This window comes from Sinohyriopsis cumingii, chromosome 16 (assembly GCF_028554795.1).
Source record: "Sinohyriopsis cumingii isolate HCF-2022 chromosome 16, ASM2855479v2, whole genome shotgun sequence".
Taxonomy (NCBI): Eukaryota; Metazoa; Mollusca; class Bivalvia; order Unionida; family Unionidae; genus Sinohyriopsis; species Sinohyriopsis cumingii.
Genome location: NC_142976.1, coordinates 90,015,169 through 90,081,468, shown reverse-complemented (window position 1 = coordinate 90,081,468; position 66,300 = coordinate 90,015,169). Strand labels below are relative to the sequence as shown.

Genomic DNA, 66,300 nt, shown 5'->3' with positions numbered 1-66,300 from the left:
AAGTAAATTAATCTTCAGAATTATCGTGCAGTTATCTCCCACCACATTGGTAACCTGGGTTAAACGAATACAAAGCAAATCTTCAACTCTCGTCTGTTAGGGTCACTCTATGATTTCTAATTATTATTTAATTTATTTAACATTGAAACGGACTATTATGTGCTGAGACATTTTATTGAAAAGATCCTGGAACAAGACATCGGAAATTAATGTCAGTATCAAATTGTTACAATACAAGAGTGCAAGCAACGAGTGTTTCAGGAGTATATTTGTCTTATTCCAAATGAATATTGTGTACTGGTAACAGTTTTCCAGTTTCTTAGCTATGTTACTTTCATTAAACATTTTTGGTTGACTTTACTGTTGAGTGGAATTTCTTCAATTAACCATCCCTAGCAGACAGGAATTAGAGGTCGCTTACAATATTTATTGGGGTGGGGGTGGGTGGGTGGGATAGCACTAAAACAAAACCAACCTGTGATATGTCTTACATTGCAGGACTAAGTGTTGGCGAATTACGTCCGATGTTTCTTTCAGGACTTGATCAAGTAAGATGAATCTATTTGAACCAAATTGATATTAGAATATTTCTAGAGCATCCATTTCGCTTTAAAATTCATGATTTTCTTCAAACACCATCCCATTCCTCTCTACTATGCATTGCACATGACTGTCTTTCACATCTTAATGCACAAGTAAGTTATGCCGCTCACCGTTACGGATCACTGCCATCTCACCTCTGTCTGCGTGGGTTCGAGTCTCCGATTCGGACAATGTGGGTATGTAAGAAAGCTTGCCAATAACTTTTCCTGGGTCGGTGGTTCTATCCGTTTGTTTCCCGGATTCTTCCTCCACCATTTATACTGGCCACCATGTATAGCCTATCTTGCGGTGAAAAATGGCGTTAAACCCTACAAAACCAACAAAGTTATGATAAACCTAATCTAAGCTACTCTTCTCAAACAAAGTCAAAACGAAGTGCGAACGACAAGAATTTGGGTTTATTTGGGAATTAATATTGTTGGAAACGTAGGAAGCAGTATTTTTTTAAAAGCAATATGCATGTTCCAAAAGGAAATTAACTATAATATGTTTCAAAGAGAATAATATTTTATCCTCCATGGACATCCTTCTTTAGTCAGACAAAGATTTTATAATGTTTCTACAAATACATCAGATTCTTAAAGAGTCGGATAAAAATAAAGTTTTGTTATTATTTATTATTATTACGAAGTAAAATAATTGTTATTATTTTTATTATGATTATTATTATTAATAGTTACAATAAAAGAAAAAGAAAAAGAAGAAGAACAAAATGATGATGATGATGATGATGATTTGTGCATAAGTTATCTCTTCAGGAAAGTTCACTCTACTCATGACGTGGATGTAATAGTTATTTTGTATACAAATGTGGGACATTTCTTTTATCTGAAACACGTCTATGCAAAGCATGGCTCCAGTTCGGCTAGAGTGTCCTCTTGAAATTTTGAAACGGATTTATTTTCTTGCCTACTTTTGGTTTTTGTTTCCTCTTATGATTCAATTTGACTGGATCGGTTCATGCAGATGATAAAGAACTTGGTAAACATTAGTAAAGTCATATGAATTTTTCTAATAAAAACTTTGTTGATATCAAGTTATGTTCGCTTCATATTGGATTAATCATTTAACTCTATTAATTTAAGTATTTCTAGATTTCTTGGTGCTGATTTCTATATCAAGACGACTGGTTATATCCATGAAATATCCAGTTTAGTTAGATTTCTCGGTATCTCAGTATGAATCTAAACATCTTGTAAAAAATCCAAACCAAACTATTAAAAACTGTTAAAAGATAAAAAGAAACCAATGTTACAACTTTTGCCTGAAGATCAAAGAAAAACAATGACAAAACCTGATACAGTGTGTGTGGTGAGGAGAAGCCATTTTATGTCCAGACTCAAATATTTCGTACATCTTCATAAACAAACAACAGCATCAGCAATAGCAAGAACAGCAATAATAATAATAATATTATTATTATTATTATTATTACTATTATTATTATTTTCAATTAAAAACTCCAGAAACAAAACACGCCTAAAAAATAAATGTATATATAATCTACTGAGGCAATAAACTACACTTGGGTATAGCTGTAACTTGCGTGGTATTTTGTGATGGAAACATGAAGTATATGCTAAACATTAAGCAACAACAATAATTGACTGTTCATGTATATATACATATGGAATACTTACACCTCTCGATCCTTTTTACAAACCAAAAAATCGGGTACAAGAATTTTCTCCAGTTTTATTTTGCTTCCTGTTCTATAGATACAATAGCAAAAGATTGATCTCAACGTCACGTGTCAAGCTATTGTGACGTCATTATATTATTGTATATAATCCAATCACGACAGAATAACTTGTTTATGTTAAATGTGAGCCTCTATTTTTCTGAATCTGAATCTGGCCTAAATCTCAATCTTAGTGTCAGTCTGAAGAAGAAGAAGATGAAGATGAAGAGGAAGAATAATAATAATAATAATAATAATAATAATAATAATAATAAAATGATGATGACGATGATGTTGTTGATGATGAAGATGACAATGTTGACATTTATAATAAAATAACATCTAGAACAGCAACAAGAACAAGGAAAATAATAATGATAATAATAATAATAATAATAATAATATCAACAGGACCAATGGCAAGACTACTACTTCAAGTACTATTAATAATAATAAAACAGAAGATAATGACGACAGCGAGTTTGATAATGATGACGATGATTAATCTTTAATTCGTCATGTAGTTAACGTATTAGTTACATGTGTTCAAATCCAGGACATTTATTTTATCCAATGAACGCACAGGCACAGCATGGCTCCAATTCCGCTAACTGTCCTTTTGAAATCCTAAATATATTTAATTTCTCTACATACTTTGCTGTTTTTCTTTCCTCTTATGACTCATTTCGACTGAATCGGTTCATGAAGAGTAAAATGAATTTAGCAAACATCAGGCAAGAGAGATTGTTGTTCTTGTTGTGGGGTTTAACGCCATATTTCAGCATACGATATTCTATGCATGGCGGCCAGTATTAATGGTGGAGGAAGAAAGCGAGAAAACGCTGGGAAGAACCACCGATCCACGAGAAACTACTGGCAAGCTTTCTCACATACCCACATTGACCGAATACTAGACTCAAACCCATGTAGACAGAGGTGAGATAGCAGTGATCCGTAACCAATAGCGCTTTTGACCACTCGGCCACTCGGGGCCCCGGCAAGAGAGATACTTTTTCTTCATGAAATCCTCTCATGAAAGTTTTGGTCATTTTTAGAATTTTTTTTTCTTTTTTTTTTTTCTTTTTTTTTTGCACATATCAAAATTAAAGGTCATATATACTGAATATCTACTACAGTTTGGTCTCTTAGAAACCTCAGTAGGGATCAAAGTATCTTGCGAATAAAAGCAAAACAAATCCAGCAACAGCAGCAACAGCCTTAAAAGGTATTTTTAAAATTAAAAAAGATAGGAAATATGCATGATACGAAGATCTTAGTTTGGGAATAATATCAATGCATCTTATGACTTTTCTTTGAAGGTCATAGATAACAATGACAAAACGTGATACAAAGAGTATGGTGAGGAGAGGTCGGCAGAAACTTTTAGTTTGGATTAATTATTGTTACACCGATAGGGTGATCAAAGTGACGGTGAAGCGATCATTTGTTTTCGGCAAAACAAAAACTTACCAGCACCTCGCTTATATCATATATTCATAATGCGGTGTGTGTGTGTGTGTGTGTGTGTGTGTGTGTGTGCCAGAGATATTACAGTTTGGTGCAAGGACATGTCCAGAGATTACCCATTATCAAATTTATATGGTAAAAATGGTAAAAAAATTCCTATTCAGTTTCTGACTAACATTTTGTACTATCTAAAGCAAAATAAAAAATAATTAAAAATAAAAAAATAATTAAAATTTCATGCTGCCATTCCAACCTTAACATTAAAAAAATACAAACAAATGACTGAGGCTATTTGGTCTCATCATCACTGCTGGCCTAATATGAGTTATTATTCCAGGTGAGGATAAGGGGCTGTCCATTTAGTACATTCGAAAACAGTCATATCTTTTTTATCCCCCCTAAGTTGCAGGGTGTACTTTTTTCTAACCCCTCCCCAGTGCAAACATATATATTTGCTTAGTATCCCCATTCGAACATTGTCAATTTGTTTGCATTTCAAATCAAACAAGAGTTTCTTTAGTAACACGGTTTCCATATTTGCATGATCAAGCAATAGATTTGATCATTCTCTGAGTTTGATAATCTCACTAATTCCATACATTTTTATTTGTCCATTATCTCAAAAATGTTAAAAACTGTACATTGCAATTACTGGATACAGATGACACAGTTCTGACTGTAATGCATCATCCATCCTGGAAACCAGAAAAAAACACAAGGGCTAATGTAGTTATTAGAATTACAATATCAGATGTATATATGTACTATAAAAAAGTACAAGGGAAGACACTTATCTCTCTTTTTGTACAACTTGTATCGCCATGATCAGACCCGCTTAATATGCAACTGCACTACACAGAATGGTTGACTGCCCTCTCATTGGCCAATTGAAAATGATGCACTGCACTTATTTATAACTTCTCTTCTTCATGCATTTCATTTTAAAAATTGGTAAGGGGCAAAAAACAAATTGGAAAGTTGCAAATACTATCAGTTGTTTGTTGTTGGCTATGACAAATAGGTTTTATTGCATCTTTAATAAATTTTTGGTTATCGGGTGTGCATGTAGTACACCACTCCCTCGATAACTCGTGCCCTGATAACTCGCGAACCCGCTTATAACGCGGTGTCAGGCGTGGGTCCCATTTTTTAAACCCGAAAATACCCAAAAAATGTATCCCTATTTTTTGAACTTCAAGAAAATTGCGATCAAAATTGGTTACAGAAACTTTGACGTGTCGCTCGTTTTATCATTGAAAACAGTCGATAGGACCTGGAAATTTAATCAACACTATGAAATATCAAATTTAAAAATAGCTCATACAATTTTTTACATTTTCTTTTCAAACGACATTCCTAGGACACCGCAATTAACGATATGTAAGGAAATTTCGATCAATGAAAATGTCCATTTAGGACATTTGAAAACAGATTTTTTTTTTATCCCAACTCAGTTGCAGGGTGTACTTTTTCTAACCCCTCCCCAGTGCGAACATATACATTTGCTTAGTATCCCCATTCGAACACTGTCAATTTGTTTGCATTTCAAATCAAACAAGAGTTTCTTTAGTAACACGGTTTCCATATTTGCATGATCAAGCAACAGGTTTGATCATTCACCGTGTTTGATAATCTCACTAATTCCATACATATTTATTTGTCCATTATTTCAAAAAATATTAAAATCATTGTACATTGCAATTACTGGATGCAGATGACAGATCTTACTACAATGCATCATCCATCCTGGAAACCAGAGAGGACAAAAGAGCTAATCCAGTTGCTTAAAATTAACTTATCAGTTATATATATGTACCATAAAAAAACTACAAGGGAAGACACTTATTTCCCTTTTTGCACAACATGTATGGCCATGATCAGACCCTCTTAATATGCAACTGCACTACACAGAATGGTTGACTGCCCTCTCATTGGCCAATTGAAAATGATGCACTGCACTTATTTAAAACTTCTCTTCTTGATGTATTTCATTTTTAAAATTGGTAAGAGGCTAAAAACAAATTGGAAAGTGCAAATCTATGACAACTTTTGTAATGATTGAATAAACGGAATTTCACTAGTTTTTTAACACTGTTTGATTAGCTTGCTGAAACAAATAACAGAACTTACCTTTAAAGCTGCCAAGTACTTCTCTAGGCTTTGATTTCTCAACCAAATACTGACTTCTACCCCGGTTGAAAGTTATTTCACCGCCATTACTGTCACAATACGGCTCCATTCAGTTCTTTTTGCAGCGTGCATCGGATCCGAATAAAGCAAAACAAGTCTCATGAAACTAAAATTAATGTGGCCGCAGAATTTATACTTCAATTTTATAAGGAGATTTATTAAAAAATATGCTAGTTTTCCTCGTGATTAAGAAAATAAAGACATAGATTTTCATTTTGTTTGTGACAATCTAAAACTACAAATGCAGGGTCAAGTGGTACATTTTCTCCAACCTATTTATATCTGACCAATAACAATGTTTTATTGTCTTCCGAATACTCTTGATGGGAACAAATACAGCGTGCATAATATAAAATATGAATTTGATGACTTGATATTTAAAGTGGAAGTTTTTTATATTATGTTCAGCTCCCACTTTTAGACAGACCTACCAAACCAATTATTTCAACCACCTGTAGAAGCAATTTTATTGAGTAAACAACCTGGGACAGAAGCAATTTTGAATCCAACCACGCTGGTATATATGTTTTTAAAAGTGCTTTGCACAGGTCCCATGTATGTTTTAATGGAACAACCCTGACCAGTTGTGCTACCAATATTGGTACTGCATTAAGATGCAAGATAAAAAGGGCAATAATAAAAGTATGGCTGGAACAATCTGCTTTGTTCATATGCATATGTTCAGGTGATGAAAATAATATTCACCACTTTTGTGGAAATCCACTAAAAATTGCTGACTAATGGGGTTGCATCATTTTAGAAGACAGAAGGGCAATAACTCTACAAAAAAAAACAACTAGAGTAATGGGATTTATCTCTACGTGCAACTTTAAGTTATTATCATAATATTTACTAATTGACATGGCAATCCATCAAATACTGAGGGACAAGTTGATTTATGAGATTGTGAAGTAGAAATGGATAGAAAGATCGATGAATAATCAGACACAATTACTATGCACTCAAGCCTCTATCAATGCATGGGGTAATATATACAAAGGCCCTTTTAATTTGTGCATCAGGATGAGAAGTTTTTGTGAATATGGGGTCTTGTGTCATAAAAACCTCTGAGATATTATGGCTTTTAAGAGTGACGTCCAGCACTCCTGCCCAGCAGTTGTAGACACCAACAGACACTCCATACACCACTGATATCTGCCAGAATGTCACATTTCTGTAAATCAAAAACCATGAATGCATATTATGATATTCAACTTTTCCAGTATAGATAAAAACTGTTTTCAACTGTATGTAATGGTCTAGGTATACGAGACCACTTACTAACCAGCCTAGCTGTCCTGCACCTTCTAGTCTAGTGGTATGTATGCCAGAATGCAAGACAGACAAAACATGTTTGATTCCCAATGCAGACATTTGTAATTTGCATCCCATCCTATTAACATAAATGAATGATGGATCAGAGTCTAATGCCTTTATTTTTATATCACAGTCACCGTTGTAAGTTCATAAGATAATAAACCGTAGTTAAAAAACGTTTATCTTGTGTCTGAAAATTAAGACAAAGTTTTCTGTTATATACACTATATATACTTGTCCTTAGTATCAATCAAACCCCTTCAAATTAAACCCCTTGATTAAACATGCTTCTCGTGGGTCGGTGGTTCTCTCCGGGGTTCTCCCGGGTTCTTCCTCCACCATTAATACTGGCCGCCATGTATAGCCTATCGTGTGCTGAAAAATGGCGTTAAACCCTACAACAACAACAACAACAACATCAAATTAAACCCCTTGATTACATATGCTTCAATGATGAGATTTTAATATGTTAAAGTCTGGGTGAATTTTACTATGAAATCTACCAACACAAAAAGGTAACTCTATTAGTATCAATTATAAAAATGCTTCAGATGTATTTAAATTAGTGTATACAATGACTCATTAACTCATACAAGTTGTTTTCATTATATTAGCTTTGAAACACACTCTTATCAACAGTCACAATCTTCATTCACCATGTTTAGAGTAGCAGATCTTTTGTTTCGCTACAAAGAGTTAGAATATATTTGGCTTACAAGTCAACTCCATTTCTGAATTTTTTTGCTGTTGTTGGAAAAAAGATTTCGACTAAAATATGTTTCACCACTAATACTTGCCTAAACATAACACTTTATGAGTACAACCACTACCTTGCAAATTAAATCCTGCAACACCCAAAGTGATCTCCCCTTGGTTCAGGGATGTTAAAATGGAACAGGATGTATGCTCTCCTAGTAGGATGTAACGGGGGGAGTAGGAGGGGTCTATCCATGTTATGATCAGGTAAAGATTAACAAAGAAACATTGGTTTTTTCTTCAATTATATTACGTATTTTAAATGCTTTAGAAGAATAGGTGAGATTGGGTTACATCTCTTGTCATAGAATTAAACCATGCTTGTACTGCTGTGAGAAAATTCTCTAATTCTCTTCCTGACTTTTTAGAGCAGTGGGTCTTCTCATCAAATCAATTTTCTTCACCATTTCTTGCATGAACTGTTTGTTTCTGTGGACTTGTTTATTAAATCTAGACATGCAGGCTCAAATGAAACTCCTGCCACTGAGGCTGTCTGATGACGAAAAGACAATACATTCCTTGGAATTTCAACTGCCAGATTAATCTGGTTGTTCTTCAATGGCCCACAGGATACGGCAAAGCTTCCATTTGCATAATCTTTGAAGTGGAAGACACTGGAGGATAAGCAAAGCATCTACATCATCAGCAATATAATACAGCAGTTTGAGATTGTAGTAAATGATCTAGGTCACAAGCCTTCAACAACCCTCATGACTTTGCCCCACGTCACATGCAAGCGTGTATGAGTTTCTGCCAAGCAAAGTTACCATGAGACAACCCAACAGAGCACGAAAAAATAAGCAAAGCAGGACAATTTTGCTTGCAAAATGCAAACACATGTAGGTGGTTGTAGATGCTATTTATGGAAGCAATGCCATGACCAATGTTGGACTAAGTGTTGCTGGAATCCTAATCAAAGCAACTATCATAGGTACAAACATCAAATTTATTATTCGAGATGTATCAATCGCAAACAGTGTCATGGGTGGTGTTGGTAAAATAATTTTGTTACAGCTGCATTTGCAAATCCAAATTTGGAATTTCTCATGTGACACAAAACAGTCTCTATACAATAACCAAATAGTATTAAATGCCTATTGAGGATAATGAAATCATTAGCATGGCTGAGTTCAAATGATGCTTATGGAACCGAAAACCACTGACAGTGCTGAGCACAGTAAGAGAACCAGAGTGACAGCCACCCTAAACAAGTAGCTGCTTTACAGGCAGTGAAAACTGAGTGAATGCTTCCTAGTATATATTGATCAGGTATGCCAGTGCCTAGAAATGGCTTTACTGAGGCAGCTCATGAGAACCCCACTTATGGGGCTCACAATGTTGACACATGTATTGTCGATAAGTATCATAAAAATAACTAATCCTTCTATACCCATATTTACTTTTCTAATTTTGCTATATTAATAACATAATTATTCCTTCATTGTATGCAAGATACAGAGCACTCTACAACACTTGTTTTACCTGAAAAGACATTTAAAACCGGAAAAGAAGTCCAATCTCTCTACTGATGCATACTGGGTGGCAAGGGAGGCTTGTTTGGGAAATATATCAGGATCAGAACGAAGGCAAATACAGAGACTCCAAATGCTGCAAAACATAGGATTATCATCAAGTAAAAATGTACATGATTTTACAGTAAATAAAATCAGGAAATTATGTTTCCACAGAACCACATGTTTCTGCTTTGAATTAAGCCATGACATCTATAATAAAAATGTATTACTGAATCTTAACAGGTTAAACCTCCAAAGGAAGTAATAAATCAGGTCATGAGATCATTAGTTCAATTTTATGTGAATCAATATTATTATATACATTCTTCTGCATCTTGCACACCAGTCGGTGTGCTACAGGATGTCTGAGCCATGTGTTTTTTAGCAAATGGGATCCGATTGTACTTCAAATTTTAACATGGTTGAGAAGAGGCCACATAATGACAAATATAATAAAATAAATGTAACATGTGTCTACCTAAAACAAGATACTCATGCCAATAAAATACAATTAATGGGCAAAGTTCTAAGTGAAACAGGGGCCACAACTCCACACACTTTTCTCAAAGACACTAGTAAATATCCAACCTGTCTTAGGTTTTCGTAATATAAGGCCTTGTTCCAAATTTGGTTTCAATAATAATAATAATAATAATAATAATAATAAAAATAAAAGTGATGATTTAGTGCCACACTTCATCTTTAACAGTTCTTGGCACTTCATAATGCTAGCTAACACACACCAACATACATAAACAAGACTATAACAACAAAAACCACAACATCATGGAATTACAAGCCATGGTGAAATTAATTAAGGGCAGAGAAATATTATATCTGTTCTCGCAACTAAAAGGGTTGAGTTTTTAATGTGCTCTTGAATGAGAGAATGCTGTCATTGTGTCTAAGTGCAAGCAGCAATTGGTTCCATGTAGCTGGGCCCAAACATGCAAAGACTTGGTTTCAGTGGGAATAATGTGAATATGTGTACCAGAAGAACAGTGTTAAGTTTGTTTATGTTATGTACACATTCTTGATGTCAGGTTGGTAATTTGGACTGTTGCCAATCAAAATGTAGAAGAGAAAAGAACTTTTGTAGCTGATTCTGGAGTCAATGGGTGCTTGAGTCTTGGTTCTCCAAGGATTATTTGTGCAGCAGTGTTTTGAACCTTTTGAAATTTCTGCAGCGGGCATCAAGACAAACCAGCCAGAAGAGAATTAAAAAGTCAAGTATAGAAAGTACTACGGAATACACAAGTGTGTCATCAACAGAAAGAAAATGGTGACTGGAGCTGATGCATCTCTGCTCAAGATATGCAGCCTTACATGTTCATGTCATGTTGGTGCAATGAGAAATAACTGTTGTGAGTGACACTTAGGTTTAAGAATGATTGCTTGAATTGAATGTTGGTGTTGCAGACAGTTATTGTTTGAGGTAAAGGAGAAGAATGAAAAAGTCTTCGTAAATGGCATCAGTTTTATCATCATTCATCTGCAGCTTGTTATACATCATCCACAATTCACATCAGAAGTGAACTTCTCTACATCATTGATAGTAGTATCAACTGCAGTTGGGTGACTAAATTAATACATTTTGATTTCATCAGCATCCACCTGGTGACACGTCAGATGCTGCAGCATGACACATGAAACAGGCTGAGTGTAAAAATGAAAAGAAACAACAAAGATGAGACGGAATGAAATGCTTTCCATTTACAGACACAGTGTCCATTTGAATATGTATGACTTTAGCATTAGTAGGGCTGTATCACAAATACCAAATGCACGCTGGAGACAGTGAGGTAATATATCTTGATCTTTTCTGTCAAATGCTGCTGCAGATAAGTTGAGTAGGATGAGAGCTGGAATCGTTCCACAATCCAAAGCAAAGAGACGATCATTAACTACTTTCAAACGGTCAGTTTCAGTACTCCGACAAGGTCAATATGTGACTAAAAATGACTGACAGGACCATTTAAATTCAAATGAGATTACAAGTTGGGACAGAACAATGTTTTTCTACGATTAGTGACAGAAATGAGAGGTTTTAAACAGGCCAGCATTTTTTTTTATTATTGTCAAAGTTGGAGGTTTGGGGTTTGGTTTTGGTTTAGGTTTTCAAAATAATGGAACATCCCAGAGAGAGGGAAAGAGATTGAAGAATTAATAACCTCAGCTGATGAAGGCAATATAGAATCTAAGCACTCAAACAGCACTTATGTAGGAATCAGATCACATGGCTTTGGGGCACACTTCATGACAGGATTATATATAAGAAATCCGTAGAAACAGGCTCAAATACACAAGGTCCAACAAAAATGTTTGGTGAAAATTTAGTAACAAAATTCAAAATTTAACAAGTGTCAAAGCCCTGTAAAATGTCCAGAAAAAGTTGACCTATGTCCTTTTCAGAGCAAGTCTCATACAAACATTTATAACACTCAATTAAATCCGTCAAAATTTATTAAACAAAAATAATTTGGTTTAGTTTGGTTTTGTACTTCATTTTACATTAACAATAATGTAGGTCAGTTAGTACCAGGGCAATTGGAGTAAAGTGCCTTGCCCAAGGACACACCATGGTAGCTCACCAAGTCTGGTCCGAAGGAGAAATAAAATGAAATGGCAAAGTTAGAAGTCAAATATGGGTCACAACTCCATAAATTTTTGATAAAAGAAATCAAACCTGACCTTCATCTTTTCAATGTATATCTCAAATAAAATTTGTTTTCAATTCATTTAGTCCTTCAAAAGTTATTTAGCCAAAATGAATTGGAAAACAAAGTTCTAAGTCAAATTAGGGCAATAACACATGGAATATTTTCCAGAAAATGACTAAAATGTAAAGCCTCATACCAAATCTGATTTCAATCCAAGTCCTTTAAAAGCTAAAGAATAAAATCTAAATAGAAAGCCAAAGTTGTAATCAAACAGGGGCCACAACTATGTAAAAACCTTTGTGAAAATCAAATTTGAGCTGGGTCTTCTTAATGTAGAACATACTTTGTTAATACCACTAGTCTGGGTAACATAATAAACATCAGTTCTAGATGAGCTTTTTACCAATGCAACATAAAACAATTATGACAATGAAAACAGACAAGTACACATATTGCATATATTAAAAAAACAATACTAATAGCTACATTATAGTGTCAACAGTACCAACAGCAACAACAACAAGAAAAAAAACAGCACAAACAGCACTAAAATGATGATAGAGTCTTTTGTGCTTTATGTCAAATAAACAATCACCAGTTTACATTAGAGAGTCATTTTGTACAGACCTTTATAACTTTCTTCAAGATGAGATGGGTTATGTCGTTTTTACACTTTTGTCCAGATCAATCCAGTAATACTTTCAATGAAAAGTATTTGCAAGCTTATAGTCTAACTCCATCTGAACATTTGCATACATAATACAAACTCCTCCATATTTATAGTGTAAAAAAGTTCCCGAATTCAGTTTCCTCACTAGATCCATGGAAATTACGTTGATGAACACTTTTTGAGTTACAATATATTGTGGCAAGTGCAGTTTTACCTATGCGCATATACAACATGATGTCATTCCTGGTATCATCTTGAGTTCCTGTCTGGTCATCTGCAAAAATAAAGAAAGATCTGAACTGTCAGCATAAATCCATCAAAACTTAAGCCCAAACCTTTCTTTAAGAACAATCAATTATAAATTGTAAAGACATGTAGCTTATACAGCACTGAAATTTGTCAGTCTGTTATAGAAACAATAGTTAAGAAAAATCTGAATTTTACATAATCCGAACTTTATTCAAAACACTGTCATAGAATATCAAAGATTTGGACTTTGAGTCTCAGTTTGCTGTTCAAAATGTGGGGTCAGGATCATTATTGATCATTTTATAATAAAAACCCATTTTGAGAGACTACTGCTTTGAAATACCAGCAGTGTTGAGACCAAAAATTTCTCAATGCATATATTTTTTAATCATACAGTATTATTATCTGTCTTGAGAGACTATGATTTTTGGCAGCTGGGGTGGTCTTTTAAGACAGGTGATACTATGTAATTTCAAGGAAACAGCATTGACCCTAAAGACACTTGCAGCTGTATATTGTCCATACATTGGATAGTCCCACGATCCATACTGACCAAGTGAAAAGTGATATATGGAGTAGATACCTATAAAAGGATTATAGAGTAGATACCTATAAAAGGATATGTCTCAACTTTCCTGGTAACATCTAACCGACAAAAAACTCACATATTTTCCGTTCCACCTAAATAAGGCGTGTGTTAAACATCTAAAGCCACTAATGCTGCAAAGAAATGAGTGCAAATCCAAAATGTCAAATAACACTAAAATTGATTTCAGTGACACAAGAATCTATAAAAACTGAAACTGAAGTGTAACCTACATATTGTATGTCTAAATCACCAATAAATTGTATGAAAAAATTTAGATTTATTTTTGTTAATAACCTTCATATCCAACTAGTTTGTGTTCTTGTCACAAATGGGAAAATCCAAAGTGGATTAGTACTAGAACTGAAACATCGAATATACCGATGAAAACTATATAAAACAATGTACTATCAAAATTTCCACTGAACCTGATTGAAAAGTCAGCTTCAAACATCTAATCCCATACACGTTGATGTTTGTGGATATGGGTTTAGAAGGGACAAACAGTTATTATTGCTCCATTTCGTGTTATTTTTATTAATGCACCTACATGGATAATCCATACACAGGTGAGCATAATAGATAATTCAATGTATACAATTATAACGGTTACATCAAAATGATATTCGCTGGCAGGTATGATCTTTTTATTTTTAATCTTGCCACGATGTATACATGTGACCTTCAAACCAACAAATCTGAATGTTTTTTACTTATCCTGAAGTTAAAGAAAATTACTCTTGAACAAAAGTTACTGTACAAAATCCATTTTTCTTAAGAGACACGGCTGACCATGACTTTGACCTTTTTGATCCCATTTTTCATTCATTCAGTGACCTTGACATTTGACAATTCAATCCAAAAATCAATAGGTGCCTTTGTTGTCACAACTGCTGGCGAAGTTTGATCATGATTTGTATTAGAGGTCTTGAACACTTTTGACCTTGATTTCTCAATCCCAAGAAAACAGGTGTTTTTCTTGTTTCATATGCATGCCATCTACTAAGTTTAATCAAGCATTGTGGAACTGAACCTAAGTAGTTTTGTGAGATCATTTCGCTTCTGTCAGTAAATGTAACTTTGACCTTTAACCTTCTAACCCAAAATGAATAGATGTCTTCTTTATCTCAAGTGCAAGCTGTCCAAAATATATGATTAAAATAGGTGTTATGAATCTAGGATTTAACAGAATATTAACTCAAGTCTTGCTATATAGCGCCCATAAACTTTTACAGGGTTCATACAGGTTTATGTGAAAAAAATTCAAGGACAATTTAAAATACACTTCAAGGACAATTCAAAATACATTTCAAGGACAGAACCCTGATTCTGGAGTAACACAGATTCATGATAGAAGCTAATATTCCTCTAAAATAGGTAAAGTAAAAAGAATAAGACAAAATAACTCAACTTGAAATTGAAAGCAAGCTGTAATTGTCAATTATTTAGTACATATATATGTCATAAAAATATTACAAGTACTGCAATCCAAACTGACATGATGAATAAGTAACACTGGCACCAAAGAAAAACAAACAAACAAAAAACCCACTCACGTCCTGAGAGTTTAAAAGAAGTACAAGTTTGCGTGGGAAAGAAACTTCTTACATGGAAATCAGTATGTTTTGTTATTATTTTGCCACTTTTGTTTTAAAGCCAAGATCTACTCCATATTCCTTCAAGTCCCATTTCATGAAAACAACAATGACCTAGTTTATAATGATGGCTCATCATCAATCCATCACTTTGTTTTACTTCCTAGCTCATTTAAAAACATCTGATGAACATGGTGTACACCCTTTATGAAATAAAAAAATATTTACTCCCAGAATGCATATGTTACAGAATTTTGTATAAGGGAGAACACTCACAAATAAGCCAGATATCACATTCACTAAAAACTTTGAAAGTTGAATTTTCCTTCAAAATATTTAAAATAAAGCAAACGAAATGCATAACGTATGATTCAAATATCTTATTCTGTTGACATTTTCACAAAATTCAAGTATATGTTAGGTAACGGTAGATGGCGGAATACTCAAGTTATTGTCCAGAAACAAAACATTGAATAGACAGAGAATGACATCATAACATGATATGTCCACATTTATTTTACTCCACATCTGCCAAGAAGCTAAAACACCGTCACAGAGGCCGCCTGTAAAACTGATGAGGATAATATGGCAAGACATGGCTCTAGACACTTAGGTTCTCACACAGGCAGACATTCCAAGCAGCCACATTCCACTGATGAAGTTCCAGATGAGACACACAAGCCACATTACCAGGATGTTAGAGGAGCAACTACCAAATAAGATCTACAGTGGACTGAGGGAGTGAACTCAGGATTGTAAGAAGAAATGTTTCCAAGATTTCCTCAAGTCTTCCCTGAAACATGTCAACATTGACCTTGAGTATTGGGAAGATCTTACACAGAATTGCTGAACCTTGTGCAGTCTCATCCATGCTGGACCAGTAGAGTGCAAAAGGTATCTTTACATGGTCAACTGAAAGTCATAGTAGTAATTGTGGAGTACCACAAGGCTCTATCCTTGGACCTCTTTTATTCATACTATTTATCAACGATTTACGATTGGAACTTCAATTTCTTCCACTGATCTTTATACAGATGATACTACACTGACTGAGATTGGTAAAACCAAAACTATACTTGAAAATAACTTACAAGATGCTCTCAACAGACTTCAAGTATGCTGGAAAGAAAACTGTATGATCATAAATACAAAAAAACAAAAGCCCTATTAGTTACAACACAAGAAAAACGAACAAGGCTAGATAGCGACAAAGTCCAGTTTCTTTTTGACAATGTGAGCCTCAATATGACCTCTCAAGATAGAATTCTTGGTGTATTCGTGGATAACAATCTTACTTGGTCTATTCACATTAAACATATTTCAAAAAAGGTTAATTCTTATCTTTGGGTTCTGAGGAAAATCAAAACATAGATTTTTCTTCAGCATAGGGTCATTTTTTATAAAAGTCATATTCAGACATATCTGGACGACTGTAAAGTAATTTGGGGTAATATCTCTAATTCAAACATAACAACACTTTTAAGACTCCAAAAGAGGGCTTGCCATTTAATTCTAGATCAAAGTATAGAAAATTTTCAGGATGCAATGAATACTATAAAGGTTTTAACAATACATGAAAGAATATTTCTTGGAAAAGACAAACTGACGTATAAAGTATCCAGAAAAGACATTCCTGTCTATATAAGCTATATCTTTCACCAAAGAGATGCTGATGGCACTCCAAATTTAAGGTCATAAGAAGAAAAAAATACATTATACCAAGGCCAAAGAAGGAATTGTTTAAAAACGTTTTCAATGTACTGGCCCACTGGTATGGAACAACATTCCCAGTGACATAAGGCAGGCTCCTAGCATTTCATCTTTATATAATCAATATCTTAAATGGATGAAATCTTTAGAAAATTGAACAGTTCTAGTACAAAAAATACTGCCTGCTTTTCTGTAATTTTACATCATTTTCATAGCTGAATTTTTCAATGCAGGATTATATTTTATGTTTTATATATGTTTATGTTTTCACCGATGCCTGTGCATGTGTTCCAGGCTTGATACTTTGAATTTTAAAATTACCAAATTTTTTAGTGTCAAGCCAGACTCTTCACATCAAGTTGTATATACTGTACATATTGTAGAAGGCCTCATGGAAGTTTAGTTCTGTAACTGACCGAGTTACCTTTTCTAAATAAAGTCTTTATTATTATTATTATTATTATTACTATTATTATTATTATACCCATATGGCTTTTCTAATTTTGCTACATTAATAACATAATTATCCTTTCATTGTTTACAAGATACAGAGCACTCTACAACACTTGTTTTACCTGAAAAGACATTTAAAACCGGAAAAGAAGTCCAATCTCTCTACTGATGCAGACATACTGGGTGGCAAGGGAGGCTTGTTTGGGAAATATATCAGGATCAGAAAAAAGGCAGATGCAGAGACTCCAAATGCTGCAAAACACAGGATTATCATCAAGTGAAAATGTACATGATTTTACAGTAAATGAAATCAGGAAATTATGCTTTCACAGAACCACGTGTTTTTGCTGTGAAAAATGCCATGACATCTATAGTAGAATGTATTACTAAATCTTAACACGTAAGGAAGTAATAAATCAGGTCATGAGATCATTAGTTCAACTTTATGTGGATCAATATTATTATATACATTCTTCTGGGTCCTGCACACCAGTCTGAGTGATACAGGATGTCTGAGCCATGTGTTTTTTGGCAAATCGGATCCCATTGTACTTCAGATTTTAACATGGTTGAGAAGGGGCCTCAGAATGACATATGGAATAAAATAAATGTAACATGTGCCTACCTAAAACAAGATACTCATGCCAATATAATACAATTAATGGGTAAAATTCTAAGTGAAACAGGGGCCACAACTCCATACATGTTTCTCAAAGACACTAGTAAATATCCAACCTGTTTTAGGTTTTCGTAATATAAGGCCTTGTGCCAAATTTGGTTTCAATAATAATAATAATAATAATAATGATAAAAGAGCTGCTTTAGTGCCACACTTCATCTTTAACAGTTCTTAGCACTTCACAACAATAGCTAACACACACCAACATACATAAACAAGACTACAAAAAAAAAAAAGAAAAACACAACATCATGGAATTACAAACCATGGTGAAATTAATTAAGGGCAGACAAATATTTTATTTGTTCTTGCAACTGAAAGGGTTGATTTTTTAATGCGCACTTGAATGTCATTGTGTCTAAGTGCAAGCAGCGATTGGTTCCAAGTAACTGGGCCCTAACATGCAAAGACCTGGTTTCAACAGTGAGAATAATGTAAATATGTGTACCAGAAGAACAGTGTTAAGGTTTTGTATGTTATGTACACATTCTTGTTGTCAGATTGATAATTTGGACTATTGTCAATCAACAAAATGTAGAAGAAATAAGAAATTTCGTGTCTGATTCTGGAGTCGATGGGTGCTTGAGTCTTGGTTCTCCAAGGATTTTCTGTGCAGCAGTGTTTAGAACTTTTTGATATTTCTGCAGCAGTCATCAAGACAAAACATCCAGAAGAGAATTAAATGGTCAAGTCTAGAAAGTACTACGGAATACACAAGTGTGTCATCAACAGAAAGAAAATGGTGACTGGAGCTGATGCATCTCTGCTCAAGATATGCAGCCTTACATGTTCATGTCATGTTGGTGCAATGAGAAATAACTGTTGTGAGTGACACTTAGGTTTAAGAATGATTGCTTGAATTGAATGTTGGTGTTGCAGACAGTTATTGTTTGAGGTAAAGGAGAAGAATGAAAAAGTCTTCGTAAATGGCATCAGTTTTATCATCATTCATCTGCAGCTTGTTATACATCATCCACAATTCACATCAGAAGTGAACTTCTCTACATCATTGATAGTAGTATCAACTGCAGTTGGGTGACTAAATTAATACATTTTGATTTCATCAGCATCCACCTGGTGACACGTCAGATGCTGCAGCATGACACATGAAACAGGCTGAGTGTAAAAATGAAAAGAAACAACAAAGATGAGACGGAATGAAATGCTTTCCATTTACAGACACAGGGTCCATTTGAATAAGTATGACTTTAGCATTAGTAGGGCTGTATCACAAATACCAAATGCACGATGGAGACAGTGAGGTAATATATCTTGATCTTTTCTGTCAAATGCTGCTGCAGATAAGTTGAGTAGGATGAGAGCTGGAATCGTTCCACAATCCAAAGCAAAGAGACGATCATTAACTACTTTCAAACGGTCAGTTTCAGTACTCGGACAAGGTCAATATGTGACTAAAAATGACTGACAGGACCATTTAAATTCAAATGAGATTACAAGTTGGGACAGAAAAATGTTTTTCTACAATTAGTGACAGACATGAGAGGTTTTAAACAGGGCATCATTTTTTTTATTGTTAAAGTTCGATCTTTGGGGTTTGTTTTTGGTTTAGGCTTTCAAATGGAGTTTTGAAAAATGATGGAACATCCCAGAAAGAGAGAGAGAGAGAGAAGAATTAATAACCTCAGCTGATAAAGGCAATATAGAAACTAAGCACTCAAGCAGCACTTATGTAGGAATCAGATCACATGGCTTTGGGGCACACGTCATGACATCATCATCATCATCATCATCATCAGTCTCATGACCTAGTGTGGTCGTTGAGGCACTGTGCTGCTGAACATCTGACCAGTTCCCTCCACTTGTCTCGATCATGTGTCAATGCCTGTGTCTCCGCAAAACTTATCCTGGTCCATTCTGTGATGTTGTCAGTTCACTTTCTTCTCTTTCTACCTCTCCTTCTGCCATCCAGGACGCTGCCCTGCAGGACTATTGTGGATAGACTGTTGGCTCTAGTGACATGGCCATACCATTTCAGCTTTCTCTTTTTGACGGTGGTGATGAGGTCCTCATATTGGCCTACTTCGCGCCTGATGGTGTTACGCACTTCTTCACTTGTGAAGTGGTCCAGGTAAGAGATGCCAAGGATGGTTCTGTAGCATCTCATTTCAAGTGACTGGATTCTTCGTTGTAATTCTGCTGTCAGAGTCCATGCCTCACATGAGTACAAAAAGACTGAGATGACTAGAGCTCGCAATAGTCTGATTTTAGTTTTCAGACTGATATACTTTGCTCTCCAGATGGGTCTTAGCTTTGACATAGCTGCCATTGTTTGTGCTGCTCTGGACAAAATTTCCGCTCTTGATCCCTCTTCAGTGATTATGGAACCAAGATATTTGAACTGGCTCACTGTTTCCAGTTCATATCCTCTGACTTTAATATTGGCTGAGATTTGTTTGCCACTATTTGTCATCAGTTTTGTCTTCTCAGCGCTTATCTCCATGTCAAATCTGGAAGATGTTTCATCCAGGTTCTTCACTAAGGTGGCTAGCTCGTCTTCACTGCCTGCCAGCCCATCAATGTCGTCTGCAAAGCGGAGGTTGGTGATGTTACGCCCTCCAATGCTGACTGTCCCACAGTGGTTTTCCAGGGCTTCGCTCATGATGCGCTCTAAGTAGATTTTGAAAAGCGTGGGTGACAGGAGACAGCCTTGACGCACCCCCACTGTTGTCTGGAACCAGTCCCCCACAGCACCTAGGGCAATTACTGCACTGGCAGCCTTGGCGTACAGCTGCTTGATGGTATTGGTTAACTTTTGACCCATGTTATACTTCTTCATTGTGGCCCACAATGCATCATGCCAAACATTGTCTGTCAGAGGCCTTTTTGAAATCTATGAACACATGATAGATGTCTTGTTGGTGTTGCGAGTACTTTTCGCACAGAAACCTGAGATTGAATATTTGTTCTGTTGTGCTTCTTCCACTCCGGAATCCGGCCTGTTCTTCAGCGATTTTTTCTTCTGCTTGTGGATTCAGTCTGTTTAAGATGATCTTCAGCATTACCTTACTAGCATGGCTGATCAAACTGATAGTTCTGTAATTTTGACGCAGCTGGAGATTGCCTTTTTTGGGAAGTGTTATAACCAGTGACTAGGTCCATTGTGTTGGCCATTCACCTGTCTGGCAGATCTTGTTACAAATTTTTGTTTGTAGCTCTTTCATTGATTCTCCCCTATTCTTGATAAGTTCAGCTGGAATGTTGTTGGGAATGTCCTTGTTTTTGCTCTCTTGATCCCAGATCGGTAACGGTTTTGAACCAGTATGTAGTCGATCTGGTTGTGATGGGTTCCATTTGGTGAGTGTCATGTCCAGCATCGTGAAGCTTTATGTTGTCCCAGGGTGTTGGCTAGTACCAAGTTGTTGTAGCTTGCGAACTCGAGCAGTCGTCTCCCTTTTTCATTGGAAAGCTCATTGCAAGAAGGTCCACAATGTACCTCCCAGTCTTTTAGAGCGTCTTTGCCAACTTTGGCATTCCAGTCTCCTTGGACAATGAGGATATCTTTCTTACTGACCATGTTTAGAATACCCTGTAGTTTGTTGTAAAACTCCTCTATTTCTTCATCATCATGATCAGTATTGGAGCGTAGACTTGGATAATTGTGATATCAAAGGGAGATGCTTTCAGACGAATGAAAATGATTCTGCTAGATATGGGGCAGCATTCCAGCATAGATCCCTTGATGGCTTTGTTCACAAGGAAGCCTACTCCATTTATGGACTTGTCACACTCTCCACTATAGTATAATATGTGCCCATCTTCGGTTTGGTGTTCTCCTAGGGATTTCCATCTAACTTCACAGAATGTGCCATGTGTAGTGTTCCAGCTCATGTGTCAACTCTTGGAGTCTTCCTACTTGCGACAGAGTTCTAATGTTCCAGGTGGCGATGGCAATGTTGTCTCTCGCTCTGATTGTATGCATAGTACCAGTAGCACACTTGTCACCTCCGTCCTGGTGAACAACGGCAGGCGCGGTCCTTGTTGACCCGGGCGACGACCGATCCGGTATTGTAAGCTCAGATTTGTCCAGCATTATCAGTGTGTCTTGGGCAAAAGTCGTCTGGCAGAGCCCATCCCTCTCCAGACCAAGGAGATGCCAGAGGGGGATGTAGTACATCGTCCAGCTGCCATAGGGTCTCCACTCCGGATTTTCTTTTAGGGTTTACTCCCTTAGCCTTTGGCTAACCAAAGCCGACCTGCATAGCCAACCTGCAAGGTAGCAGGAGACTCGTGGATGGGCGGGTGCGTCCATTTTCCGAGCAGATAAAGCATCTGCCACTGCCCTTCATGTCAGGATTATATAAAAGAAATCCGGAGAAACAGGCTCAAATACACCAGGTCCAACAAACTTTTTCAGTGAAAATTTAGTAACAAAATTCAACAAAATTCAAATTTTAACAAGGGTCAAACCCTGTAACATATCCAAAAAAGTTGACCTATGTCCTCTTCAGGAAAAGCATCAGACAAACATTTATAACACACAATTAAGTCCATCAAAAGTTATTAAACAGAAATGATTTGGGTTAATTTGGTTTTTGGTTTGGTGCTTCATGGCACATTAACAAAAGTCTAGCTCAATTAATGCCAGGGCATTGGAGTAAAGTGCCTTGCCCAAGGACACACCATGGTTGCTGACCCAGGCTGGTCCGAAGCAGAAATAAAATGGAATGGTAAAGTTCCAAGTCAAACATGGGTCACAATTCCATAAAATTTTGATAATAGCAATCAAACCTGACCTTCATCTTTTCAATGTAAATCTCAAATAAAATTTGTTTTCAATTCATTAAGTCCCTCAAAAGTTACTTAGTCAAAATGAAAAGGAAAAGAAAATTCTAAGTCAAATTAGGGCAATAACATATAGAATATTTTTCAGAAAATGGATAAAATGTAAAGCCTCATACCAAATCTGATTACACTCCAAGTTCTTTAAAAGCTACTGAATAAAATCTAAATAGAAAGCCAAAGTTGTAATCAAACAGGGGCCACAACTATGTAAAAACCTTTGTGAAAATGGTTAAAATCAAATTTGAGCTGGGTCTTCTTAATGTACAATAACCTTTTTTAATGTCACTAGTCTGGGTAACATAAAAAAACATTAGTTCTTGATGAGTTATTTTACCAATGCAACATAAAACAATTATGACAATCAAAACAGACAAGTACACAGATTGCATATATATTTAAAAAAACCACAATACTAATAGTTACATTATAATGTCAACTGTACCAAGAGCAACAACAAAAACAAAAAACAGCACAAACAGCACTAAAATGATGATAGAGTCTTTTGTGCATTATGTCAAATAAACAATCATCAGTGTATATTAGAGAGTCATTTTGTACTGACCATTATAACTTTCTTCAAAATAAAATGGGTTATGTCGTTTTTACACTTTTATCCAGATCAATCCAGTGATAATTTCAATGAAAAGTAAGACTAACAGTATTTGCAAGCTTAAAGTCTAATTCCATCTGAACATTTGCATACATAATACAAACTCCTCCATATCTATAGTGCAAAAAAGTTTCCGAATTCAGTTTCCTCACTAAATCCATGGAAACTACGTTGATGAATATTTTGTCAGTTACAATATATTGTGGAACGTACAGTTTTATCTATGCGCATATACAACTTGATGTCATTCCTGGTATCATCTTGAGTTCTTGTCTGGTCATCTGCAAAAATAAACAAAGATCTGACACTGTCAGCATAAATCCATCAAAACATAAGCCAAAACCTTTCTTTAAAAACAATCAATTATAAATTGTAAAGACATGTAGCTTATACAGCACTGAAATTTGTCAGTCTGGTACAGAAACAATAGTTAAGAAAAATCTGAATCTTATATGATCCTAACTTTATTCAAAACACTATTGTAGAATGTCAAAGATTTGGACTTTGAGTCTCAGTTTGTTGTTCAAAATGTGGGGTCATTATTGATCATTTTATAGTAAAAACCCATTTTAAGAGACTACCGATTTGAAATACCACCAGTCTTGAGACCAAATAATTCTCAATGCATATATTTTTTAATCATACAGTATTATAATCTGTCTTGAGAGACTATGATTTTCGGCAGCTGGGGTGGTCTTTTAAGACAGGTGATACTATGTAATTTCAAGCAAACAGCATTGACCCTAAAGACACTTGCAGCTGTATATTGTCCATACATTGGATAGTCCCACGGTCCATACTGACCAAGTGAAAAGCGATATATGGAGTAAATACCTATAAAAGGGTATGTCTCAACTTTCGTGATAACATCCACCGACAAAAAACCTCAGATATTTTCCGTTCCACCTAAATAAGGTGTGTGTTAAACATCTAAAGCTACTAATGCTGCAACGAAATGAGTGCAAGTCCAAATGTCAAATAACACTAAAATTGATTTCAGCGACACAAAAATCTACAAAAACTGAAACTGAAGAGTAATCTAGAGTTTGTATGTCTAAATCACAAATAAATTGTATGAAGAAATTTATATTTATTTTTGTTAATAACCTTCATATCCAACTAGTTTGTGTTCTTGTCACAAATGGGAAAATCCAAGTGGATTAGTACCAAAACTGAAACATCGAATATACCGATGAAAACTATATAAAACAATGTACTATCAAAATTTCCACTGAGCCTGATTGAAAAGCCAATTTCATTTATCTAATCCCATACACGTTGATGTTTGTGGATATGGGTTTAGAAGGGACAAACAGTTATTATTGCTCCATTTCATGTTATTTCTATTAATGCACCTACATGGATAATCCATGCACAGGTGAGCATAAGAGATAATTCAATTTATACAATTATAATCATTACATAAAATGATATTGGCTGGCAGGTATCATCTTATTTCGTTTTAGACTTACCATGATGCATACATGTGACGTTCAAACCAACAAATTTGAATGTTTCTTACTTATCCTGAAGTGAAAGAAAATTACTCTTGAACAAAAGTTATTAAACAAAATCCATTTTTCTTAAGAGTCACAGTGACCATGACTTCGACCTTTTTGATCCCATTTTTCATTCATTCAGTGACCTTGACATTTGACAACTCAATCCAAAAGTCAGTAGGTGCCTTTCTTGTCACAAATGCTGGCAAAGTTTAGTCATGATTTGTATTAGAGGTCTTGGAGACGTTTGACCTTGATTTCTCAATCCCAAGATAACAGGTGCTTTTCTTGTCTCAAATGCATGCCATCTAATAGAATTAATCAAGCACTATGGTACTGAACCTGAGTAGTTTTGTGAGATCATTTTGCTTCTCCCAGTAAATATAACCTTGACCTTTAACCTTCTAACCTCAAAATGAATAGATGTCTTCTTTATCTCAAGTACAAGCTGTCCAAAATATATGCTCAAAATAGGTTTTATGACTCTAGGATTTAACAGCATATTAACACAATTCTTGCTATATAGTGCCCAGCAAGTTTACAGGGTTTATGTGAAAAAAATTCAAGGACAATTCAAAATACACTTCAAGGACAGAAACCTGATTCTGGAGTAACACAGAATGATGATATAAGCTAAACTTCCTCTAAAATAGGTAAAGTAAAAGGAATAAGACAAAATAACTGAACTTGAAATTGAAAGCAAGCTGTATTTGTCAATTATTTAGTACATATATATGGCATAAAAATATTACAAGTACTGCAATCCAAACTGACATGGTGAATAAGTAACACTGGCACCAAAGAAAAATAAACGGGCATGGGAAAGAAACTGTTACATGGAAATCAGTATATTTTGTTATTGTTTTGCCACTTTTTTTAAAGCCAACCAGTATTCCATATTCCTTCAAGTCATATTTCATGAAAGCAACAATGACCTAGTTTATAATGATGGCTCATGATCAATCCATCACTTTGTTTTACTTCTAGCTCATTTAAAAACAGCTGATGAACATGGTGTACATCCTTTATGAAATAAAAAGATATTTACTCCCTGAATGCATATGTTCCAGAGTTGTGTATAAGGGAGACCACTCACAAATAAGCCAGATGACACATTCATTAAAAACTTTGAAAGTTGATTTTTTCTTTCAAAATATTTAAAATAAAGCAAACGAAATCCATAATGTATGATTCAAATATCATATTCTGTTGGCATTTTTACAAAATTCAAACCACCGTCACAGATGCCGCCTGTAGAAACTGATGAGGATAATATGGCAAGACATGGCTCTAGACACTTAAGTTCTCACACAGGCAAACATTCCAAGCATCCACATTCCACTGATGAAGTTACAGATGAGACGTACAAGCCACATTACCAGGATGTTGGAGGAGCAGCTACCAAATAAGATCTACAGTGGACTGAAGGAGTGAACTCAGGATTGTAAGAAGAAAGTTTCCAAGATTTCCTCAAGTCTTCCCTGAAACATGACAACACTGACCTTAGTATTGGGAAGATCTCACACAGGATTTCTGAATCTTGTGCAATCTCATCCAAGCTGGAGTTACAGACTTTTAACTGAGAATTGCAGAGGTAGTGCAGATGCATGAGCATTGTAAATCTCAGAACTACAGCACATTCTCTATTGATCAAGCAATCTGATGTGGCATCTCCAGTCATGTGTGCAGTAATTTCCTCTTGCTACTGCAGTGATGGCATTAAACGAAACGAGTAAAATCAGAAATGTTATATTCTTGTCTTGGGCTAAATTATTTCAATCTCTTATTCTAAAATCTCAATTATACATAGAAAAAGTTTCCTGATAGGTATGAACTCTCTTTTGAGAAATATGATTGACTTGAACTGAAATATAAAAGAAAACTATTTTATATGATTGCTATCAGAGTTTTAAACATATCAAATGCTTCTAGTTTCAAATCCATGCCTAGAATGATTGCTAATGGGACCCTTTCCTAGCTGAAAAATTCTTGTTTCCAAAAATGCCATGTTTGCAGATATCTAAAACAAAAGTCAATATGACAAAATACAGTTCTGCTTCGATGTTACTCTAAGTACACATAATAGACTGCATGGTCATGGATAATTTTAAATTTAAGTTTTATTTCTGAACTAACTTTTGTTATCTACGAGATACATAAAGTATATTGCTTGTGTTTATCATTGGCAAACAATACTAAGATGGCTAAAGATTAGGATGCTTTGGTGCTAAATAATGACCTTTGACCTTTTGTATTCGACTCTTGACAATAATACTAAAATCAACGATACTACAAACTTTCATATGGTTCAAATTCACTCAAACCTGGAAGTTTCCAATATAATGAAATGAATGAACTAACAAACTCCACATATATTTTCTCCCAACCAGTATGTGCATTTCCATGGTATAAAATCATTATGATTATGTATTTATTCGACATATTTGCCTTTTACTAATAAAACAAATGGTGAATCAAGCTTTATGAACAAAACTAGCTGAGTCTTTTATTTGCATATTCTGTGCAGTATTTATATATTTGGAAAGACCTTAAGCTTCTACCCAACCTCAGTTTCATAATACAGATGAACTAAGAAATGTTTGGAGAACATATCTGTCAAGTATCTTGCGATAGTATTCACACATTCTCCCATTTGCTTGTACAACCCTATTGAGTTTCAAAAGTAAAAGCATCAAGGATATAAAAAATATACAAAACTTAACCATTTCATTCATCAATTTATAATTTCTAACCTTACTGTAACCAGGGGATGACTAACACTGTCAAGTTGTTGATCTTTCGAATCAAATGGGAGTTTCTTTACTAACATGGTCACCGTCTTTGCATGGGTTAGTCAATATTTTCAAGCAACTGATATGATGTAGTTCAATGTCTTTGATAATCTCAAGAAGTTTGTAAATTTTGGAGTTACATCTCTTTGAACACATGTATAGAAGAGTTCCTTCTTTTTGTCTGTTCACCTTTCTATAGAAATGTTATAACATTGCAAACACTGGCAACTGTTCTAGAAACCAGAAAAGGACAATGAGCAATCTTTTGCTTGATTAAGTTGAGAGCTTCAATTTAGTTTGAAACTTCATGTTTTGATGAGGTAAATACACAATGGCAAAATCTCTCCTTTACTGTGTGTGCATGTTACTGTGTGAAAAATCTTCCTGCTAAACAGTGTCACAACCTTTCAAGAAAGACTGTCTGTCTTGAACAACTATTTATTTTTTCAGAAGTGGTGCATATATACACACACACACACACACACACACACACACACAAAAAAAAAAAACAGAATGAACTTTTCTGGATATGAGATGTTTCTGGTTTACTATCATTTTTGCTGATGTGAAAGAAGTCCATTTCTAAAAGCTTATGAGTTGAGAGAAAGAGGAACAATGTAATTATGGGAGCATCCTTAGCATTCATGAAGATTTTTAATTCATAGACATCACTTTCATTAATGGTCTGATTGCTTTCACAAAAATTATCCTCAATAAGGACCATCATTGTCAAAATTATGTAAGTGCTCAGGGTCAATGTCCAGTCATAATTCATGAGCCAGTCGAAGCAAGGGAATATTGTTCTCATAGTCATCCTCATTGACACTATCATTGTCTGCATTAATGGGGAAGCTGGCAACTTAAAAGCATTTCTTGATTGTACCAGGTGTCATCTGTGACCAGGCTTTTAAAATCCAGTGAATAACATACAAAAGAGGTCACTAACAACATCAACACAATCAGGCTTAGCTATAGACAACACAGCAGATGTTTCCAATACCTAGCCCTGAATGCATAAATTATGCTCTGGTCAAGAGGTTGAAAGTATGATGTCAGAACATTTGTCAAGTATTATTTCAACCTTGTATGCTCTTCAGATATTTTATGAGTCTTTGTCTCACTGTACAGCCCATTACAGTACTTCCTAATTCTAATTATGCTGTTAAAAAATATGTCTGAAATTTAGCAGCTAAAATATAAAACCAACTTCGAACCACATTTTGGTTTTAAAATTGTTTTTTAAATGTATAAAATTAAAATTAGGGATCTAATTTGTTTTGTTATTTAAAGTTGAGGTTCTTTTTTGTTTATTAGGTAAAAAAAAGATGGTATAAAAAAGTAAAATTCAGAGATTTAAAAAAATTGGTCTTGAGGGGATTTCGGTATCCTAAGGGTTCAATTCTGAGAGGTTCACTATATTTTTCAAGAGCAGCCCCTGACTTAAAATAATCACTGATCTTAGCTTGCTTTTAACATCATTACAAAGCAATATTTTCACAGCTGACTAACACCTTGTATATAAATGTTAAATAGAGGAATGACTTTTATAAAATAAGCTTGGGAAAAGCTGTTCATTCTTCAAAAACAATATATGGATTAGCAAGTTGCAAAAAAGACATTTGGCTTATTGAGAAATCTGTGATAAATACAAATTAAAAGACAGTTGGCTTATTGAGAAATCTGTGATGAATAAAAGTCAACCGACAGTTGGCTTATTGAGAAACCTGTGATGAATACAAATTAAAAGACAGTTAGCTTATTGAGAAACCTGTGATGAAGTCATTTGGTCTATTGTTTGACACCCAGAAACTGAAACTTTGTCTGACTTTACAGAATTGTTTAAGTATCAAATTACCTCTGATGCAAAAGAAAAGGGATATAACTCATCTCAAAGATGAAATTTCTCTTCAAAAAAAGACCTTTAATTTAAAGACAAATAGATGAAGACATTGAACTATACCTGTCAAACTGGTACAAAAGGCAATTTTCATTCTATGTTGATCACAAAGTTCTCAGCAAAGAATTGGATCTATCTTCGACCCAAATGATAACATTACCTTATTTTTTGTTTGGACATATTGAGTGTGTGTGTGATTTGGATTTTTAAGATAGTTTTAACAATTGTTTAGTCATATCGCTATGATATCTGCAGTGTGATGTCTAGCACTGGGTTATCATACCGCAGACACGTAGCATGATGTTCGACCCATTCACATTATCCTGAAACCACGCCAACCAGTCCTAGCTAACCTCTAAATGCTGAACGCTAAGCAAGGCAGCTGTTAGTACCATTTTTGTCTTTGGTATGACTCGACCGGACATCGAACCCACGACCTCATTCATCCGAGGCGGATGTTCTAACCAGTAGGCCACCAGAGCGGTCATTGGACATATTGATACCTTTCAGATAAACAATTACCATCAGTATATTCCTTTATGTAAATAGTGCCTCTTTCATTAAATAAAGGTTCACTTTGCATATGCTGAGTGGCCATGGTAAATACATGTCAGTAACCACTTAAAACTGGGGAAAAACATTGTTTGGCTACTAAATGCAGAAGGCACGTGGCAGGTACATGCAGGACATTTCTATTTGCCAATGAGAAATCATTGTAAACGGATGACCATTAGGACAGATTTACAATGTGTGTGTGTATGTATGTATGTATATATATATATATATATATATATATATATATATATATATATATATATATATATATATATATATATATATATATACACAAAAGGAATTATGGAATTATGAAATTCTATGGGCTCTTGCCAGAAATTTCGTTCCCAAATATTAGCATGCTATATGTGTGTATGTATTATTAAATGATCAGAATGTGCAATTTCAGCTCTGCACCTGCTGACATTTCAGTATTCACCAACATAAAACCAAAGACTTAAAATATCAATCTTTTGTTCTTAAGGTCAGGCGTGCTGACACACTTAAATGCAACATACAAGAAGCAAGGAGGATTGTATCTGAATGGGGAGATTTCCATTAATGTCACTAAAACATGGGGATGGTGTAGAAAAAGGGAAGAAATTGCCACCAGTTCATTATCTATCCAACACTTAAAAAACCCATCACTCTTTCTTCCTGCTCCACTTTATTAGATCTATACTGAAATCAAAATCCTCATAAGATTCCGCTATAGTGACTGTTTCTAAGCTTAAGCTGTTTCTTATATGTGTATGAATAGTAATGTATGCTGAGAATGCTTTTCCACAGGAGGACATGCATATTCTTCATTCTGCTTTTCACTATACACATTTGCTCCACTACTACCGCTCCGGTGGCCTAGTGGTTAGAGCGTCCACCTCGGATGCGGGAGGTCGTGGGTTCGAACCCCGGCCGAATCATGTCAAAGACTTTATAAAACGGTATTAACAGCTGCTTCGTTAGGAGCTCATCATTAAGAGATTAGTGTTAGGACTGCTCGGCCTGGTGTCAGGATAATGTGAATGGGTGGGACAGTGCTAGACATCACTATAAACTGTCACACTGCAGACATCGTAGCGATATGACTGAATTTTTTTTAAAGCTACGTTAAACATCTAAATCACACACACGTGCTCCACTACTGTAATTTTCCACCCAGCCGTGCAGGACCAAAGTTCATGCATGCACTAATGAGAGGAAACGCATCACTGTAGAACCCCTTTAAGTACAGGATGTTTTCTGTTATAAATTCATAGTGGGATTTACAAACATCCTTGTGTATTAACCTATATCTGCATATTTTGGATGGACTGAGGTATTTTGATCAGATCAGTATTCTTACTTTTAAATTTCGTTTAGATTCTTATTTCTTCAGTTTATCTGAACAACTAAATAGAAATTCTGCAGAATACATTTTATATGCAAGACTCTGAACTAATTTTACTGAACTTTCTGGGCATCACTTCCTTCCAGGTGCATATCTGTAACATTTTTGCATGATTTGCTCACATGCACACCCTCATAATGTTTATAAAGCAGACCCTGGATTACAATGATACAGTTTGTTAAAGTCCTTGATACAAACTATTTTGTCTTGTGATTCTGGCAACCAAGTGTTTAAACAACTGGGAAAATATCATGACCAAATCAAATGCAGACAATAATTATGCGGTCATATTCAAGTGTAGTTGTACTTTTCATTGGAGACCCTGATTTAATGACACATTATGTAAATGTAAGAAAACTACATGTCACAAGTTAGGACACCATTCACCTGATCACTTGGTTTCGTTTGCTTTTGGTGTTTTTTTATTAATTTAATTTCGCTTTCTAAAAAATAACAACAAAAAATGTGAGCAAATAAACTTACCTGAAATTAGAATATGTCTGATTTATATTCTTTCTTTCAGGTACTAAGTATGGACCTGAAATTAGTGTTGCAAATTAAAATACTTACAAAGAAATAGAAAATATAGAGCTTAAATTTAGGAACACTTATTTTTCTAGAAAAATATGTCAAGAAACTATTACTTAATTCTACAGCAATAATGAAATATAACAGATCATTTATGTACATTAACGTTTAGTTTTCATTTTTCAAAATTCAAAAACTCAATATTAATTGTTCTTATAACATTGTTCAATAGTGGATGTAGCAGTGTTTTAAGACATGTCAACACAAACGTGGCTAAGAAGTGCCAAACCAATAGTGGATGGTCAGTTTGTTCTACCATAATATCACACATACAAGTAAGCATAACTTTATTCAAGAGCATTAATACAGTTAGTATTTGTAATGTCAATTTACATTAAATTAAGTGTTAAATTTTATGAATTCCATTAAATTAAATTATGTTACTCTCCACAAAACGACATAACAAATTTGACCTTGAACACTGAAACTTTTATTTTTGCTGTGATTACTTAACCATACTTTAATCTATTAGGATAGTCATGTATGCATGACTAAGCATATGGGAATATTCATATTGATTTTATATTGCTAAAGGTAAATATCACACAAGACGGACATGCACAAATGACTACTGTATTAACGGCCTATAAGAGGATACTTTTTGACCAGAAAATCTAAGCTGTGTCTTATACTCCGAATCGACTAACAGTATTTCATGTTATTTTTGGTACACGAAAAAATAATTATCAATATCAGTGTACGAAATTATATGTAAAATAAATAATTATCATTTGGTGGTACTGGCCGTGTACAAAAAATAAAGGGATCATACCTGAGCAAGTCCTACGGAACAAACGATACTTGACAACTTAATGGTACAAACGTACGAAGTAAACCTATATTTTCTGTCTCAATCTGCTCTCAACTCAAGAATATAATTACAATGAAAATAGAAGTAGTCAAAGAATTTTGTTGTTATTAGTGAATGAGAGAGAGAGAAAAAGAGGATTATGTCTCAGTGTGCAAGATCGTCTGCATTTAGAGCATATGTTGCTGTTATGTTGTGTAATGTTGGCAAAATGATTAAAATGGTTTGAAGATGTATTAAATATGGGCATTATTTATTGGCAAATTGTATGCAACAATATGAGACCACATTGTCAAGAAATTAAGTGCAACTTGTATTTTTATAGCAACAATAATCTCATTAACAAATTGCAATAAAAATAAAGAACTTGAAATCACGTTTCAGTTAATGCATGCGCTTGTGTATGTGTGAGAGCGCGAGCAAGATGAAACAAAATTCTGTCAGCATACAAGACCGTATTTAGTGAGGGTGGTTTTTATTTATAGCTTTTGCAAATCGCTAAAAGACTGTTACCTGACGATTGTGATAATCCTCAGATATTATGGCCCTCCTATACTCTATTATAAATAAACACAGCTAAATCAACAATTCATTCTTGTTTTAGTTATGATTTACATTGTCACAAAAACCGCATGGCTATGCAGTGTTATTTACATGGGAATTAAACATGCTTAGTGCTTTGGTTATTCCAGATGAAACCAGATTGAGTGCCAGAATCAACGGAAGAGGTCAAATCAGCGAGGCTGTAGGGAAACGAGGCTCTCTTAGGGAAATGAAAATATGTCAATGTATTATTGACGTCATTGTCCATACAGAAGAAATCATAAGGACGAGTGATCATACGCATTACTTCTTATTCTAACTCTCCAACAAAGATATTAGTGGGAGTATATATTGAATATATTTGCAATAAAATGTTAATTATATCAAGTCAAAACAGAACCAGCACTTAAAAGGTAATATATCTATATATATGGATCGATTTAATGGATTCTGTGACTTTCATATTTATGACAGAAAATGACTAGGTTTTTATATTTTACGTTTGCATGACTATAATGAAACAATAATACTAACTGACCAATTGTCTGTGGACTTCACTTTAGCATGTGCCGAGATACAATATTTATTGGATAAGAAAACATCAAAAGTCTTCCGAACTCATTTTAAAATGCACCTGGTGTTTTGCTATGTTGGCGGACTTAATAAGGAGAACTAATTAACAGTAATATTTAAAGGTATGGTCTGTGAAGTCTTTTGTCCATTTGTTAATAAACACCAGTAGATACTGTAATGACAATAAGAGAGTTTACGCACATGGACACCTGCAGGATTTTGCAAGGGTGGGGGGGGGGCAGTCAGTCAGTCAGGGCCAGGAGACTTAGTATAGTAAGATTTCTAAAACTAAAGCTATTATTTACTAAGCGTTTTGAACCAAATCTTTTGACATATTTTCAGCTTCATTTGCATGAATTAACTTGTCAGAATTTAATATATATATATATATGTAAAAACTAGTGTCAATCGGCTAATTTTGATCCCTGTTGCAAACATATATCTTTTATTGAAAATTTTATGTCTGATTATTTAATGGATTTTAAAAAGAATACAAAGTGATCTGTACGAAAAATTATGAAACATTTAAATAACTATCATTTCGATAACTGGATAGTGTACGAAAAATTAATGGGTACGAAAAAATACCGAAATACGGTATATATGGATTATGTCATCCAAATCGCTTTATCATATTTTTTGTATGGAAAATAATTCTCCAAGAGTACCGAAAATAATGTGTAAAACATATTTCATTTTGAGGAAGAGGTTATGTAGGAAAAAAATAGGATCCCACAATGAGTATTTTAAACAATTACATGATCATCAGTATTAAAACTTAACATAGATCAGATGTAACTATGCTAAACCAGCATGGACCAGTAATGTAAGCTGTTTGTAATATATGTTGTTTAAATTTGATTACATATATGTGCATTAGAATTGACAAGTTTGAAGATGAATAACCATGTCAAAGACGTATTCCATCATAATTGATTTGCTTCTAATGACCAAATAAAGCGTATGCCCATTGACAGAGGCAGACAGACATACAGATGTCTTCGCGATTGTAAATCTATATTGTACACTTACTTGATGACTGATCTAATTTGTGTACAAGTGCAGCACCATATTCCATTATCAATTAATACCTCTAGGTAAGCAATTCCTTCTAATTTTTGTTGCCACTTTCATTATTAAAAAAATCACATGGCTTTGTAATGGTATTTACATGCTAATTAACTATGTTACAGCTGTATTCATTCATTCCAAGCTTACACTTGAGGTCAAGATTCGGCAGACCAGATCAGATTAGCGAGACTACCAATAGGGAAATGAGGCTACCCATGGGTGTTATGAATACATTAATATATAATGAAAGAAAATGCCAGGTGGTTACTTGTGTAAATTTCTCTGCCAGTGAAATTCCTGAACTTGCCGATGGAACCGACAGCAATTTAAAGACATTTAGCATGAGCAAAGATCAAAATCAATTGCAGCCTAAGTACAGAAAGAGTACATGCACTTTAAACAAAATCTTATTTGTTGGGAATAGAGAGATCATTACACTTGCAAAGAAAATTAGACAGCATGTGAAATGGTCATTATTGGGACTTACCCTAATGGCTGCCTCGCTTGGCATTCGGCATTAAGAGGTCAGTGTTAGGACTGGTCAGCCTGATGTCAGAATAATCTGACTCAGTCGGACATCATGCTACATGTCTGCATCATATTGCCCCAGTATTAGACATCACTATAAACTGCAACACTGCAGACATCGTAGTGCAATGATTGAAACATTGTTAAAGCTAAGTTAAAAATCCAAATCACATCACACATTAATGTTTTCTCTCTTTGGCAAAAGCTTCAGCAACACGGGGGCAATAAGGTAAAACAAACAAAAGAACCACAAAAAGCTGAACTCTCTCATATATCGGACATATTTTATTTTGATCATGAGATGCAAGAAGAAAAATATGATGTTATACATATGAATCCTTCTCTCTCCCCCAAAACATAATGGAAAAAACATTTTAATATTAATGATGCAGTTTCCCTATTGCTGGTAATCTGTAATAGCATACAATAATATGTTTAATATTTATGAAACTGGAAGTTATTATAACTTAATTCCCCACATAGCATCATGAGTTCTATCATATCTTTAACTCAATATATTTTCGGGTCAGCATCATTATATGTCGCTAAAAGTGATTAATACATTTAAAATACTTCATGTGAAACAAAAAGGTACTTTTAGTTACATTATAATGATCCTGACTGGAAAGGAAACTCAGTTACGGATAGCATAAATTTCGCGATGCTGTGTGGAACGAAGTGAAAAAAAAAACCAATCCAAGGTATTGATCTGGTCTTGTCTTATACTCAGCATTGATTTATATATGGAGAAAGGATGGAAAATTTGCCAATTTTGCTGATTCGATTTATCCTATGCATTGATTAATAGGCCGGTAAAGGCGGTAATCCACTTGGCATGGGTTTCATAGTGACGACACAGTTACATGTAAGTGTAATTGAAGAGCAAATTTGAACTTAGCATGTCACATGAGCATGCTAAACAAAGGACAACCCCTCCCCCACCCCCACCCCAAAAAAGAAACCTTGTGAAAAAGCAATTTTTTAACAGGACTTACACATTGGGAAATTTTGTCAAACACAAAACTGCTTTAGACCAGAAGTCTACATTATATGAAAAGCAATGAAATTTAAATTATATATAGAATGTAAATTTCACAAGAGTGACAAGAAATTTTAACAAAGAGCAGCTATAAAAGCAGAGATGCTGCCAGGCTTTTATCTAAAGGTGTTGGGGCATCTATTGTCTCTTGGATATTATCAAATGCTTCGTTTTTGTGGTTTTCAAATTTCGTGTTTGGGTAAAAAGTACATATTCATTAGTACCTAATTTCCTGGATCTATTATATATAAAAAAGATGTATATGTAAACAATCATATTGGCATTCATTTACACACCTTTGTGAGCAAACAGGAGTCATGTGTCCTTCAGCAATTAAGTCTATTAATTAAGTTATTAATTGCCAAATGATGTAAATGCAGAGATCTTAAAGAAAATACTGAATTCTTTATCCACAAGTCTGAGTTTACACATTTAATACCAATATCAAAGCATAAAGTTCTCAACAAGTAGGGATTAGGTGCCTGATCAATCTTAATGATTGTAAGCCTCTATGGTTTGAAATAATCCTGGCAAAATGAACCTGAAGGAATTGTTATAACATATGCAAAACATAAACTTCAAAAATACAGAGTGCAGATGTATACTGAAATCATGTCTCAGTAGACCTGAAAACATCTACCCCTAAGCTAATACACATTAAGGGCCTTAATAGCACGTTGGAGAGACCTGATTGAAACAGACTTTGAGAAAGCAGGACTAATCTTCTGACTACCTATTTAGCAGTTAGTTATTATGTGCAAAAATGTGTATATAAAAGGGAATAATATGTGCTTTAGGAAATAAAGGAAATGGGCAGTAAATGTGCATTTATTACTATATATCATGTAGACTCACTGTATGTTAAAATTGTTTTCATGCTCATGAGATTCCGCATTTGAATAAAATGGTAAGTATTAAGTTCCAATATTTCTTGTCATACTTATCCAAATGCATTTTTCACATTCTCAGCACTATACAAAGCTATATTATTGAAACAAAGGAAGAAGCAGGTGATACCTTTCCATTGCTTATGATGGAGAGGAGGGCGGGGTGGAGGTGAATGTCGGCTTGGTTGTTATTTCATTGTGACTTTATATTTGTGGTCTAGCTCACCCATGACAACTGGAACCCAACACATTGAAGGTGTTACAGTATCTCTGCTCCAAAATAAGATTTTTCACTAGCATGAGCTCTGCCAGAGTTTCACTTTCTTTAAGCAGTACTTTCCTGACTACTATGCCATGATGATGTACTAGGGTTTCAAGTCCATCAAAACCATAGTCTAATTGTTCAGACAGAGGTATTTTGATCAAATAAATATCTTTACTTCCTTTGATTTCTTTTTAGATTCTTTCTGATTCAATTTTGTCAACCCTTAGAGTGCTAAATAGTCTGTAGCACAAGATCCCTCAGGGCTAAATTGTTTGAGAAAAGAAATTATAATTGTATTATATTTTTAAACTGCCTGATATTTAATTAAGCTTGGTATTCTGCTCTTTCTACCTTAAAAATACCACTGAACAGGGGGCTGACCGGCATACCATCTGCTTTTGTCCATCCAACATGAACAACACACACATATTCAGCACCATTTTCAGGTTCAAAATCATACATTGCTATTTCCAGGAACATTTTTCCAGCTCCAATAATCTCATATCCCTCAAAACTTTAAAAAAAATTGTCATCAGTGATTATCAGGCAAAATTTGCAAATAAAAGTATCATATGCAGACGAACCATTTAGGGTTTTCTAGGTAGCGGTTTTTTTAAACATGCATTTGTAAAACTTCCTTGATGAATGCATGGATAAAACTATGACAAAATGCTTGTTCAAGGGGCCAATGTGCAAATCAAATTTAGTTTAAAATACATTTCTGTCAAGCCAAAGTGCACAGATATGTGAGAGTTGAAAACATGAAAAAAGATATGTCACTACAAGTGCTACAAGACCTCTACTAGCAGCTTGACTTATGATATGACAATAACTACAAGGGTTAACAGTTACATAAAATTTGAATACTTCACTGAGTACAATTTTATCTGCTTAAAAAAACTTGGGTTTAACTTGGGCTAAAAACATTTAAATGGCACTAATATCTGTTTTATCTCTGAATAATTCTGCTGTGTAACTATAATCTATTCATACCCCAACTCAACATTCTCTGTCAGGGTTGATGGGTCCCATCCCACACAGCAAACTTTTCTGATGATTAAACAAATATCAATCTATTTAACTATTACGAAAAAAGTTTCTACTGTCGTTGTAAAATTAAGAAGTCAAACTTTCAGAATGTATGCTTTTTTTCTTTGGAATTTTCTTTTAAATGTACACTTTTTCCTCATCTTATTACATTTGAAAACAAGTCTAAATTTGGATTTATTTGCTTGGACTTTGTTATTTCCGAAAAAAAAATCAATACTGATAACTAGATTTAATAATATTTCCCTAGTAGAAATGATGCTGAAGCCCCAAAGAAACTGATTACAATTGATACTGCTGTTGTTGTGGTTCTCTGGTGGGGTGGAAACCATTCTGCTGACACCACAGGTGGTCCTCCCATTGCAACAGGGCCTGCAACTCCATTTAAGAACTGACCAATATGTATCAACCTCAAAAGGAGGGTCAATAAATTACAGAATCATTATAAAACCACTTGCTAACCCATCGAGTTTGTTTTTCTTTATAGTTATACTCAAAAGATACTCATTTTAGTTCTATGATTTTTCTATTCCACTACTACATCATTCAAAAACCTAAAATAACTCACTAGTCCTTAAACTGATTGTTCTTTATTGACTTGGATGTCAAATAAAAAGCGCCAAAAGCAAATCCTTTGTATAATCACTGGAGCAGGGAAAGTTGGCCACTATGACCCAATTTGTGTTTCCTTATTTTTAAAGGCATAGATGTTACATAATGTTCCCTCAACAGTCATAAACCAAAGAAAATGCAGAAAACCACACAACAGACCCAGGCTGGTATTAGAGGAAAGAAAAACAAAATTGGAGAAAACTCACATTTTAAGGGTGACCACTTACCCTTGAATATGCAAAAACAGGGTCAAATGTAGGACACCAGTGGTATAGAGTCTGCCACCATTTGACTATCTAAGTCCCCTAATAAACTAGTAAGATTGATTGAGTCACAAAGGCCAGAAAAGGCAATCCTATTGGACTTGCACATCTCATGCTAACACTGGACTGTGAGAAATAACAAAATAGTCACTGCAATTAGAGCATTTCTGTAAGACTTTATTTTACAGATTTCTTGCATACAAGGAAAAATACTAATGAATTTATCAGCGTTAACTTTTCCATACCTTTGTTAGCTTTAAATCTTGAATAATATTAACTGAAACGCTCCTTACTTAATTATCAGAAGGCTATTTGAACCATTGGTCAAGCTGCAGCTTGTTGTGAAAATTTGTGGAAGACATGACTATTCAATAATGACCTAGATTAATGTATTTATCAAACATCGTGCAATTTATTATAGAAAAGTATAACAAAGTTGAAGCATAAGAAAATAAAACCGAGTTAAAATCATATTACACAAATAAAAAGTGCCAGTTTCATTCTTTTTTTTTAAAATACAATTTTCTCTATTTCTATTTTTTTTTCTAATGGGTTTTCAAAGTCAACCAAAATGTTTTATGTACTATAAAGGAAGGTTACGTTCACGTACACTTCAGTAAAATGGTAGTGATTTTCATAGATCTCATAAAGCTATGTGATGCACATGCAACCACAGTGAAGAGGTGGACAGGTTAAATGGCAATTACAAATGATCAATACCGACTGAGCTGTTCATAGGATTTCACATGTCCATATACTGGACTGCTTTTACTTAGTTCTAGTACTGCTGCTATATTTTACACTGGAAATTATCAATGTGTTGGTCTGTTGCTTTATCCAGGGAGATAAAAATTTACTTTTATTTAAAGAGAGTTATAATCATGCCCACTTCTTTCGATTATGTGAATTAAATTCTTTCTTACATCAACCTATTGTCTATTTTTCACCTCAAGCAATAATAATATTCATTGCCGTTCTTTTGCACTGGTTATGTATCCTTTGACAGGCATAGAACCAAATCATGGGTCTGAAATGATGCACCTTGGGCTTGACACTATGCATCCAGGGTCTGACACCATGGATCCTGGTTCTGACACTATGCATCCTAGGTCTGACACCATGGATCCTGGTTCTGACACTATGCATCCTAGGTCTGACACCATGGATCCTGGTTCTGACACTATGCATACTAGGTCTGACACCATGGATCCTGGTTCTGACACTATGCATTCTAGGTCTGACAGCATGGATCCTGGTTCTGACACTATGCATCCTAGGTCTGACACCATGGATCCTGGTTCTGACACTATGCATCCTATGTCTGACACCATGGATCCTGGTTCTGGCACTATGCATCAAATCTTCATATTCAAAATCTGAAATCTAAACTCAACTTGATTCATCTCAATACCCATCAGTCTAATATTTCGCTTTCATTAAACTGAAAATTGGGTACACTAATTGATTTTGAACAATGAAATTACTGTATTTGGTTATTCTTCATTTTTCGGTAAGGAAAGGAGAACTCTTTTTTGGGGGGTGGGTGGGTTTGGGAGTTGGGGTAATCTGTCCACATCAAAGTGACACTGAATTTATTGCAATTCTACAAATTGATTTTGGTTTATGAGGTCCAGAACGTTTTGTCGTAATAAATAAATTTCAATGGAAAGAAATGTTGTTAAGACATAGATACTATTAAATTGTGAATCATCTGTTTGGGACTGTACTGAAGTTAGAACTGACAGAACCAAGAAACTAACCAGACCACCTAGTGGCTGTGGGAGATTTTAGTTAAATCTTTCTTGCTTCTAATAATTAAGTACTTCATCTACCCCAATCTTGTAATCTACAAATTTTACTGAGTATCCTGAAACCTTACTAGACATAATAATGATGCGAGACCCCAATTTTTTATTTAGTGCTGGTGTCCTGGATTCATTTCATTCAAATGGAGTCAGACACCATTGTCCCATGTATACTATCTTATTTACTGCTCTAGAATTCAAGTACTATAAAATGGTGATATGATCATATGATTAGGAGGATTATAATTTGTTGAATTCACTTCAGTTTTTAATCTGTTTTATGAGATGAAATACTTGACAAAAAAAAAAACAGCAATGATACCATTGCTAAATTCTTCACAAACCTAATTTGGGATGCAGTAAGAAAAGTTGTGCACTAAAGGACACTCTTATGCTAAAAATTTGCCCTGGAAAAAAACAACTAGAAAACAAGTTATAAACTTGAAACAATCAAACAAAACATTAACATAACCCTTGTCATTAGTTAATACACCATCAAGAAAAGAAACAGAATCGTTAGTGAAATGCGTGAATCCAAATATTTTCAAAATCAAAGGTTGACTTACAAAATTAAAAATTCCTCCAGCTACTCTAAGGTATGCTGTTCTTGGAAACTAACAAAAGTAGGCAGTCAACAAAAAGACTGTAAAACAAATGTTTCAAATTATCACTTCTTTGTATTTTGTCTAAGGTATTTGAAAAGTATGTCTATGCAAGTCTGAAGAAATTTATTACCCAACATAATCTGATTACACCAAATCAATCTGGCTTTACACCCACTAACTTTACAACCTATGAGGTGCTAAATACATGTATTTAAAATATGTCGACTTGTCTAGCCCTATAGCAGGAAAGGAAGTTAGAAATGTTTTCCTTGATGTAACTAAAGCATCTGATTATGTTCTACACTCAATATTATTTAATTAAACTTTAAAAAATCTGAATTCAAGGTAGTTAACTGTATAGTTAGAATACTACTTATCACAGTGAAAGGAAAGAGTTGTCCTGAATTTCTGATTTTCGAATCACAAATGACTAGAGATTGATCTTTTGAGCACTATTGTTTTTAGGATATATTAATTTATATACTATCAACACTTAGACCAGGGATTCCCAACCTTTATGATTATCAGGGCCCATTCATGATGTCAACAAGTTTCACAGACCCTCAAATGCTAATAGTATAAGATTTAGGCTCCATTATTAGATAAAATACATACCCTCTGAATACCCTGTAGACCCCCAGAGGTCAGCGGCCAACAGGTTGGGAACCAATGAATTTGACTATTTACTGAAAACACTACACTATATATTACTGCTGAAATACAAATGTTCAATTCTAATGGCTTGTTAACCCAGAGAAAACAACACTTATATCATGAAAACATAATCCAAATGTTAAATTCTAAACACAAGAAATCGTAATCCAAGCAACTATCCTATACTGCAAATAGATAGCAATATACTTAAGAAGTATCCAAACACAAGTATTTAGGTATTATATCAGCTGGTGATGCCACTTGGCATGCATATTTAAAGTATTTATCTGAAATTTAGGCTGGGGAGAAAGTTAAATCCTTTCAAGATTTTGAAAAATAGATTGGATCACTTATCCCCGGAAAGAATGCATCAAGCTTATAGATTTCCTTTCTTTGACTATGCTTATTTTATCTGGGAAAACTCTATTGTACAAGAAAAACAATCACTGGGAAAAAATAAATTTGGAGGCTATCAAAATAGTAACATGTACTACCAAGAAAGCATCTCTGACATTACTATAGGATTTATATATTTTTAAAAATAGCTTTAACAATTTTTCAGTCATATCGCTACGATGTCTGCAGTGTGACAGTTTATAGTGATGTCTAGCACTGGGGCATTATGCCGCAGACATGTAGCATGATGTCCCATCCACATTATCCTGACGCCAGGCCAACCAGTCCTAACACTAACCTCTTAATGCTAAGCGCCAAGTGAGGCAGCTGTTAGTACCATTTTTGTAAATCTTTGTTATGACTTGGCCGGGGATCGAACTCATGACCTCCCGCATCCGAGGAGGACGCTCTAACCATTAGGCCACCGGAGCGGTCGACATTATTATAGGATGAAACTGGATGGGAGAGCGTAAATTAACAATGTTACAAGCATATATTAATTCAGATACCATGGTCCTGCCCCTAACTGGATGGGAGAGTCTAAGTTAACAATGTTACAAGCATATATTAATTCAAATACCATGGTCCTGCCCCAAACTAGTGACAAGATATAATTTGACCTTGTTTTTTTAAATGGGACCTACACTACTCATTTATCAAATACTTTATGCCCACTTTGTTTATAACTAACATGTATACACTAGAAAAATATTGCAAGAATCTCTTTGTAACAGGGGAGAGATTTTACTAAGCTTCCAGACTTCTACTGAATTCCCAGATATTGCATTGTTTGGAAATAAATCACTTTTGTGAAGATGCTTCTTGAATAAATATAATTTAAACTATAGTCTGCCATTATGATTTTGTGTGATTTTCCCTCATTCTGTGAGATATCACAGGTATGAAATTAATTGCTGTGTGTGACTTTTCTTCACCCTGTGAGATATCACAAATATGTAATTACTTCTGTACGATTTTTCCAAACTCTGAAACGTCACGTGTAAATATGCATTCAGTGTGATTTTTCTTCACTCTAGGAGAAATAACAAGAATGTAATTGTATGTGACTTTTCCTCCATCTGTAAGATATCACAGGTATGTAATTCTGTGTCATTTTTCCCAAGTCTGTGAGATATCACATCTATACAATGAATTATGCAATTAGTCCTGTCTGTGAGATAATATCATGTGGAATTATGTGTAATTATATCACAGGTAAGTAATTAACAACCAGTATAGGAATATAATTACACAGAACTGAATCTTACCAAGTTGCTGTTGTTGGATCAGCAGGAATACAGCGTAAACCAGTTCCCAAGGCATCCAGAAAGCTCTTGCACAAAGTAGCCCATCGGATACCTGCACTTTGTAGATAAACAAAATAATTATTTTAACAATTTAAAAAATGCACACTAAGCATATTAACCAAGGAAGAAAATAATTCAGGTCACAAAAATGTATTCAATTTCCAATTTCCAATAATTTCATGAAGATAAAAAAGGATGACTGACAATACTGTATGTAATTTTATTTTTCACTATTATCATGATCAATCAGTATTCCACAAAAAGTAATCATGTTTGAATGTTTGTCTGAATTCATGCATGCATGCATCAGTATCACATCTAGCATGCCAAGGGCAGAGTACACACTGTGTTCCCTGTTCTCCAAAGTTAGGGGGAAAAAATCTATTTCAATGAGACAAAGAAAAACATTAGAAAGTACTTAATGCACTAGTGATAACAACTTTTTTTTAAATATTTATTTATTTTGACAGTTTTGTCACACAAACTTTGTCACTGATACTGCATAAAAAACAATCTTCCTTGGACATCGATACTGTTATAAACATTTGGTCAAAGTTACTACCCACAAAAATATGTATATGTTTGAATACTGATTTTACCTGAAATAGAGCTGCACTCCAGAATTTTCTGTTATGGATCTTGTTCTACTTAATCTCCATTCATTATCCAACAACATATATTATATAAATTTCCATGTTTTTAAAAACTTTATCTTTAAAAACAAGTACTTTGTAGAATAATGCCTGATTTTGTATTTCTGCAAGTTTGTCACCCAGAAATGTAGTCCCTGTTGTCATTATTTCAACCCAGAAAGTAGGTTACCCTGGTGGCTTTCAGTGACATTGTGTAGTAATTCAGCTGACAACAACAAACCTTAAATGTCTGAAGTGCCAAAACATATTGTTTTAAAATGACTGAGATCTTCACGTTTGTGTTGCCTTTAGTGACTCTGACCTTAAAAATGTAGGACGCAGTTATTTTTGCTTTTCCCTGATAAAAAAGAGTGCTCAAAACTGCACAAGAGTCAAGAATTGAGGGTTATATGACCCCCAAAAATGCAGGAAGCCTGTAATCACGTGTTCTTTGTGTGGGTGGGTGTGTGTGTGTGTGTGTGTGTGTGTGTGGAGAGAGATAATGGCACATCAGCATAACATGAGAGCTAACTTGTACAAAAATGAAATGTAAGATAAAGGAAATACAATATTTTATCGAGGTAAACAACAATTGTTCGAGTCAAAGATACTTGGGATCCAGAGAAAGCATTTTTAATGTGCAGTAGTTACCCGCAGATGCAATTAAGAATTTAGTATCATTTTCATATGAACTCGTTGACCAATTAATTCAGTGCTCAAACAAACTTCTTTGTAGACAAAGTCCCAAGGCTGGTTACATTAAACAAAACCCACAAGCCCTGACATGAATTCCACAAGCTTAGACCCCAATTTCCATCTTCCCCAAATTGTCCATTTTTAATATTATTTATCACACAATGTTGCAATTGCCACACTTTAACTATACAAAGATAAACAACAAAATCATACTGACTAGGTGTTTATTTGGATCTCAAACTATTACACGTAAAGCAACATTTTCCTCTAGGCCTTGAGGTCAGCTATTGTCTAATTACTCTATCAATGTTCTTCTTATTCAGTCAATGAACAGAGTTTATGTTCATTAACATCTGAAGCATGTTGTGTTTTATATAGTTTCTCCTTACACCTTTGATGTTATTCAGCATACACAGGTGTTGTACTACAGGATGTTTACTACTGAACCAGTTGCCATGAATGAATGCACAAACCTGTAACTTGTATTTACCTTTTATATCAATTAACCATGAGAGAGGGAATGCAGCTATGATGTAAGCTATAGGCCCCCCGTTAGTGAGGAGAGCAAACGTTGAATCTGTCCAGCCAAATGCAGCCTCACTCGCACTTGCAATTGGCCCCCATGTGTTCCAAACCCCACCTTGTATTGATGATCCGAGGGAAAAAACAATCAGGATGTACCATCTTTTGAAATAAACCTGAAATGTACCATGCACTTTTAATTATAACTGCATGAGTAGGATGACAAGTTAAAAACAAATTACCCATAAATAACTGAAGTAGTCTACAGAACTTCAAATGTAAACAAAAAATGTCAGTTTTTGTTCACATTATAAATTTACCCAACCTATTAAATAAACCATGAACTTGTACATTTAAGATATAAATGACATGTAAATTTATGTGATCTTATTATTTTGCAAAGGAAATTATATAGTGACCTCATTTCAGCAGGTACCTGCTATATACAGGAAACACTGTGACCTCTGTATACAGGAAATATACAGGAAATAGGTGCAGTGACCAATGTCTTCAGCATGTGACCGCTATATACAGGACATTCAGTAACCACTATATATAGGATACTTAAAGAGGGCTTTTGTATTCAACAGGTGACCGTTATGCAGGAAATCTGCACAATAAAACTGTGATAACCTTTATGAAATATGACCATTATGAACTGGTTCAATGTACATGTATGTGTAGGTGATTACAAATATATACTTGAACGTACAGAAGAAAACAATCTTGAAAGTTAGGATAAAGGCATATTCAACTTCTGAAAAGTGCACAAATGAAGCGCCAGCTCTGCACTGTGAAATTCAATATTTGTAAAGCAACCTTTACTTTTGTTACTGGTCATATAGCCAGTTCTTTCCTTAGAGAAACAGCAATGATGTGGTAAAATATGGCATGCCACCTACTCCTATAAACAACTGCATACTGTACAATCAAGAATAAGCAAAGCCAGGGAAGGTACTGTATGTTTTGGCATGGCAGGGAAGGTACTGTATGTTTTGGCATGCCAGGGAAGGTACTGTATGTTTTGGCATGCCAGGGAAGGTACTGTATGTTTTGGCATGCCAGGCAAGGTACTGTATGTTTTGGCATGCCAGGGAAGGTACTGTATGTTGTGGCATGCCAGGGAAGGTACTATATGTTTTGGCATGCCAGGGAGGGTACTGTATGTTTTGGCATGGCAGGGAGGGTACTGTATGTTTTGGCATGCCAGGGAAGGTACTGTATGTTTTGGCATGCCAGGGAAGGTACTGTATGTTTTGGCTTGCCAGGGAAGGTACTGTATGTTTTGGCATGCCAGGGAAGGTACTGTATGTTTTGGCATTCCAGGGAAGGTACTGTATGTTTTGGCATGCCAGGGAAGGTACTGTATGTTTTGGCATGCCAGGGAAGGTACTGTATGTTTTGGCATGCCAGGGAAGGTACTGTATGTTTTGGCATTCCAGGGAGGGCACTGTATGTTTTGGCATGCCAGGGAAGGTACTGTATGTTTTGGCTTGCCAGGGAAGGTACTGTATGTTTTGGCATGCCAGGGAAGGTACTGTATGTTTTGGCATTCCAGGGAAGGTACTGTATGTTTTGGCATGCCAGGGAAGGTACTGTATGTTTTGGCATGCCAGGGAAGGTACTGTATGTTTTGGCTTGCCAGGGAGGGTACTGTATGTTTTGGCATTCCAGGGAAGGTACTGTATGTTTTGGCTTGCCAGGGAAGGTACTGTATGTTTTGGCATTCCAGGGAAGGTACTGTATGTTTTGGCTTGCCAGGGAGGGTACTGTATGTTTTGACTTGCCAGGGAAGGTACTGTATGTTTTGACTTGCCAGGGAAGGTACTGTATGTTTTGGCATTCCAGGGAAGGTACTGTATGTTTTGACTTGCCAGGGAAGGTACTGTATGTTTTAGCATGCCAGGGAAAGTACTGTATGTTTTGGCATTCCAGGGAAGGTACTGTATGTTTTGGCATGCCAGGGAAGGTACTGTATGTTTTGGCTTGCCAGGGAGGGTACTGTATGTTTTGACTTGCCAGGGAAGGTACTGTATGTTTTGGCTTGCCAGGGAAGGTAATGTATGTTTTGGCTTGGCAGGGAATGTACTGTATGTTTTGGCATGCCAGGGAGGGTACTGTTTGTTTTGGCAAGCCAGGGAAGGTAATGTATGTTTTGGCATGGCAGGGAGGGTACTGTATGTTTTGACATGCCAGGGAAGGTACTGTATGTTTTGGCTTGCCAGGGAGGGTACTGTATATTTTGACTTGCCAGGGAAGGTACTGTATGTTCTGGCTTGCCAGGGAAGGTAATGTATGTTTTGGCTTGCCAGGGAAGGTAATGTATGTTTTGGCTTGGCAGGGAATGTACTGTATGTTTTGGCTTGCCAGGGAGGGTACTGTTTGTTTTGGCAAGCCAGGGAAGGTAATGTATGCTTTGGCATGCTACACTGATATTTCTCATCTGTGTCAGGGAAAACTAAAAGTATGCAATAAGTGTGTGTGGAAGGGGCTTCTAAGGCAGATTCTGCCTACATGATGTGGTAGAAAAACAATTCACAGGTCAGACTGACTAGCAAAGCAGAATTCCAGCACCGTTATTGAGAAATGCTTAGTCTAAGTGACAGGAATATTTGAATCAGTGAGCCATCCTATATTGGTTTCACGGAGAAATGCTTTCGCTGTGTAATACCATGAGTGTATAAATCAGTAGGCCATCCCATAGTAGTGTCATTATGCAAAGCTTTCTGTGTAGTAAAATGAGATTATAAATCAGTAGGCCAGCCCACAGTAGTGGCATTATGCAAAGCGTTCTGTGTAGTAAAATGAGTTTATAAATCAGTAGGCCAGCCCACAGTAGTGTCATTATGCAAAGCTTTCTGTGTAGTAAAATGAGTTTATAAATCAATAGGCCATCCCACAGTAGTGTCATTATGCAAAGCTTCCTATGTAGTAAAATGAGTTCATAAATTAGTCGGCAATCATACAGTAGTGTCATTATGCAAAGCTTTCTGTGTAGTAAAATGAGTTTATAAATCAGTAGGCCAGCCCAAAGTAGTGTCATTATGCAAAGCTTCCTGTTTAGTAAAATGAGTTCATAAATCAGTCGGCAATCATACAGTAGTGTCATTATGCAAAGCGTTCTGTGTAGTAAAATGAGTTTATATATCAGTAGGCCATCCCACAGTAGTGTCATTATGCAAAGCTTTCTGTGTTGTTAAATGAGTTTATAAATCAGTAGGCCATCCCACAGTAGTGTCATTATGCAAAGCTTCCTGTTTAGTAAAATGACTTCATAAATCAGCCGGCAATCATACAGTAGTGTCATTATGCAAAGCTTTCTGTGTAGTAAAATGAGTTTATAAATCAGTAGGACATCCCACAGAAGTGTCATTATGGAAAGCTTTCTGTGTTATACCATGAATTTATAAATCAATAGGCCATCCTACAGTAGTGTCATTATGCAAAGCTTTCTGTGTAGTAAAATGAGTTTATAAATCAGTAGGCCATCCCACAGAAGTGTCATTATGCAAAGCTTTCTGTGTAATACCATGAGTTTATTAATCAGTAGGCCATCCCACAGCATTGTCAGTATGCAAAGCTTTCTGTGTAGTAAAATGAGTTTATAAATCAGTAGCTAATCACATTGGGAAATGCTTTTTTGTGTAATAACACTGAGTATATGAATCAGTAGGCTATTTCAAAGCATAGTCATCAAGAGTCGCTTTCTCTATATAGTAATAGAAGTATATGAACCTGTGACTCATCCCATAGCAGTGTAATTGAGCAATGCTTTCTCCGTGTAGTAATATTCTATGAATCACAAGCTTCTTTACCTGACATGAAATTTATGACACTCAATGACATCCAGTATGCTATTCCACAAGTAGCCTGTTATTCAACTGATTTCTTCACGTAACCAAACTGACTATATTTAAGCAAAGCACTTTTATTCATAAGTAGAAATCAATTAAAATAATAATAATAATAATAATAATAATAATAATTTTTAAAAAAATAATTTATAATTTCCACTGCAACATTTTTACATAATTGCCTGATTTAAATTGCTAATATATGTACATGTAATTACCCCCTGCCATCACCGCTGCCACGGGCCAACACTGATCTAAGGAATAAACAGTCTGACCCCACTATAGAATGCTCCATTATAACATGAATTCGTATATAACACAGTCATGACATGGCTCCCGAATTTTGTATACATGTTTTTCTCTTGCTGATGAAAAAATTATCAGTTTCTTCTTGAAAGTACGAAAAATAACATGTAAAAAGTTAATTAACATTTTGGGGAAGAGATTGTGTATGAATTTGAATATTAGATGATCAAGGAATGGCTCCTGAAATATCATATACACATATGTTTCTAATACATGAAAAAACAATCTTCTTAAAAGTATGAAAAATAATGTGTAAACAGTGATGTATAATTTTGGTGAAGAGATTATGTATGAATTCAAATAAAAAAACAAATATGGTGTAGCTTTAGCAATTTAAAATTTTTGTCAATTTCTCAAAGTAATGTAAATATCAGAAATATGAGTATCTGAACCAACGGCTGGGCCTTTTGAGAACTTGGAGCTTCAGTTTATTGTCATACAATGTCAGTTCATAAGTAATAATCTTACCATAAAGTCATTGAGTATTCTTTGTTTGTCTTCAATGTATTGCTGATCCACTGACCATAAAGTCTTTGAGTATTCTTTGTTTGTCTTCAATGTATTCTGTATATAATCAAAAGTCAAACACAATCAGTTCACAGTGAATAATATCATCCATTCCCAAGTAAAATGACCCCATTGTTGACTGACAATTATTTTTGCTGTAGTCATTAAAATGAACAGGTGTAAAAGTGTTAATTAGTGGACATTTACAACTGATAATGGGACATAAAACGTAAAGTTATTACCATTAAAGACAAGAAAGAAGCCCTGGACAGGATTAAGTCTGGTGTTCGAATTCGTCAGTTGAGGAATATGAAAGATCAAGAGCAGAAATGACATTAACAGAAACCAGTCAAACATTAATCAGTTTTCAACACACAAAAACGTATTTCAAGTCGCAGTTGAGAAAAATTAAGTAGTATGAAATTTATACAAACACTGTTTGTTTTCATTGGGAAAGATTGAACTGTAAATGTGCTTCACCATTCGATGCATACGTTTGCTATTTTTTTCCTTTGTATTTTAAATCTGTGCATGTTACCTATGGAATTCATTGTGTTTTGGATTCAACACATCTGACTAGATCAGCAGGTGAGTACACAGTGTTGATACTCTTCATGCTTTACATCAGACATGTATATATAAACATTATATATGTATATGTACCAATGTATGGTTCTTTGAATAAAGTAAAATATTATATACACCTTCTCCATTTTCACTACATGTGTATTTGTCATTTAATATGCATTGACTCAAGATGGTAACTATGTCACTGAAGGAACGTATTTTTCTCCCTCTTTCATTATCCTCATCCCACCCACTCCAACATTTTTTGGGAACATGCATAATTTTCTTCACATATCTGACGTGGCCGTTTATAACACAGTTCCTTTAATAATAGTCAGGTTCTATGGACCCTGAAATTCATATTATTGTAGTTGGAATCTGTTATATTTAATCCATCTTCAATTTCTACAGTCGTATAATATACACATGTAATTTGTATCCAGTTGTATGTCCACATGTATAGTTTTGTCACCGGAGTGCCTGTTTTTCAGATCTCACGTTTCTTGGCATGAGTCCTTTGTTTTTTTAGTTTGAGTCAATACTGGCAAAAGTGTTGACTCAGATTAACAAATCAAGCAGATCCTACGCTTCTTGACTATTCTGAGCCTGACTTGGCAGAATCTCAACATAGCAAAACATTTGTGCTTGTGTGAGTGTCCACACAGACGTACTTGCATCCTTTAACACCCAACATTAACCTTTTATTTTTCTTTAATACCATATATACTTGCTTATAAGCCAACGGTTTTTATTTGACTGAAAATTCAATTCAAGCAGAGAATGGGTTGTCCTGTAACACAGACTTACAAACAAAAAAGAAAATGGATAAATCTAAGGGTAATGTTTGAGATTCGAGATAATTGCAGTACACAAAAATACTGTTGATGTTCCATTCTGATGTCATTATTCTATTTCAGAATTGAAAATATGGTATCCACTGTGTTTATTCATTTCATGATGGTATTCATTATACAATATATGTATCTACATTTGTGTGGATTTTAATAATGTGAAAATATTATGGGTAAATTAAACAATACCAATCATTAAATGAAGTGTCCATCAATGGTGCTTACAGTGGATCTTTATTCACAAGTATACTGCTTCTATTCTGGTACAAGTAATAACAACTTGTATTTGTATTAATATTTTTGTTTTGCTTAGTAAACACATTGTTTGAGGAGATAAAATATTTAATTCCCAATGTGATATTTCCCAAGTTTTATTTCAGTGCATGTGACCCAATAAACCCTTGGCTTGTCAAAGCAGCATTCACATTGTTCTCACGTTTACAAGCACTGGATGGAGCCGTAAATTTAAGACATGTATTTGTTTAGTGCCAAGTGGAGTTCAACATCTTTCTTTAATCACCAATGGCTAATAAAATCTTAATGTTGAAAAGAAAGCAATAAATTAAGCTGAAGGATAAAAAAATCACACAGTGTGAAAAAAAAATTACTTCATTTTCTTCTGTGACGACTTCTGACACTGGACCCTGTCTATCATACTTCTACTTATATGATAGGGTCCTTATTCAGAAAATGTCGTAGATGTGTGTGTGTAATTTGGATTTTTTTTCAGTCTTATTGCTTTGATGGCTGCAGTGTGGCAATTTATAGTGATGTCTAGCACGGGGTTATCATGCCGCAGACATGTAGCATTATGTCCTACCCAGTCACATTATCCTAATACCAGGCCAACCAGCCCTAGTACTAACCTCTTAACGCTGATGCCAAGTGAGGCAGCTGTTAGTACCATTTTTATAGTCTTTGGTTTGACTCTGCCGGGGTTTGCACTGGTGACATCTCGCATCAGAGGTGGACACTCTGACCACTTAGCCACTGAAGCGGTCAACAGGTCATATCAGTAATCTGGGTAATTTTGTCACTCTGTATAGTGTGATAGACATAGTATGGTCGGTATGAATTATACTGATATGGTCATGGAGGGGTATTCTGCTATCCACTGCAGAGTGATTAAGCAATAGATGAAGGGAGTATTTAGAAATAGACAATAAATATGCAATTTGGATTGAAATATCACTTCCTCAATCCAGACAATTACTTCTCTGTTCTGCATATTGAACCCCAAGCTCCACTTTTGAATGGGTTGATAAAGTAGAAACTGAAAAGGCCTTTCTAATTATAGGCGACTTTAATATTAATCTGTTGAAAGATCCTTCTCAAAAATGTCAAAATTCCTTCTTGAAATATTTTTGACATTAACACTGCTCTTGACATGTGCTATGGACTTTTTAATAACATTGTAAATAAACACGCACCAACAAAAATAAAACGTGTCAGTAGTTACCTGAGGTTTGGTTATTCATAGCAGGGTTTCCAAGGGTTCTTCCTCCACCAGCTATAATGGCCACCATGTGCTGAAAAATGCCATTAAACCCAAAGCACAGGTACAAACCATCATAATTATCTCTTGACAAAGGTCATACTATATGTCACCTTTAGTTTTAGTTAAGAAAAAACTGGAAATAATACTGAAATAAGTCAGACATAATAGAGGCAAAACACATGGTCAGTTAAAAATTTCATACTGACTCCATGGGCCAATTCTGATAAATATATTTAACATAATACATCCCAAGTAATAATCAAAATAGATTTTTTTACATTGAATTAGGTTGAATATTGTTATGATTCTATGGTCTTAAACTAGGTAATAGGAAAAGAATTCAGTTTAGTAAAATTCAAGGAGTTAATTTTTCCTAGAATACAAAACAAAATATTTAAATGAACATATAGTATTGTGGAACAAAATCCATATAATCCTAAAATTCTACCAGTCTGGATGTATAGTGTTCCAAATGAATTCGAGTATTGAATGTGCTGACCTGCCAAAAGTCTTTATGTATCAAAATGATATAATCCAGAATGTCCTTAAATGACTTCACAGTAATCCAAATATAGTGATATAGTCAAAAATGTCAATGAGCACTTTATAATTCTAATGAATAATTTTCAAATACATTATTCCTATCAAATGATATCTGAACACAACTAAAAGTAATCTCACTAAACTGATGTTAAAATAGGAATAAATAATTTGTTCATCACAAACCTTATATAAAAGAAACTAAGACAGGATAAAATGACCTGGATGTGAGTCAGTTTCACAAACAAATTATGTTTCTAGACACTTCTGATGTCAAATTATGGTTATTTTGGGTGAATTATTACACTATAGTGAGTAACATCTGAAACGAAAAACTCCTAAAATTTAGTGCTTTTATGGTACACATAATAATTGGAGCAAAACCATGGCAACCCTGATAAACATTCTCATGGAAAAGACATCTACCTGAAACTGAGATCAAGAAAACTATCTCTTTATCACACTGATTTAGGCAAGCAAGCGTGTCAGGACTACAATGAGAACATGGTGTGCATGCAAATAGAGCTACTTGGCAAAATTAGGCCAGATCACAGCATCTATGTACAGTTAATTTTTATTGTAAATACATATTAGCTTCCAAACAGCTTGAAGGCATATCTGTATTTTATTCTTTAGTCGCGAAGAAAAACAAAATTTATCTGAAGCAGCAATTGATTCTTTTCATAATGAGCAGGTGTAAGATAACTTTAAAGGATACAAAAACATGCACAAACTGGGTCATTTCATTCATTCATTGATAATTTATAACCATCTAGCAGGTTCCTAGTGCAATCATTTTCTTTGGGTTCCAAACCAAACAAGTGTTTCTATGCTAACATGGTGCCCATATTTGAATGGATGAGTCTATTTTGATGACTGTGAACAATTAAGTTTTTCAAATCACTTACTGTGTAAGTTTTCAAATTTAGCCAATAATTTTCCCTTTCTATGTTTTTCTAAAGATTATTTTGGAAATATCAGAACTAGAGTTTGCCTTCTATGTAAGTGCAGTCCAAAGACAACACCCATTTACTGAAAATGGACTTTTCCAGGAACTGGAAAGCTAAAGTGAGCAGACTCATTCATTCACATTTAAAACTTCCTGTTTGGTTTGAAACCTGAAAAGAATGACTGTTATGGACGCACTATTGACAATACCTTTGCACAATTTTTATATCCTTCATGACTTTTGTTTTTAAAATCTGAAGAGGAATGGGCATCAAACCACTGGGAGGCTGTGTACTTGGCAAACGATACAGATTTGAAAGAGAAATCATTTCTCTGCACTGTAGCCAAAAAATATGTCTACCAAAAACTATTTTTTTTCTCACCTCCTTATTCATAAATGGATATTTTGTCATGTATTTTATCATACTACTATGTGTTATATGTTGGGAGATCATGATGTGATGTATAATGTTAGGTATATTTAACTGTGTGCTTAACTGTTGTCCATAATTATAAGTTGTACCACAGATAAGCAGTCAGAATGTTTATTTAGCTAACTTTTGTCCATGGTTGTAAGTTGTAAATAAAATTTTTACCTAGCATTTCAGTTTGTAACATTCTGAGCCAAGTCTTTTTTTACAAATAAAAAGGAATTTTCCTTTGTAATGATTCACATTTTGGTCAGATGAAACTGTGAAAAATTAGAGATTTGATAAATAAATATTGTAGTATCAGAATTTTTGTGGGGGACCAATCTTCATGGTTTTCATTATTGCCTCAAACCACAAATTTTAAAGATTCCACAAAATATCAGCCACAAGTGATGACAACCCCTACTGTGATCGTACTTGGTTCCTCAGGATATTAAGAAAGCTACTCAAATTTTATAAATCAACGCCACTACTGAAATTTGGTAATAAAATATTAGCTTGTAACATGTCTGTTTTACTTTAACCCTTTCCAAAAAAGAACTATAAAAGATTGTATATTGTTCCAGTGCATGCGTAGTGATAAGGAATCTGGAAGCTGTAATTTCCGCTCTCAATATGTGAGATAAGGAAAGATAAATATAAATGAGAAAAAGCATAAGGTATTAGTAAACAAGTAACACTCAAAATGATAGAAAGAATAATAAAAAATACTACTACATGTATATGAAAATTAAATTTAATACTTATTCAAATCAAATTATCGAAATCCTCTTTAAAGCATACATCATTTTATCCATCCACTTTTAATTCAAAAGAACGAAGAGTCAGCAAAAAATCCCCAAATTGCAGAATTAAACAAGTCCAGCTTTTTCAAAACTACTAATAATTAGGTCAAATCTTTCGCTCATTGTTGTGTGAGCTACAATTATCCGTTAATGAGGCTGGAAGGTTCACATATACAGTACACTAATCATCAACAGCATTTTCCTTTTTGGTGATGGCTTGCATGACCTATTTAGCATACCAGTTGTGGCAGTTTAACAATAATTCTTCTTTGTACCCTTTATTTACTGTCAGGTATAGAGATTAAAGTTGGTCTGTCCATGAAGTTAGCACAAACAAAGGAATGATTTCACTGTTTTCAGTTTAGTTAACATCTTCACATTTTGGTGATTTCGTCTTCCTTTTGATGTTCAGCACTCAGACGAAACCATGGTATAAGGGACTGTTCTAGACAGGGGTTTAATTTGTGTTCACAGAGGTGATAATACTGTTTTAGTGCTGTTAGCTGCATCAGTTTACAATTGGATGAAAACACTAAGAACAGATGTAATCAGGTCTCTGCTTTATGCAGGTTGTTGTATTGCTTTCAGCACTTAAGTGGCCGCCTTTTGGATCAGCATAGTTCTATACTTTTTGTCTTACTTATTTCGGGTTTTTGTAGAGGTTAAACCATGAAGTTAAATAACTACTAGTATGCAAACTTTGATAGGCAAAACCACAAATTTAAGTACCCATGAAAATGTGGGATTTTTTTCTTCAAAACAACGAAAACTGAGCCCCATGAAAATAAATGATACTACATTAATTCATTCCTGTTTCAGGTCAGTCAGTGGGAATAGATCCAAATTTACAGATATGTCAAAATATAATCTGAGAGGAATTATTTATTTAAATTATTCACTGGAATTACTAAATTGATTGTTCAATTTTGGATTTATACGTTATTCTTTTGGATTACTCTGAATTCACAGACATTCTGGACTGTATCACTGTGTTACATCAGGATATTCAAGACTACTGGAACTCATTCAGAACATTCTAAGGGACATTTAGGATCATTTGAAATTTAATAGCAAAAACTGAAAATGTCTCTTGAGTTTTCACTTTGTTTTGTAGAGAAATATATAACTTGCTAATTTTACTTAACAAAAATTTCTCTTACATATTTTAAGGCTATATCAAAAGATTTTTTTGTATGTAGCAAATGATGTAATCACTATACAGATGTGCAAACAAGCTATGAAATGAAAACAATGCAATAAATAAGATACTGTTGTCCAGAGTAGAAAACTTGAAATAAAATATTCTAAGAGCGTATACAATCATTACATATTTTAAAACCTAGAGTCGTAATAATTATCATTCATGAAACAATAAACTAATTGTAAATAATTACGACGACACTTTACCTGTTAATTTAAGTTTTGTTGCTGACTTATCATCTATCTCGAATCCTGTATTCTGACATCCAGTGCAACATCCAGCTACAACCACTATATATCAAACGAGTTTCTCGTATTCTTGTAGCAAAAGATGCAATTGTTGTACAGATGTACAAACAAGCTATGAAAACCACAAATAAGATACTGTCATCCAGAGCAGAAAACTTAAAATATTCTAAGAGCATATACAATCATTTTTGTATGTAAGGTTTCACATCCAGTTATTCTTTAATGATGAAAACATACTCTCTCTCTCTCTCTCCTCAATGCTCAAACATCTGAGCAGAATATTTAGTCAAGCGGTATCACACTCTTCCCTAATTAATAAGCTTTATGAATAAGCTGTTCTGGAACAGCAACGTTTTACTCTTTCTGAATTCTGCTCCCATATACAATGCTACTGATTTTGGTAATAAGGTACACGCTTTTCTATAAACAATGTTTGGATTTGTTTTCATCCATGGTGTGTGCCGCATACTATACATGTTTTGAAAATGAGAGTTGCTTGTATACGATGTATGTATAGTGGAGAAGACAATGTCTAATATTCTTTCATGAAACATGATTCCTAAAGTTGAATCAAGTTAATGTTAAGTAAAAACTTACTTTTGCATCTACCACTGTTCTGTAATTAAAGAAGGGATGTATCGTAAAGTCGCAAACATGGTATATGTAGCTCTTTTCACCGGTTGTCACCTGAGCACAAGCAATGTTGTCTTGTCTGGCAAAATTCCCAAGTTTTGGAGCCTGTAACTTCAGTTTGGTACAACGTAGAAAAGTCAATTATGACTTGATGAATAGAAAAATATCTCAGGAGTAAAGCAAGCCATAAAGTATGGTCTGTGCCTTTAAAGACTGAAACAGCAGAAGGAAATCGAGGGCCATGGGTGGAACAAAGTATATGGAAGTTATGTACCTTCTCTCTGATATAGTAGACGGTCCTATGTCAGAATGGGTCGTGGGGTAATCTAAGGTATTTTTGTCACTCTGTATGATTTTTCTCTATCAGATTATTTTTTTCTCAACATCAAGCTTGTGTTGAGCACCTGTGATTTTATAGAAGGCTTTTCTTCACAGAATTTCATGTTCTTATTTCTATATGTGGCTGATGGTGCTACATACCCACCTTTTACGTACACGTTATTAAACATATAGGGCTGTATTTTTTAAATATGGTTTCTGGAAGCATCACTCTATCATTTTCTTTCCCCCATTTTTCCCTTTTTTGTTCAATATAAGATTTAATTACATTTTATTTTTTCTTACTGCAACTGCTATATATATTAATTAAAATTAATTACTGGTATAATTTCATTAATTTCGATAGTATAGGGTAAACCAAAAAAAAAAAACACAAAAAAAACAAAAAAAAAAAAAAACGGGAGAGTGCAAATACTATACTATATTATATTAATACAAATATTACAGAAATACGTGTAAAACTGTGTTTACCTTCTTACTACTTTCTTTTTCACCCTCTCTTTTTTCGGGGGCCATATTAGGACACGTCATCTTTATTAAGAAACATAACCAGATCATAGTAAAAATGGCTGTTGTGAATAACGTATAGCAGACTATCCAAATATGGTATCTCGTGCCTTATTTGGGAAAATAAAACACTGCAATAATCTCGAGTTATATGCCATGGTCAACAATGTACAGTTATATGCAAATTTAGCATTAGCCAAACTTCCTGAAAAACATAACTCTACTTAGGTATTAGATTTTAACACCAGTCATCTTTTGTCTTTGCCACTATATTTCTCTGCTCTAATTGCACTGGATCACTTCGTAGTCTCCAGTCTTCGTAGTTAAGGAGTCACCTGAAGAACTTTTGTCGCTATTATGTTTTTCATTCAAGCTACTGATTGTTTCAACATTTATCTTGCATCAACCAGCTGTGTGCTAAATGATAACAATCTTAAGCCACAGGGACTCGTATCGTTGTTTACAATTTACCTGTCATACATGTGCTATATAACTTAATAACTACATAGTACGTGTATGACAGGTAAATTGTAAGCAATGATACGAGTAGTCCTCCAAGGTTCTGGGGGGGTGGGTGATGGCACTAAAACAAAACCAACATGTGCTATGTCTTACATTGTAGGACTACGCTATGAGCCTCTGTATCTTAAGCAAAATCGTCGTTTATTCGATTAACTACCACCTACCTTTAGCACTAAAACTGACACGATAAAATTATTTACTATTATTTTCTTATCAACCTTTCATACACTAGTAGTGATTGATGAATCCTCCTACTTAAAAGTCTATTTCGCCACAGTCGAGTCTCCAGATATGCCCTGCCACCTTACTAAAACAATCAACTTCATCAAATGAAATGAAAACTACAAACCTTAAAAACTTGACAGCCCAGTTATTATAAACAAGTAAATGAATAAGAATGGCAGCTAGATCCAAAATTATAGCAGACGACATTAGACACAGACACCTTTGCACCAATTTTAATAAGATTGGGCGACAACTTAGAATAACCCATTTGTCAGGAAATTGTGAACAACTTGGAATTCCAAATTGTTGCGCTCTCTCAACAAATATGCATGGTCTGGTTTAACTCGTGTTTCAAGATAAGGCTTGGGAGATTTTCATCAGTGTGTGTGTGTGTGTGTGTGTGTGTGTGTGTGTGTGTGCGTGTGTGTGTGTGTGTTGTACTTTTACATTAAGTATAAGAATTTTAAAAAATTATCAAATAAATTAGTTTCATTGCAATCATCATCATGCTGTGATGCCCTCTGAAATGGATGGATTAATATGCACCGACTTGAATAAACGAACTCGAATCACTTAGCCATTCATATTGCTCAAACTTGGTACATTTTTGTATCTCATCTGTCTCATATTTTCATAGTTGTTTTCAAAGATTCGTTTATTTATTTAGTCTCATTTTGCTACTTTATTGCACACCTCTTTTAAATAGTTCCATTTCAAATATTTAAGAACTATATTTAATATTATAATATGTTTAACTTTGGACTAATTTATTTATTATTCATTTTTTTATTTATTCGTTTCATAATTTATTTACTCAGTTTTATTAAATCATTATTATGACTCGTATTGCAATATATTTCTAACAAGTGTGGTTCCAATTATGTTGCTAGTAACTACTGAATCAAGACATTTTGTTCAAGAATGTTGCACAGAACAATTTGTGAAACAGATATTTACGGAGGATAATTTGACTGATGCCAGTGGCATATTTGGTAGTAATTGAGTTACTCCTAGCTGTTAGATTATACCCTAAGGTAATTTTCTGAATTTAGGCTTTAAGAAAAAATATTTTGAAGGTAGGAAGGTTTCTACAGTAACCATTACTATCCCCCACCCCCATAGATTCATAATTTACAGTCACAGTGGTCGTTCCAACATGTTGCGTGGTGCCAAAATGCCATTTTGGGACTTTAATCCTTCAAAGATGATTTTAAATGTAGAAAAGTTATTTAAACGTTGCTGCATAACATGACTATTTGGAAGGTATTCAAAGACTGCAGAGAATATTACTGTCGCCCCGCAGAGACATATTTCACAGTTATAAAGGTTATTTCCAAGCTGTTACACGATGCCATTTTTAGTAATTATGTCCTTAAAGGATTATTTTAAGGGACTGGTATTTTGTGTTTGGAAATAGTATGATGCACAAGATGATGTATACGCGTGAAAGGGATTGAGACAGACAGACAGACATTTCTTATTTCAAATATTTTCCTTACATCATTTAACAACAATGAGTATAATATCTTAATGGTAGTAACAAGTAATGAAGTATGAGTAAGCATTATCATTTAATAGATGGTACAAATGGTAAAAGAATTAGCCGATTTTATGAATTTTTTTCATGTTTATATGTACAGCTTTATAAAACGCAAATACAGAAAATATATGCGAAGAACACAACAGTGGTGCCAGAGAACGTCCTTAGGAGCAAAAGCCGCAGAGTCAGCATTGGTTGCTGACTGTGAGAGATCACTCGGCATGCTGTCAAATTTATTCGAGTGGCCACTGATGTCTATATGCAAGCCGTGCTCCACGAATAGACGATTTTGTCTAATGCGTAAAACTGCAAGTTTGAAATGGCATTGAGAAACGTCTGACTGCTGGCGCCGTAGCGAATGGGAAAAACATTGAAAGCTGTACCCGTGGGGAATACAATTTTCTATATGCCATATTGCTAGCAAGCAGGAATCTTACATAACACTCAACCCAATGTATGCGGTCTTAAAACAAATAGTCATATATTTTCAACTGTCAGGTGAATAGAGCCCCAAAAGCCGGAAGGGGTTTCCTTTTTATCCTCTGTATAATAATATCCATATTTGTTCCATGTAGACCCACCTCAAGCCAAGTCAACCCCAGATTAAAACCTCAATGCCAGATTTTAAAGGTTTAACCAGCAAGGGGCCGATCCCAATACTCTTTTTAACCTGGAGGACTGCTACGTGTAGATCTACACATGCTTTTATTGTTTCGTCTTGCTTCCGCAATTTGAGGTCATGTCTGGGTCTTCCACAATGGATGCCATGAGCGTGTCTTTGCGTCCAACATATTTGTTTTTAGGTCACAACAGCGTCATCAACGTATAGTTTCCTAGCCGCTTCGTGATCTCTAATTAGGACTGCCAGGCCCATAGTCCTTTTAGCTGCAATGACCAGATCGCCCACCATGCCAGCTAGTGCTTCTTGGCAGGTTACATCGTCTTCTAAGATCACAACTGCTGTGTCAACATATGGGTTCATATCCTCGTCATGGTCCAGGGTGTGGGGGGTGTTGCCAAACCTGTCATTCTACTACCATCGTGCTCAGGATGCCGGCCATATAGTCGACAGCCTTGGCGAACGTATCCGCTGCATGGTTGTCAATGTACTCCCTTGCCATCTTACCCAAGGCTGTGACATCTGCATCAAGGGAAAATTTCTTGTCAACATATTTTCTGCTACCGCACCCTTATCTTCCAATTGCTTTTTTCTGCTTTGTGTAGTATGTTTGTGGCAGCATTTTCCAGGTGCATCTGGGTGAACACATTAAGTATGGCTGTTTGGCAGTAGCCTCTGCCTTCCCACTCATGAATGTCTTGCCACCGTCATTCAATGTACTGTCATCGATACAAATTCGCTGTTATGCATGGGCAGAACAGAAGAAATATTCACACCAGAACCTTTCAGATTTACATCAGCGTCGTCACCGTCTCAGTTTGCATGCAATTCTTTTTGCATTATTAATGACTGAAAATTTCCCATCTTTTGATTTTATGAATTGTGAATTTTGCTTATATTTTGAGTCAAAGAGAAAATTTTGGAAAAGTTTGTTTTCTTCTTCTGAAGACATGCAACACCAGACTGCATCATGTATATGGTAAATTAATTCTTCATTAGTCAGTTGATAATTTCCTGTGTCATTTAGAGAAATTCTATAATCCATAAAATGCAAGACCGTAACGCCGTAAACTTCGTTTATTAAATCGCTAATATGTTTAGGCTTCCATTAAATTGAATTTTTTAAAACATTAGTGATGAACTATGTGTTGCTATTGATCTGGTGTTTGCTTTCTTTCTTCTGGTGATTCAGTTCAAACACAAATTTTGGAAGTCTTGGTTTTAGATTATTCACGAAGTGTTGCTTGAGGCTGTTTTACTTTTCTTTTAGTAATTGCTCAAGTTTTTCAGAGCAACTTTCAAACTCCATGGTAGTTTGGCATCCACGATAGCTTCGCTACCACACCTCATGGCTATCACGCTCTACCTTGTCAATTCTTGCCTTGTTTTGTAAGTAAAACTTAATGCTCTCTTTTAGATGTTTTGTGCACAAATATTGTAATGCAGAAGGAAACATGTGGTTGATAGCCTTGGTCAAAGCTTTCTCGTAGTCCGTGCCTAATTCCATATTCTCTGATATTTGCATTTCAATAGTCTCTACATCATTATCAAGTTCTGTTGCCACATCTTCCAGGAATACTTTGTATATTTTATACGACGCATCTCTGAGCAGAAGTAGAGGACCAAGAAAGATAGGATGGTCATTGGTAGTTTTCCTCATAACTCTCTGAATTTTGTACACCGATAATGTCACATAAAAGTTTCAAAGGCAGAATGTTTGGTCAATACTCGATACAAACAGGGGATTTCAAGCTGTCGTGATGAATGGAAAGTCTCAAGCGATCGTCTTCTTTGGTTTGACATTGTCGCTTTAGTGTGGTTAATAAAGAATCCCACATCTTGGTGATGAACCCTTCTGCCTTCTCCAACGGTACGTCGGACCTGAAATCTTTAAACTTCACCGTGTAGGTGTAAGCCGTGGTCCTAAATTTTCTAGAGGAGCGTTTTTCCGTCTCTCGAATGTGGTAATATTTTTCAGGGTTTACTGGAGAACTTTGCTTAGGTGAAGACTCTCTGAGTCTGGATTCTGGTTCACTCATGTCATCTTCAAAATCACTGGCATGAATTTGTGCCAAAACTTCAGCTATGGTACGAGGCGATAAATCATGTTTCTGCCTCTTACATTCTTCTGCTTTCTTCACGAATTGATGCGAACGTTTCATCTTGACTGCAAGGAGTCAAATGACTACATGTTAAACACCATGGGTCACTTTATATCCATGGCAGACCAGCATATATATAAAGGGCATGTGTCTTGCCTTCCACTATTCATTTCATTCTCAAACTGAGCAGAACAGTGAAAGAGCCTACACAGATCGAACTTTGATCAGAACTTTGCGAGGAGTCATTAGAAAATTTTCTTCAGACAAGCCGTCGTAGTACTCACCCTCCTTTCGAGGTAAAAGTCAAGATATTTGCTATATCTGTAAGAAGAAAGGACACTGGTCTTCAGAGTGCCCCGACCTTCAAAAAAGCAAAACAGGTGCTAGAAGAGACAAAAGTCAAGATACCTGTTATCATTGTCAAGTAAAAGGACATTGGTCTTCAGAATGCCCTAAGAAACAACAGAAGCAAGAAAAAGAAGAGAGGAGTTATGGACAGGAAGAAGAAGAGGTACACTCCCCCAAGGAAGAACCCAGACATGTGCAGAAAGAGAAACAGGAGAATAAAATAAGGCATGGAGAAAGTGAGGAAGAAGTGGAGAACAACTGTGAAAGTGAAGAAATTTAAAAAACAGAGACAGTGAAGATATAGAAGAAATTTATGAACTTTTTAAATTGTTATGTTGAGATGTTAATTGGATTGAAAAAACTTGGATCAGAATAGACCAGACATAAAACGTAAGTATCTCTTGGTTTTGATTTTTAGAATAAGAACCTACACTCATGCACTCACTCACGTACATGATTGGATGAAATTGTTTTTTGAGTTTTAATTGATGTTGGCAATTGAAATACGATCTCTCTTCGGGAGAAGTGGGTGGCCCTGAAAAGGACCGTTGGGTATTTGTTGGATTAAATCAACTTTAACTGCCTTAAGCCTTTGCACGGCCAAGGCCTACTTCTGGTTTGCCTCCTGTCGATGATGATTTGGTAGAAATCACTGAGGTTGGTACGGCAGGCGTAGTCACAGGGTTGGGTTGTTTAACTCGGGAAGGTCTTACTCTCTTCGGTCGTAATAAAGAAGTCTGATACATTTGTTTCAGACTCCTTATCTCTGCTAAAATGTCTAAGAGTACCGAGACCATTTGACTTTCACTACCTTGTTTCTTAGCTGCTTCTTCTTCATGTCGTTTCCTTCTTATCTCTTCTTCTCGCTGTTGTTGAAGAAGAAAAGCTTGTTCTGCTTCCTTTTGCTGCTGTATAAATTTCTCCAATTCTTCTTTCTGTCTCTGTTTGAAATGACCAGCGAGTGATAAACACGGAGAAGGTGGCAAAGGTACTGGTACCGAAACAAATTCTTGCAAGGTAAGAAAATCCACAAAATCCCAATTAAAAGTAGCCTCTTCTGGAAGTAGGTCTGTGTTAACTTGGGTAGTCGCTGCTATGCCATCGTTTCTCGTCTCCGCGACCGGTGCACCCCAATTCATCGTCTTCCTAGTTTCCGTCATGATTGAAAACGGTGTCACATGGACTGACTGCACACAGACACTAGCGCCTCTTTAT

At 35.0% G+C, this 66,300-nt stretch overlaps 1 protein-coding gene across 1 annotated transcript; it reads right to left on the bottom strand.

The window, feature by feature from the left end:
- Positions 1-6,895: 6,895 nt before the first annotated feature.
- On the bottom strand, positions 6,896-63,137 carry LOC149780975 (solute carrier family 49 member 4-like). The gene is made up of 7 exons (XM_089936255.1): positions 63,054-63,137; positions 46,483-46,690; positions 44,626-44,716; positions 39,262-39,432; positions 38,338-38,489; positions 17,574-17,703; positions 6,896-7,115 (listed from the first exon to the last, which is right to left on the bottom strand). Exons 1-7 carry the CDS (start codon positions 63,135-63,137, stop codon positions 6,896-6,898), a joined length of 1,056 nt encoding a protein of 351 aa, XP_089792381.1.
- Positions 63,138-66,300: the final 3,163 nt, after the last annotated feature.

Excerpts from the sequence above, each read along its gene's own strand:
- LOC149780975 (XM_089936255.1), bottom strand. The coding sequence starts at position 63,137 with ATGGCAAGGGAGTACATTGACAACCATGCAGCGGATACGTTCGCCAAG. Across the intron at positions 46,691-63,053 it reads CCGGCATCCTGAGCACGATG|GTTTATTTCAAAAGATGGTA; the intron begins GTAGTAGAATGA and ends GGTACATTTCAG. Across the intron at positions 7,116-17,573 it reads GGTTTTAAATGTCTTTTCAG|AAATGTGACATTCTGGCAGA; the intron begins GTAAAACAAGTG and ends TTTGATTTACAG.